The 70,841-nt window shown below is 47.0% G+C and overlaps 2 protein-coding genes, 1 long non-coding RNA gene and 3 pseudogenes across 7 annotated transcripts; 2 read left to right on the plus strand and 4 right to left on the minus strand.

Annotated features, from left to right (window-relative positions):
• Positions 1-9,219: 9,219 nt before the first annotated feature.
• On the minus strand, positions 9,220-15,262 carry LOC309793372 (annotated as a pseudogene). Its single transcript has 8 exons — positions 15,110-15,262; positions 14,880-14,937; positions 13,480-14,748; positions 12,978-13,179; positions 12,406-12,463; positions 11,972-12,287; positions 9,714-11,521; positions 9,220-9,389 (listed from the first exon to the last, which is right to left on the minus strand). The product of its transcript is annotated as an uncharacterized misc_RNA (transcript).
• Positions 15,263-15,814: 552 nt separating this feature from the next.
• Positions 15,815-24,214, minus strand: LOC309793627 (acetylcholine receptor subunit beta-like; the record flags this gene model as incomplete). Of its 2 annotated transcripts, XM_082604255.1 has the most annotated exons (11): positions 15,815-16,668; positions 16,973-17,120; positions 17,452-17,633; positions 18,128-18,351; positions 21,253-21,462; positions 21,925-22,072; positions 22,438-22,546; positions 22,651-22,760; positions 23,298-23,342; positions 23,932-24,071; positions 24,157-24,214. In XM_082604255.1, 11 exons carry the CDS (start codon positions 24,212-24,214, stop codon positions 16,555-16,557), a joined length of 1,488 nt encoding a protein of 495 aa, XP_082460381.1. In that variant the 3' UTR covers positions 15,815-16,554. The 2 variants fall into 2 exon arrangements, with proteins under 2 accessions (XP_082460381.1, XP_082460382.1); XM_082604256.1 differs by lacking the exon at positions 23,298-23,342.
• A 1,204-nt stretch (positions 24,215-25,418) lies between these two features.
• LOC309793373 lies at positions 25,419-29,015 on the plus strand (annotated as a pseudogene). The gene is made up of 5 exons: positions 25,419-25,422; positions 25,703-25,759; positions 25,878-25,894; positions 26,403-27,580; positions 27,734-29,015. The product of its transcript is annotated as an uncharacterized misc_RNA (transcript).
• A 15-nt stretch (positions 29,016-29,030) lies between these two features.
• LOC309793374 (uncharacterized protein SPEM3-like) lies at positions 29,031-35,300 on the plus strand (annotated as a pseudogene). The gene is made up of 6 exons: positions 29,031-29,226; positions 31,716-31,804; positions 31,969-31,986; positions 32,135-32,192; positions 32,262-32,512; positions 32,839-35,300. The product of its transcript is annotated as an uncharacterized protein SPEM3-like (transcript).
• A 1,062-nt stretch (positions 35,301-36,362) lies between these two features.
• On the minus strand, positions 36,363-39,585 carry LOC309793375 (uncharacterized protein; the record flags this gene model as incomplete). Its single annotated transcript, XM_082603845.1, has 6 exons — positions 36,363-36,556; positions 36,803-36,951; positions 37,114-37,311; positions 37,751-37,939; positions 38,202-39,124; positions 39,490-39,585. 6 exons carry the CDS (start codon positions 39,583-39,585, stop codon positions 36,363-36,365), a joined length of 1,749 nt encoding a protein of 582 aa, XP_082459971.1.
• Positions 39,586-58,122: 18,537 nt separating this feature from the next.
• Positions 58,123-66,290, minus strand: LOC309793468. The gene is made up of 4 exons (XR_014291914.1): positions 66,189-66,290; positions 64,775-64,855; positions 58,748-58,819; positions 58,123-58,201 (listed from the first exon to the last, which is right to left on the minus strand). It is a non-coding gene; the product is annotated as an uncharacterized lncRNA (long non-coding RNA).
• Between the last annotated feature and the right edge of the window lie 4,551 nt (positions 66,291-70,841).

The following is a 70,841-nucleotide window of genomic DNA, read 5'->3' on the forward strand; positions in this document are numbered from 1 at the left end:
CAGAAATCCAGGTCCCCTTTCTGCTGGCCTTTCTTGGCCCTTTGATTTAGGGAGCTCATGGGATCAGTGACGGAAAAGTTCACATGCCCATGTTGAATGGAATGGAGACAGGCAGAAGTTAAACTTAGTACTCTTCACAGAGCAGGAAAGTGGGAGCCACTTCCAGATTCATAAACTAGTTGAAAGACTGTGTTTCAGGCCTGAGGATACATGGCTACTGTCTTCAACACTGCTTTATCTCTTGTGCACAAAGCCTGCCCAGTTTCATACCATTTAATTTGGACCACTTCATGTGCTGAGCTCTTCCTCCCTGGTACTGTAATTAATGCCATTTCCTCCAAGATGCTCTTGAAGAGATCTGTTGGTTCCATCAGGATCCCCACACCACCCACCAGAGTTCCTGGCACACAGTATGTGTTCATGAGAGGTATGTTGGTGGAAAAAGGATTATAGGTTTGTGAGGAGGGGAAAGGGGAAGCTGGACATGCTCCATCTCTACAGAATTTAAGTGCACAGTTGAATCTTGGCCTGCTGAAAATTTCCCAAAGCTCCAAGTTTAACCTCCAAGGCCCAAAGGGTCCCCAGAGCCCATCACTTCCCCTTCCTGGACCATCCCCTGCCTTCTCTGAGGGGATCCTTCAGAGAAGGGGGACCAGGAAGCAGAGGCCACTCTCCTATCAAAGAGTCCCAGGTAGCACTGGCATAAGACCGAGACCTCCCTCTCTTTAATTGCCTGAGCCTCCATTTCACTCTCCAGTAAACAGTGTTAAGACTCCCAAGTTGAGTCTGGTGAGGTACACATCCCAGTGATGGGGAACACACAATGGGGCATCAGATCACTGCCAAAGGTGACAGAGAAAGGAGAGACACAGCCACTCTGAGGACCAGGATCAGTGAGAGTAACACAACAGATGGATTTCTAGGGGGTCAAGCAAATCTAGAAGCACTCTGCAAATGATGTGTTTGTGGAGGGGCCTGAAGCTGCATGATCCAAAAGAGAAACTGACCCAGAGAAAGAAGCCTTCAGCAGCCCAATTCCTGCCCCAGAGCCAGTAATCTCCAGGAACTAAATAGGAGGAAGGCAACCTCCACATCCACCAGGCCATGGGAGGAAAAACAAAAGGAGGCAGGTATCTTTTGCTACGACCAAGTCCATTTGGCTATGCAGAGGCAGCAGATACTTCACCTGGGATGCTGAGTGTACTTTATTTTAATCAAGCAGAATGTATTTGTAGCTTTTCTTCTGGGCATCCTTGTGCTTTCGACCTTGCTCGCTTACCCAGTAAGAAATGTTTAAGTAGGAAGGAAGTTAAAGAGAAGGTGGAAAAGAGATGAAGAGGGTGACAGAAAACTGGGAACAACACCCAGGCCAGCAGAATGGTACCTTTTTGTGGATTTCCTCTGGTGAATAATGAACTAGCACTGGCAGTTTGAAACTTTGAAAAATCCCTTAAACTCTTTTCAGTCTTCCCTCACGTAAGGTTTGCACCACCTGCAGAAAGCAAAACGTGTGTGTACAGGGGTGACTATAAAGTATGTACTGAGACTGTCTTCATCCTTTTTACATTATAGTCCCATCCTCTGTGGAGAGACAAACTTGTACGTATAGCATTGCCCAGGCTTTATAGCATATCTGTGATATGACTTTAGCATAACTTATAACGGTAGTCACTTATAAGGTAAACCCTGCTTATCAGCTTAATCAAATGGGGAAAGGAGGAATTTTGTTAGAAATGCAGATTTCCAGGCCTTGTCCAGACCTGCAGAATTAGGGAGGAAGAAAGTGAGGGGTAAAGAACATGTACATGAGGAAAATATACAGCAGAATGAGATTATATGTGGAAGGAGTAATTGGAAGCGCTTGATATTTCCCCTGGAGTGAAGACTCCCTCGGGGCTTCTCAGAGTTTCTTCCGCCTGGCGGTGGGCGCGGTTCAGCATCCACCCACTTCCTCTCCGTTGCTCCAGACAGCAGACAAGGCTGCCCAGCCCTCGGGGTCTCCCCGCGCTGGGAGCAACTCAGGCCCTGTGCGCAAGCCCTTCTCCCCACCCCGACCTTGGAAACCCTCTCACTCGTGGCTATCCCAACCCTCTTACGTCACAAAGAGATCAATTCCATTTCCTGAAGAGCATCAGTCGCCGCGGTAACTTCCGGGAAGTGCAAATGGAAACACACCCGCTCCCCAAAAGAGCGGAGCCAAGATAAACACCGCCCAGCTAAGACTAAGGGGAAGTCCCAGGGAAAGAGGGAATCTTCTCCGCGAGTCCGCCCCCAGGAGGCCAGACTTGGGACCTGTCGTTTAGAAAATTCCCTCGTTTCGGTCCCCCTTAGGGAGACACGCTCCCAGAAGGGCCGCCTGTCGGGGAAATGCCCCTTGCCTTTTGCCGCTAGCCAGAGACCAGAGTGAAACCGGAGGAAAGATGCCTCCTCCAAAGCTGGGAAGAAGGGAAAAGGGAAAGACGGGGCGATGAAGGCCAAAGGCGCGAAGTCCTGCCGCACGCAGCCGGCTCCGAAGGCGGCCCTCCGCGGCCTAGAGTCCCGGGCAGGGTTGGACAGAGGCCAAGGCACTGCCCCAGAGAGGAGAGAGATAGGTGGGTGGAGGGTGGTGGCCCGGGGCCCTGGGAAAGAGAGGACCTGAGCGGGACGCAGCTCCGCAGCGGCCCCTGAGCAGCACCCAGATGCCGGCGGGGGTGGTCAAACAACGGATCCCGGTCGCCCACGGCAAAACCCTGCCCCTGCCCTCCTAATGACTCTACCCGCTGCCCTGGCCACGGTTCCAGTGGAAATCGTCTGTCCTCCCTCCTTGCTCTCAGTCCTCTCCGGCAAGTGGCAAAGGGAAGGGGGCATTTCCCTGGACCATGAACCCTGATTCCGACCCCCAGCGCTGCAGAGAAGCCCCAGCTTGCTCGTCCAGTCTGGCTGATACTTCCAGACCCTGGGAGCGTGCCTCTTCCCACAGCACGGACAGAGAAACTGAGGCCTAGAGAGGGACAAAGTCACCCACAGAGAGCTAGGAGGTAGAAGTCAGGCAAATAACACCGCTGGGGCTCTGGCTTGGGAGCGCTTAGTCTGCCTGGGACGAGGGCTTGAGGCCAGGGGTTCGAACGAACCTTTCCCGGATCGAGCCTGCAGACTCTCGGGTTTCCTCTGGGGTGGTCCCCAGATAAGAATAGATCCCATTTGTTGGAGGTTTTATGGGCATAAACTCACTGAATTCCCACAACAGACAAACAAGGTAGGTAAGATCACCCCTATTTTACAGGTGAGAAAACTGACGCTCTGTGATTAAAATGAAACTTGCCCACAGCTGCATTGCTAATAAACTCGCCGAGCCGAAATTTCTCCAGAGCCTATGTGTGCTGTGAACCTTGGATCCAAACCACTCACCCAGCTTCGGTGCTCATCTCCAGCATTCGCCTTGGTGCTTGCCCCCCATGGCTCGAAGATCCCTTTAGCTCTCAGGCCTGTAAGTATCCTGGATGACAAAGGAGCGTGGGTGCAAGTAGTCCCCCCGAAGGCAGGCAGTAGAGAGTAGAGAGGAGGGTAAACGGTTCTGAAAAGCCATAATACGCGGACTGCATGCGCATTCCAGTGGTCGGATACAGATGCCCGCGTCTTTCGGGGCCGCCAGCGGCAGGGCGCGCTAGGGTCGTGCCAGCTCCAGCCCTGGCTCTGCCACATTTGTTATGTGACCTCCACTTAGCCGCTTCTCCCCAGCCCTAGCTGAAGTTTTAGAGCTCCAGGCGCACGCAAAGTCGCCTAATTGAAATAGACTAAATAAAAGACTGTGGGGAAGCCTGGGACGCCCATCAGAAGGCAAAAATCTGGACACCTGCGGATGTGCTTTAATGGAGGAAGGCCACATGGCCTTGGAATGACCATAGCTAAAAGCTGAAGTTACTCTGTGCAGAGACAACACAGTTAGGGGCACTGCCAGAAAGGTCCCAGTCCAAGGCTGCCCCAGGGCGCGACCTTACCCCTCCCCGGACCCTTCCACACAGTCCTCTAGCCGGTGGGATTGGAGTTGATCAGTCTGCTTGATTCTGGAGTCTGAATGGCCCTCTCTCCCCGCACGGAAGGAGACTCCAGGGTGGGAGAACAGGGTTGCCGGGCTGTTTGGAAATTAGCATCCCTTCAGTAGTGCAGATCCGAAAGAAGGAAATTGAGGCCTCCGAGGATTTGGAGCGGAAGGGAAGGAGGAGAAGGCCTGTTTGCTTAGAGGAAAGTAGAAGGGAGGAGGAGTTTAGCAGACAAGCCCGAGATGTCGCAGTCACAAAAAGTTCTCGAGTGTGTTTTCTTTAAGGTGCAATTCACTGGGTGTTTACGCACCGCTCTGCGCTTGGAGGTCTTTGCTGGATGTGTGTGATGTGAGTGTGCAAACATGTTTGTACAAACGAAGAGTGGTTGCATATTGTGGGTCTGTGGAATAAGAGTCTGTGGCAGTGAGTGACATCGCGCACTTGGGTGCATGTGTGCGCGTGTGCTTGAGGAGGATTGTTGCACACAAAAGTGAGTACACGAGTGCATGTGTATAGTGTGTGCATGTGTCACGTGTAGACATTCCTCCTTTATGTGAGCGGGTGTGCATGTACTGTGTGTGCAAAAGCATGGTACACGTGTCTGAGCCTGAGCTCATATGTGATTCGTGTGTCCATATGTGCATGTGAAATCCAGCGAAGTAGTTCCCCAAAGATCTCAGGTCCAGTCAGAGGAAAGGTGCAGACAGGCTGCGGACTGAGCGCCCCACGGCAAGCGTGGAAACTGTGGCTCCTTTGGCCTGCGGGTAGCAGGAGGTCGCCCACGGGGCGCAGGAGCCGCCCAGAGGCTACAGGTTAGCGCCCAGCTCGGCTCCAGGCGGGCGAGGCAGGTTCCACCGGGGTCCTCAAATTATGCGGAATGCGCGCGCACTAATCCCTGGTGGACAGTTCCGCGCTCTCAATTGTTCCTCGCGCACAGTTTCTGATTATTGATGCCGTGTGTCCTAGAAGAGACTGCTTCGGGTTATCTGCATATTTATTATCTTTATCACCGTCATTATTTGGTGGCTGTATGAAGATGGTGCCAAGCCCACAAAGACCGCCGTACCCCGCCTCCCCGAGGCTGCCCTGGACGCGCAGTGACCCACGGGTGCCCGAATCTTCCCTTTACGTGGAGCCACAGCGCCACCTCGCGACCACCCTGCCTCCCTCCCGTCACTGCCGCCCAAGGCAGAGCCTTTCCTGGTCCAGACCACCCAAGTTCCCACTCCTGGCTTTCCATTCGCTTTTCATGGGAGAAGAGTAGATGTTAAGGAATTAAGTAATGGGGTAAAAAATGGAGAAGGAAAAAATAAGGGCAATTAAAAGTAAAAGACTGGAGGAGAGGAAAAATAGTAAGAAGGAGAATGAAGATAAGGAATCATTGACAAACAAAAGGTGGAAATAGAAAGTAAGTCAATGTGGATCGGGGAGATAAGGAGGACCCAGGAAGACTTGAAGAAAGGCTGCCAGTTCAGGCAGGATGAAGAGAACAAATAAGGAAAGGCAATTCTTACATGACGGTGAAGGTGCCGTTGTAGGCGTTAGGTTCTGGCTTAGGCACTCTGTGGAGCTTCTGCTTTGGGCTGAGACCAACACACGACAACGTCTCATTTTTGCAGGTACAGAGCTCACATATGCTGATGTTTGTGGTGGCATTCTGTTATGGCTGCTTCTTTTCTGGGGTATATTTTACACCAGGAATACCTGTGGATAATGAATACTGAGTTGAAGGTAAAAGAACTGTCTCAGATGGCCTTGGTTGCTGAGATATGTTAACTCCAAGGTCCACAGGGGGAACTGTGATTGTGTCAGGTTTGGTTGTGCAAGTGTCACCTCAGGATGTTTTGGAGGGGGAGCTGTAGTCTGCTGTAGGGATGTAGAATGTCCAGCCTCCACAGTGGGTTCTGGAGTTGTGGTTTGCTCTAGGTCCACATGATGAACTGTGACACTGGATGATGTTGAATACTGACTTTGATGCTTACTTGGAGTTGGAACTGTCACCTCCTGCTGGAATGGAGATTGAACTACAACGTCCCGAGGTGCCTCTTGAGGCTGGGTTGGGGTCTCCTGCATGATTGGAGAAGGTAGAGTCTCCATATTGGATCCTGCAGTAACGGTAAGCTCCACATCCATAGGTTGAATTGTGACTTGAGTCAGGTTTGTCTGTGCAAGTGTCAACGGTTCACCTGACTCAGCAGGTAGAAAGTAGCTGTTTGACCCCTCTGAAGGAATGCAATAGCCTCCTTCGCTGCCCCTTGCCTACGTCCCCTTACCTCTTTTTCAGAAGAGGGTAGTGGTTTGCGGCTTCCCTCTTAGGGTTAGCTACAAAGGCTGGGAAGTGAATGGAGAGGAAGATTCAACAGGTAACTTCTTCCTGCTGCCGGCAAGGCCACGCCCCTAAATTATAACCACGCCTCTTTTGGGAGACTGTCGGGGTGGTTCCGGACCAGCCCGGCCTCCAGTCAGAGTTCAGTCACTCCTTTCGCTCTGCGGAGGTCTCGCGGCTATCCTGTGAGTTGTAGTTTGTCTTCAAAGCTACCAGGGCGTTGGGGCCACGCACCCACATCCTTTCCCGTTCCCTTGAAGTAGTGCCTGATGGAAGTTGTAGTTTCTATAGAGATGAACTATTCTGTGTCTTTACAAGGTCAGGTCAACCGCACAAACACTCCTTGGGGTTAGAACAGAGGCCTAATAGGATGGATCTGAATAACAATAATGAGGGGCATACACTAGGGCATGCGGAGAAATAGGGGACTCTGCATCTCACTTGGGAGTAGAGGCGCCCTGGTCATTTGAATCTAGAAGGGTTCTTGCGTGCAATTATAACTTCAGATAGAGATGAGACTGCAAGCCTAGAAAGGTTGCACATGACTTGCCCAAGGTCGGAGCTGAGCCAGAGAGGTGTTGGAAATGGGCTCTCCAGCTGGGACGTATCTCCTTGGAATCGGTGGTGGTAACGTTAGACAAGAACACGCCGATAGTGTGCATGTAGTGACCCAGGGATGGACATCTGACTCAGCGAAGGGACATATTAGTGTTGCCCACCTCAGACACACAAGTGGTGGCAGGGAAAACACTTTGGAATCTCGCAGCTTATGTGTGTATACAGAAGAGTTATCAGGACTGAAAGTCAAGGCCAGAGGAAACCCCAGCTGGGCTAGGGCAGGGCGATGAAAAATTATCAGGGGAAGGAAATGGCTTTCAGCAAACAGTGCTATCATGGACACAGCTTAAGTCCAGGATGAAACTAGGAGCCAGAATAATAGGACAGAAAGATAGGACACCAGAGACATGCTCACAGATTAGACCAATGCATACTGGACCAGGAATTCTTACATTCCTTTTTCCCAGGGTTCTGTCTCCACAGTGAACTAGGCCTAAGTCCATGGGCAAGAAAATTATGTGCAGACACCTCGAAAAAATTAGAGGCCTATGAAGGAGGGGACCCTCAGAATCCAGGCCTCAATTTGGGGAGCCTAAAACACAAGGTTTCCTACTCACTGTCAAAGAGAGGTCTTCTCCCTCAGTAACCAAGAGCCCCAAACACAGCCCAGCATGTGGGGGCAAGTTTCCATACATGTGGTCGTGACTCAAGAGACCAGATGAGGAAAACTGAAGCCTGGGCTCTTTCTCACAGTCTGGGGAAATCAGGCATTGGGCATCTATCCCTACATGTTACCTCCTCCCCAGAGGGTGGCTTCTGAGCCACCCTAAAAAGAACTAAGTTCTCTGCACTCTGGGGGAGCTTTAAGATGCTGGGGGTGGGTGACAGGGAAAGGAAAATTGCTCTAAACTCTAAAGCACTGCTCTCCAATAGCATTTTCCATGATGATGGAAATGTTCTAAATCTGTGTGGTCCAATACAGTAGCCGCTAGCCCCATGTGGCTACTGAGCACTTAGAAGATCATGGCAGTGAGGAACAGAATTTTTTTTCTGGCCAATCCATGAAGCTTGCGGGGTCTGAGTACCCTGACCAGGGATTGAAAACCAGCCACAGCAGTGAAAGCACCAAGTCCCAACAACTGGACCGCCAGGGAACAGAATTGGATGTCAGGGAAATTCTGTTCCCTGAGGAAGAGAATTTTTAACTTTTTAACTTAATTTTTAATAGAATTAATTTTCCTTAATTTTAACTAATTTAATAGAATTAATTTTCCTTAATTTTAACTAATTTACATTCTAATAGGCATTTGGCTAGTGGCTACTGTAATTGACAGTGCAGCTCTAGGGCCTTGGGGATAACGGATTTAGCTAGAGATGGAGGGAAAGCAGGGATAGTTCAGGTCCTCATCAGGCCCTGTGGGATGGGGCTGGGGTGGATGTCCTCAAAAAACCACAGAACACTTCTCTTGTTTCTTTATTCCTCATGCTTATCTGTCCCCTCTTTTTCTAAGTTTCTCATTACACACTGATATCCCCACTCCTTGATGGTCTCCGGTGAGTTGTTGGATGTTGGAAGCCATCCTGGAGCCATTGCACCATGACAAAGTCATGAAGCAATGGAAGGCGAAACTGCAAGGCAGCACCGTGCCAGGAAGGTGGACTACAGCTCTGTTGTTATGTTTTATGATAATAAATTTAAATATAGGGGCAATTTTGGGGGGATGTTGCTCCACGTGAAAGAAAAATTTCTCTAGGACTCCCCCTCCTGAAACTACCACAGAATGGGAAGTACCCACTAAAGCCCCGGGGAAATGGGTAAAGAATTAAGAGCCTGGAACTAAGGGGATGTTTTCATGAAAAACACCCTCTAGTATGGAGTTATGGCCATGGGCCGAAGTTCCTGATGATATAGGAAATTTATGGTTCTATTATAAATGAAGATTAATTATAGAAAAGCAAATGCTTAGAGCAGAATTGATTGCTAGGATAGGGAGAAAACACTGTCTCAGTTGAAGGAAACAATGAGAAAGGGCATGCAGGGTACATTGTAAATATTTTCGTGGAACCATTGTAAAAGGTTGAAATATTTTAATAGGACATCTAGAAACTAGGGGATATTTTTTTAAAAAAATCTTTATAGAACATTTTGAGGTTTGATTGTGCTAAGATTGTTTGGTCACGTACCTGGTAAAGTAATCAACTACAATATATAAACCTGTGATTGTAAACAATAAAGAAGAGAGAGAAACATGCAATGCTAATACTTTAAGAAGTGTGATAGATTTATTTCCTTCGCCGATGCTATCCATCCCACGGTTATCCCTGGACTCGCTGGAGCTGGACTCCGGCAGTTGGATGTCTCTCGGTGAAGGCGCCTGGGAGACAGAGCTTCGCACTTGTCCCTGCCCGCTGTCTCCGGCGGGCGTCAAAGACCACACGCCCTAGCCGGGTGCCTGAACCAGGACAGTAGGGCTTCCAGCTGGTTTCTGGAGGCGTAGACATCTGGCGATAGTTCTGTCAGTCTGGAGGAACTGTATCAATGGGGTGGTACACCAAGTCTTGGCTGCCTGTTCGCTGCAAGGAGGTTAGCAGGTCATTGTAGAACCCCTGAGCCTTGGCAGAGCAGGAGTTGTGACTGGGTGGGACAGAAGTCCATGGTATGTGCTGCCCTGCATCCCCCTTTCGAGGAACTGTCTCAGATATAAATGAATTTTGGGTCTGATGTGGGCCCCAAACTGGGACAGAGTCAGTTCCTAGAGGGTTCTTGTGAAGGCCAGGGTTTGGGATAAGGCATGAGTTGTTATGGAGGCCTGGTCTCTTGGATAAGCCAGAGCCTTGAGTAAGGGCTGGACCCTTATGGGGGCCAAGATCTCGATTAATTCCTGAGTACTTGTGGAACTTAGGGTCACGGGTATGATCTGAGCTCCTGTAAATTCCAGTATCTTGGGTAAGGCCACATCTCCTTTTGACTTCAGTGGCTTGGGTAAGGCCTGGATTCTTATGGAGGTCAGAATCTTGAGTAAGGCCTTGGCTCCTGCAGACTCCAGAATCTTGGGTCAGACCTGGATTCTTGTAGTCTCCTGAGTCTTGTGTAAGGCTTGAGCCCTTATGGAGGCGAGGGGTTTGCACAAGGCCTGGGCTCTTATGGAGACCAGATTCCTGGCAAAGGACTGAGCTCTTGTTGACTGCAGAGTCTTGGGCAAGGTATGGACTCTTCTGTGGCCCAGAATCTTGGGTAAAGTCTGGACTCCTAGAGACTCCTGAATCTTGGGCATTACCTGTACTCTTGTCACATCCAGAATCTTGAAAAGGGTGTGCGCTATTATGGAAGTGAGTTTTTTGAGAAAGCCCTCAACTTTTATAGAGTACAGGCTCTTGGTTTTGTTCTAGATTCCTATAGACTCGAGAATCATGCATAAAGGCTGAGCTCCTCTGAATGTAAGAACTTTGGAGAAATGATGTGTTCTTGTGGAGGTCAGAGGGCTGGGTGATGTATGGCCTTTTAAAGAAACGTCCATGTAGAGTAGAACCTAAGATCTTCTGGGAGCCAGAATCTTGCGTAATGACTGGATTCTTGTGAAGGTCAGAGTCTTGGGAAAGGCTTGGATTCTTGCAGAGGTAAGGATTTTCGGTAAGGCCTCGAAGATCCTGGAGGACTGGATCTTGAACAAGGCCTGGGTTCTTGGGGAGGCCTGTGTCTCCGGTAAGGCCTGGGGTCCTTTGGAGGACAGAGCCTTGGTTGAGACCTAGACTCTCATGAAGTTCAGGGGGTTGGGGCTAGTTTTGGGTTTGGGAAGTAGTGGATAACTGGGGAGGGATGGGGCCCTGGGGAGAGAGGACAGACTGAGGAGACTTGGAGGTTGGGGGAAAGGTGGGGGTTTGTATTAAGGTGGAGGGCTTCTGGTGGTTGCTGTGTTGATGAAGGACAAAGGATCTGGGAGAAACAAGAGGCAGAGAAAGAGTGCATGGGGGAGGCATGGTGCATGGTGAGCTCTGGGCACTGGTCAGAGAATGGAAGCAAGGTTGAGAAGGTGCATCATCCTTGGAGTACACCAGGAATTTGGGGTAGACTGGAGTCTGGGGATCCATGTTTCTCTTCTCAGACCGGCAAGGGTGGAAGCTACAGTAAGGGAAGGTCTTGGATTGTACAAATTTGTCTTTGGCATCATTTGAGATCTTCCATTCCATATTCCCCAACTCCACGTAACCCAGTATGGATCCTGTGGAGGGCTTGGCACTGTCCCCACTACATTGCTTCAGTGTTTGCTCAGCTGTACCAGAGCTCACCAGACCATGCCCCTCTTGGGGCCTGGAGAGGGTACCCAAGTCATTTCTGGACTACCCAGAGTTCTGAGTGGGACACACATGGAATAAGTTCTGCTTTATGCTGCGGGCATCGTAGACCACATGGCCGGAGGAGAGGCCTTGGCTGAAGGCAGACAAGGTAGAGGGAATAGAATCTAGGATGGGGGTAGGGGTGGTGGAAGGGACTGGAGTGGTCGTCAGGGCCATGACCAGTGCTGGGACAGAGGTTGTGGCAGAGATCGGGACAGGTGCTGGTGTAGGGGCTAGGGCAGGAGTAGTAGCAGGGGCAGAATTTGGGGGAGGGACCAGAGTGCTGGCATGGGTATAGGTCAGATGAGCATGGGTCAGGGTGCAGAGAGAAGTATGGCCCAGGGACTGGACTGGGGCATGTGAGGGGGCCTGGGCTTGGGCCTGGGTTGGGGTATGGGCTGAGGTGTGCTCAGGGCCATGGACCTGGGCAGGGCTGTGCTCAGGGGTGAGGGCTGGGGAGCGGGTCTTGGCTTGGGGGGTAGTGTGCTCAGGGGGGTGGAATGTGGATCAAGTCCGGGCCTGAGGTGGGGCATGCACAGAGGGGTGGTTGAAGGAGAAGGTCTGGGCCTTGGCAGGAGAATGTGCAAGGAGCTGAACTAGGGGGCAGGTCTGGGCCCTGGCTGGGGCCTGGGCTAGGTCATAGTCTGGGGTCTTAGTCTTGCTCTCTTGGGGCAGGCGGAGTGGAACCACGTCCACCTTGCTTCTTGTGCGGAGCTTGGAAGATGTCTCTTACCTGCAGTTAAAGGTGGCTTGGGACTTTAAGGCTGTGACCAGAGGGGCGTCCCCAGCTCCCACTACCCCCTCCTTCCACAGTCCCCGTGGAGCCTCCGTGGAAGCCCGAGCCCGTCCACACTGAGGCGGCATCCAGCAGCACTTAGAAGCCGTCTCATCATCTGTTTCTGGTATCCAGGAGTCAAGGTGTTTTGGGTGCCTGAGCAGGAAGCTCGGGTGATGGCGGAAGCGGGGAGGAACTCTTGAGCGTATGTTCTTGGGACCCACGGAGCAGCGCATGCACATGCGATGGCTGCCTACACAGCTGGCTTGCTTGTCTGCGGGGAAAGGCGAGATAGGACAGGGCCTGGGGTCCTGAGGGGCTGAGAATCAAGGCAGGGATAGAAGAAAGGGGACAGGCCCACATCCCCTGAGCCCACACTGGCGCCCACTTACCTTTGGGGAAAATACGGTTGAAACCTGCCCGCAAGAATCTCTTCAGATGCATCCAGAGCTGAGGGAAGCAAGGGAGGGGGGAGGCGGGGATCAGGGTGAGCCCTGAAATCCAACCCTTGTCCGGCCACACTGCAGTAGCCCTCCCATTTCAGCCCCTTCAAGACCCCAGGGCTCCCCCAACCCCACTGCCCAGATCCTGCCCTCACCAGAGTCACCACATTGATTCACACATTGAGCAAGATGAAGCTGACCAGGATCAGAAGAATTGAGTCTCGTAGGTCCTGCCATTTCCTGGGGGTGGTGCCAGAGCACGGCTGGGGTAGGTAATGGGTTTGCTCAGCCATGGCCTGGTGTCTCAGGACTGCCTGGGTCCCCTGGCCTCCATATATATACTGGGAGCCAGACTGGGTCATAATGGGGCAGGTGGTGGTGTCACAGTGAAGGAGGGGGATGAAAAGGAGGGCCAGGCGTGGCATTCCCTGGTTACCAGGGTCAGGTAAGCTGAGCCTGGACAGTCAAACAGGGCCTGGAGGCCGGCACACCTCCCCTCGAGCAGTCAGTCATTCACTCACCGCCAGCTGACTCACTTGTTCAAATGACACATTCCATCTCTTGGCCCCTCCTGAGACTAGGAAGACCTTGGCCTCAGAGCCCTGTGGAAGGCCTGGCTGGAGTCCAGAGCCCCAGCCTTCTTCATGCCCTTCACTGGGTGTGGAGCTGGACCTGCCCAGATGTGGAACCTCCCAGTTTGGAAGCAGCTTCTTGTATGAGGCTCTTTGGGGACAGGGACAGCTGAGACACAGAGGAGGTGCCCAGAGACCAGTGGTTTGGAGTCTGCAGCTGCAGATCTACTTAGTGCATGGTATAGGACCAGGAGGGGCCTGCTGGCAGGACTGTGGCCACTAAACCAAGGGCACCCTCAGGCCCAGAAGGGGACACTGGCTTCTTATTGCAGGAAGCCAAAGGCAGGGACCCAAGCTGGCAGAAGGAGTGGCGCTTCCAAGCCACAGACCGCCAATGTTTTCTGGACCATGGCGCTCTTTATTCCTCTCTCCATGCCCTGCCGCCCCCCACCCACCCCCATTAGCTGCTGGCCAGTTCATTTTCCCAGTCTGGCTTCTGTGCAGAGAGGGCCTCGAGGCCGAGGTGGAAGGTAGCAGCGAGTTGGCCCGCGCTTGGCTTCCTGCACTTGCCGCTTCAACTCCAGGCTGTCATACACCTGGTAGTTGGCATTTCCCCCTGGGTTCCAGCTGAGTGGCATGAAGGTGGGCGGGGGTGGAGGGTGCTCGGTAGCCTGGACGTCAGGCAGGGTCTGGGAGGGGCGGAGGAGCAGCGCTGACCTGGGAGCCGGGGGCCGCTGGTAGAGGCCTCGGCCAGCACCGTGAGGGAGGCGGAGGCAGCCAGAGGGTGCCGCACAGGCAGCATCTTTGCCCATTCGGCCGGCGGCGCCGCATCTCGTTGGGATCCAGGGAGTAGTTCAAGTGTCCCGTGGAGGGGCGCGGGCTGCGGTTGGGCTGGCTGTGAGCACAGCTGGGGAGGCTCCGTCCGTGGGCCGGGGGGGAGTTGCACTGCCAGGCTTCGGGCCGGCAGCCCCGAGGCACCAGAGCGGATGGAGGCTCAGAGCCCTCCAGACCACGCCGCCGCTGATCCCAGGAGACATACGGGAGATGGCCCCTTGTGGGGTAAGTGCTGTGCCCCCCAGGGACCCATGAGGATTAGGGGGCAGCCATCAGGGAAGTGGTGGAGACGAGGTCCACTGGTCAGTGTCCACGTGGCCCTAGATGCGGGATGGTGAGCAGGGGGCCCCGAAGGACTGCAGCCTTAGCTCGGACTTGGCCTCCACATGCTTGGGCATGCAGTGCAGCTCGGGCGACAGGTAGAGACAGGGTGGTGGCAGGCTGGCCAGGATTCCACCCTGGCGGGCCCAGAGGCCCACATTGGAGGGCAGGCCCATCTGCTGGTAGAGCCCTCCCCAGCACCCCCACGGGTACTTTGGCTGTGGGAAGGAAAGGTCGTCCTCCTCCTCCAGGTAGAAGTCCGGGTCCTCCCAATCAAAGGAGGGCATCGGCCGCAGCTGTGACATCCCGTGGCTGCGATGCGGCCTACGGAAGCCTGAGCGGCTGTAGGGGAATTGTCTGCGGATCTTCGGCCTCCGCTGGTGGGTGCAGGGGCGGCGGCTGCAGCTGCAGCTACAGTTGAGGAGATGATGGTAGGAGGACGAGGAGTAGCAAGTGGGCCGGGCCATTCTCACTTCCACAGGGTCCAGGGTGCAGTGGACGTGGATGTCTTGGGGCTTGGCTGGAGGATGTTTGGGGGAACTTTCACAAGCCTGTGAGATTTCATCTGTGGGAAGCGAGTCCATGAGGGCAGGGCAACTGTCAGAAGAGTTCAGGGTTGGGAACCTGGGGACCTTGGTTTCTAGGGCCCTGGGAATGGCGGGGGTGGGGGGCCCCCTACCTGTCTTCTGTACTTACTTTTCTGATTAATCCAATACATGGCCTTGTCTAAGCCATTCTGGAGCCCATGCCATATCTGGGGTGGGGTGGGGTGGGGTGGGGTGGGGTGGGTGAAAATGGAGGCCAGGCTCTCTACCCTCACCCCCATTCCCAGCCAAGACCGTTGCTGCAGACGGAGGTGCAGTCTGCAGCTGGTTCCTACCCTCTGCCCTCTTCACCCCTACTGGTGGTCCCCAACCATCGCTGACCATAGTTGCTATGCTGATCCCAATGCTGACAAGAATGACAATGCCCAGCAGCAGGAGTAGTTAGTCCTCCGCATTCTGGGTACTTTCTTGGTATTGATGGCAGCACCCCAGGTTGTCATACCAGAGCCGGTTTTCCATGGTGGGGGGGCGTCCTAGGGCCACCTGGACCGTGGGATGCCCCCCTCCCACCAGCCCTGACCCACAGTGAACTCATGCCAGGACCTGGGGACACCCACCAACAGGTGAGGGAGCATGGTCATAATGAGGCAGGTTGCAGGGAGTCACAATGCAGAGGTGGCCAATCTTTCATCCACTCAGCTGGTCCTTTAGGTGGCCGTCTCTGCCCTCGGCTCCCACTACATGGAGCCTAGTCCCCAGAGTTCAGTCTCTCCTTCTGTCTCCATGGGGCCTTGCTTAACTTGATTTGCAAGCATGGTTGCTACAGATGAGAGACAGTCTTCATAGTGACCGGATCATTCATATAGGATTTCCTCCATTTCATTGTTCGAGACATTAGGGCAGCTTATGTAGCCTGTTGGGCTTCTTAGAACTAGCCTGTAGTTCTCTAAAAGTTTCAAGAGAAGCCAGAAATCCAAATTTCTCTGTGAAATATCCACATTTTAAAAGTAGCAAACCAATTCAAATTTTAAACTCTGCTGGCCAACAACATGGGCCAAACAAAACACACCAGTTTGTAACCTCTGATGTATACTGTATAATGCTTTTGTTCTCATCTTCTCATATGATCCTCAGACTAGGGAGCAGATACTATTATTCGCTTCATTTTACAGATGGAGAAACTGAGGCACAGAGCAGTTTAGTAGCTTGTCCAAAGTTTGAGCACCAAAGCTGGAACTTGAGGTTTTTACAGTGTGCTTTTTTATCCTCATTACAAATGCATCCTTTTAGAAAGAACCTTTTTTTATCCTAAAGATAATACATATTACAAAATACAATAAACTACAGAAAGGTCAAAACAAAGAAAAAACGACCACTAGTCCCAACATGCAAACATAAGCACTATTACTTACTGTATTTCCTTACAGAAAAAAAAATTTCCCTATTCATTCAATCAGAGGTACCGGCTGTATAGGTTAGGATCTGTGCTAGGTGCTGGGGATATTACAGTGAACAGCCATAGTTCCTGCCCTCAGAAGGCTTACAATCTAGTTCTTGTTCTTTGTTCCATTCATTGCCAACCTAGATGTGAATATCCAATGGAGCTTCTTCAAGAAGCCAAAGAGTAAATAAGCGGATAGTGCATTTCAGGTGGGCCCAAGACTCCCAGCTGCCCAGTCCCACTTGGGCTTCCTCCCTAGAAACGAAATGAGGAGAGGATTGGACTCCTAGTGAAGCAGTTAAGATGCAGAAAGGGATAGGACTTGAGAGTACTATCAAACTCTCAATTCAACTGGCCGAGGACCTCGGTCTCGGTCCTCTCGTCCTCAAGGAAAGGGGTCGGGAGGGGACAAGTGGTACGTGGCATCCAGAAAGATGACGAGGGTCCACAGGAAGAGGCGGTCCACCACCATGGCCACAAACTGCCAGTCCTCCTTCAGCTGGGGGTAGGAACAGGAGACTGTTCCTGAGCTCCAGACCCCCAGGGAAGGCGGCCCAAAGGCCGTGTACCGCACCCAGGTCCTCCAACCACGGCTTTGAGACAAGGCCGGGCCCGCAGAATAGCAGAGAGCGAAACTGCGGGCGACGGATGTGAGTAAAGAACAAGTCGGAAGCCAGGGGGCGGGACCAAGTGAGGCAAACTTCCAATCAGAAATAAAATCGAGTGCTGGGGGCGGAGCCTAAGTTTGCGGGTGGAGCCAAGGCCACCCAGGCCTTGCCTTAGCCCACCCTCTTTGGAGTCACCGCGTCGTGGTCCTCCTGTTCCCGCAGCTGTTGAGCGGTGTAGCTGATTGAGGAAACGACCTCCCGTAGCTCGGGAGGCAGGCCCACAGCCCGGCTTGGACCATCGATAAATGGCCGCAGGTCCGGGACAGACGGTTCAGGCTGGAACCTGGAAGAGGCGAGTCTGTTTGGCCACGACCGTGGCGCAAAGACGGCCTGTGCGGGTGCTCTAGGCCCCGCCCCAATTCCCTCCTCCAACGCCCATCCAGGTTTCAAAACGTGAGAGAGCCCTTTAGGTTCTCTCTGACAGCGGCGACCTCTCTAGCCTTCCGCAATTCCTCCTATTCCCTTACGCCGGGGCAACAGAAGGGGTACTACAACTCCCATGATGCTCAACCACGACATCCTCCGGGAGCTTAGGACGCCTGCCTCCGCACAGTCTTCTGGGAACTGTAGTTCTCCCTCTCCCTTCTACGTGGGGGATGGGGAGTAAATACTACCTGTTGGGTTTGGGGAAGAGAAAATCTTGTGATGGCTTGCGGATGAAATATTCATCTGTTCCCCGACCCCAGCCACTTCCTGGAGAATCCCTGAGAGGTATAGGAGGTGGCTCCGGTATCTGGTCTCTCTCAGGTTTGGGTCTCTTCAGACCTAGATACGGAGGCAGTTTGTGGATAAAGATCTGCAGAGTAGAAGAAGAGGCGTCTTGGAGGGGGCTCTTATGCTTTCAGACCAGAAGGGAAGCCGCCAACCACCCCCACGGCACGTGCCCATTCCTGTGCATGCGTGCATGCGTCCCACAGATGAAATGCAACTACACAGCCCAAGAGTTCTTAAGTGGGTTAGGAGGCATCCTGACTGGAAAGAAAAGTGCTGAGGGCTTCCACCCTGATAGTACCTAACCCTGAGAATGCTTCCTTGGGACCCACGATGGGCAGTATTGATGAAGAGAGTCTGGGATCTACGCAATGTTAATGATGGGAGGATAAATTTAATTGGGCAACATTTCAACACCCAAAGACCTTGGCACTTTGACACTCTACCAGGAGTTGTAGTTCTCCCTCAGGTCTGTGAAAGGGAAGGTTGAAAGTTGGTGGGAGTGAGGAGCGATACCTGGACAAAAAGCCAAATACTAGGATTGAGAGTTAACACAGGTTGGAGAGGAGATCTTCTTACCTGACGGACCCAAAGGGGCATTTGGTGGGTGTGGGGTGAGCGATGGTGCAGGTTGAGGACTACGATGTTAAGGATGACTGAGAAGGTGACGAGGACCATGGTAAACATGAGGTATTTGATAATGACGGGGACAGACAGGGAGGTCTCAGGCACTTTGTCTGCCAGCAGCAGCAGGAACACAGTAAGGGTCAGCAGGGCAAAGATCGAGAGCCCCATCTGCTCTACTTGGGGGACAGAAGGGAAGGCGGAAGGATTAGGCTTTGCCAGAAAGCAATCTCCCTGGCATAATCAGTGACCGTGTTTCCAGCCCACTCAAGGACAGGCTTTTGGAAAGGCCAACTGCATGCAAATAACTCCTACATTTATACCTCCAACCTGGACTGATTCCCCTAAATTCCACACTTGTATCCACCTGCCTACTTAACCTCTCCATTTGGGTGTCCAATAGACATCTCGAACTTAACATGTCCAAAACTTAATTCCCTCACCACCGACTCCCCCCACAGTCTTCCTCAGTTCATAAATGACAACTCGATCTTTCCTGTGGCTCAGGCCAAATCCCTCGGAATCATTCTCAGCTCTCCTCTCCCTCATCCCATATGCAATCCATACGAAACCCTATTGGCTCTACCTTCAAAATATATCCTGAAACTGATGACTTATCCCATCTACCACTACCATCCTGGTACAAGCCACCATTACCTCAGATCTGAGTTATTATAAAGGCCTCCTCTTTGCTTCATCCTTTGCCCCCCTGCTGACTGTTCTCAACAGAGCAGCCGGATTGATCCCGTTAAAAGGTAAATCAGATCATATCACTCCAGTGGTTTCCCATAGCCTTTAGCATAAAAGTCCTTACTGAAGTCTACAAGGCCTTCCCATTTGCTCTCTGACTACATCTCATACTGTTTTCTCTCTTGCTTACTTCTTTCAGTTATTACTTCATTGGTTATTTCTTGAATATGCAAGGCACACGCCCACCTCAGAGCCTTTGCATTCACTGTTAACTCCTCCTGGTAATTTCTTCCCCCAGATATCTACCAGGGTCATTCTCTCACTTCCTTCAAGTCTTTGTTCAAATATTGATCAAACATTCCCTTTTTAGTGAGGCATTCACTGACCATCCTATTTTTAAATTGCAACCCCTGTGATAAACCATAGCGGAAAAGAATATGAAAAAAAAAAAATATATATAAATGAGTCACTTTGCTGTACAGCAGAAATGAAATACAACATTGTAAATCAACTATATTTCAATAAAATTGTTTAAATAAATAAAGAAATTGCAACCCCTACCCCCATTCTCATCCTCCCCAAACCCTTTTCCTGTTTTTCCTTCTTAGGAATTGACCTCTCCTAATATACTATCTAGGACTACCCTGGTGGCACAGTGGTTAGGAATCCGCCTGCCAATGCAGGAGACGCGGGTTTGAGTCCTGGTCCGGGAAGATCCCACATACCGCAGAGCAACTAAGCCCGTGCACCACAACTACTGAGCCTGTGCTCTAGAGCCCGTGAGCCACAACTACTGAGCCCAGGTGCCACAACTACTGAAGCCCGTGCGCCTAGATTCCGTGTTCCACAACAAGAGGAGCCACCGCAATGAGAAGCCCGTGCACTGCAACGAAAGTAGCCCCTGTTCTCCACAACTAGAGAAAGCCCCCACGCAGCAACAAAGACACAACGCAGCCTAAATTAATTAATTAATTTAAAAAATAATAATATACTATCCAATGGGTTTATTTATTTTGTTTACTGACTGTCTCCCCCACTAGAATATAAACTCCACAAGAGCAGGGATTTTGTCTGTTTTATTCACTGATGCATTCCCAGTGCCTTGCACATTACAGATGTTTAACAAATATTGTTAAATGAATGAATGGGCCAACCCCTGTAGCAGGAACTATATAGCAAATCGAAGGATCTGAAAATGAAACGTAGTATATAAGAATATGCCAGGTGGCTGGTTATTACTGTGGCATACAACAGGCACTGAAAACTTCATGGAAGGTATTGAAATAAATAACTATTATGGTCTGTTCTACTTTAGTCTTCTAATATTGGGTCCCAAGATTTACCTTGCTCCAGGAAGAAGGAGAAGTTACATGTGGAAGTGTGTTCTAGAGATGCATCACTCTCCTTCCCTAGACTGAGAGAGGGCTTGATTACACAGAGAAGGAAAGCGTGTGTTTTTTGTTTGTTTTGTTTTGTTTTTCAGGCCACAGCAGTAAAAGCCCAGAATCCTAACCACTAGGCTACCAGGGAACTCCCAGGAAAGCATGTTTTGAATATGAGTGTTTAGGATATCAGTCTCTGAATCAGACTAGTACTAAGCAGGGTTGGAATAGCAACACTGCCTCTCTCTGTGTAATGTCAGGTGAATGACTTCAACTCACTTAGCCTCTGTGAAACGGGAAGACAATTCAGTACTTACCTCACAGAGTTGTGAAGATTAGAACTGAGTTAATATATGTAACACATTGTTTGTATTATCTTATAGCAAGTGCTTAAAATTAGAAAAGACTATACCTACACTTACACAAAGCTTACAGAGTACCAGGCATAGTTCTATTAACTCAGTTAATCCTCAAAATAGTCCTATGGGGGAGGGACAACGACTGTCCTATTTCCAGATCAGGACACTAAGAGATTAAGGAATTTGCCCAAGGTTACTCTGTTAGCATATTGTGCTGTCTCCCAGAGAAATGTTGGCTATTATTTCCAAGGGAGATAGGAGGTTAAGGTACTAGTAGGCGGCATTTGACAAGTGGGGGAGGGAGGATGCCAGGAATGGGGAAAGGGAAAGGAAGCGTTAGCTAAGCCTGGGAGTTTGTTGGTCAAAGGAGTGGCAGTTCCAAGGATGAGATCCTAGGACTCTGAAGGGAAGAGTTCAGAAGTTACTGGGTGCAGAGAAGTGAGCAGCAGAGGGGAGGTAGAGCTTGAGGTTGGAGGGGAAATCTGGATGCAAAGGCAAAGGTTCTTCCTGAAAGGAAAACCTGAGTCAGATTGCTGAAGCACAGTTCATGAAGGCTTCAGTTGGCACGAAAACCTTCCCTGTATTATAGGCGAAGAGGAAGAACCCGAGCAATTGGTAAGAAGGACTGCTGGGCCCCTTCCCCTCTTACCTGCATCCGGTGGCAGGTAGAAGACGAAGATGGCCAGAAGAGTGATGAGGATGCGTGGGGCAATGACGTTGACCACGTAAAAGAGAGGCTTCTGGCGAATGATGAGGTAGAAGGTGACTTCTTCACGCCGTCTTCCCCCCCCTCCCCTAGGATCCACTGGAGGCTGGATTAGCTGAGAAGCCTTGTGAATAATCTCCCATTGACCATTCTCGTGGGGGGCGGGGGAGGGAGAAGAGAAGGTGACACAGATGTGGAACCTGTCTTTGTTGGTGCCAGATACGGCTATCATTTTTTTTTTTTTTTTTTTTGCCTCACTGCACCACTGCGCTGCTTGTGGGATCCTAGTTCCCCAACGAGGGATTGAACCCAGGCCCTCAGCAGTGAAAGTGTGGAGTCCTAACCACTGGACCGCCAGGGAATTCCCAGATATGGCTTTCTCTGCCACATCCTAGAGCAGGGGGGACTGATGTAATAAGGGGCTAGCTACGGTCCCTGGGCTGGACAGCCCATCTCTAATAAATCTGAGCAAGTCTCAATTTCCATAACCATAAAATATAGACAGTTACACCTATCTTGCTGAACCCACAGGGACTCACTGATGGAGTATATTTATCAGCCTGTTAGAAACTGGAAATCATAAAGCCCATGGACATGGGAGCCATGCCCACTCACCAATAAAGGTGCCTTCATGAATGTGCACTTCCTGCCGCTCCTGCCCATCGGGACCCAAGCCGGTCTGCAGACTGACTTCTGAGCTGTCATAGCTATAGGAACTGAACACCATGGTGCAGTTCTGCCAGTCAAAGGGGAAGTAGGTGACCGGGATGGAGTGGAGAGTCACTAGAGCTGCCAGAGAGCTGGTCAGGGCTGGGGGAGTTGGGGAGGTCACAGGGCAGACAGGGGTCAGAGGATGTGGGGCACTAGGGAGATAGGGACCACCAGGGGAAGATCCCAGAGAAGTGGAGTCACAGAGGAATAAGAAGGTTATGCGGGGAGGTCATGGACAATGGAGGGGGGCGGTCACTGAGGAAGACTGGAAGTCAATGAAAGTGGACAGAGAAGATGAAACTCAACGGAAAATCAGAAGGGTAAGAGAGACGTGAGGGTCATGGGGATAATGGAGGAGGGATATCCGAGTGAGGCTTTCTAGGAGCACCTTGAGCTTCCCAGGTGGGGCCCGGACACCTGGATGCTGCAGCTTCTGCGACAGGTGCCCGGGGGCTGCCAGGGCACGGAGCCGTCGGAGGACACCACGATGCTGATGTCCAGAGCAACGTCAACATTTCTGTCGTTGCTTCAGGGAAAGAATCTTCTCATCTGGGATCAGGCCCCTCCCTCCGGAGGCCGCGCCCCTCCAGAGGCCCTGCCCCACCTCCCAGACTTTGGGAACATCTTTACTTGTTTAGGAGCACCACTTCTGGTAGCCACACGGATTCGGCAGTGATGCGGAGTGAAGCGATGCCCTCGTGCTCCTCAGGGTCCCAGCTCAGCCTGTCGTCAGTCCACTCCTAGGGAAGCAGAGGCTGAGGGGCCGTCTGGGGCTGGGGGCTGGAAGAAGTCTTGGGATGTGCGAAGGAAGCCCAGGCAGGGAATGCAAGGGAGGAGAGCCGCGCAGGCATGGTCTGTGGTTCCGGAGGCCGGGGCTCTGTTTAAGACTCCAGCTACACTCTTTGGGACCCTATCAACTAATTTCCCCTTCTCTCTCATCGGGCCCCAATTTCTTTTTTCTGTAAAAACGAGGGGGTTGTACGCTAGCCTCTAAAACAGTGGTTTTCAAACTGCAGTTAACGACCCTTTTCATAGGTCCGGAATCAAATGAGTGGCCCCAAACCAGTGTTAAAAAATTTTTAGAATGAAAAATGCATGGAATACAGCTCCCATAGTAAAGACAGGTATTGTTTCCTGAAGCTTCTGTTTCAGTTATAAATGTGTTTTCTGAGGTCGTGATGCAAAAAAAAAAAAAAAATCTTACTGGGCGGGACATTCGAGGAAATTGTAAAGGCAGCGGGACGCCCGCCCTTTCCACCCTGCGGGGGTCTCCGTACCAGGTCTAAGGAGACCTTTGTGCTCATCTCCTCATCCTTCTCGTTCTAGAAGGGAAAAGTTTAAAGGGTAGATATGATGGCAGTGTAGGGAAATGAGGGGCTCGGTGGGTAAACTCTCCCTGGAAACTCCCCTCTTTTTCTGAGTCGCACCCTCTTCGGTTCAAGCCCCACCTCCTATAAACTGCGTTGGCTTAAGCTCCGCCTCTATCTCGTAAACGTCCTGCTGGCCATACAGCCAGCCAGTTAGTTCATTTATCTGTCCCAGCCCCAGCCGGAGTGAATCTCTGCCCGCTGTTGTTTATTGACCCTGTCCGGCACCAAGGTCCGCCCCAGCCTGTGACCCCGCCTCAAGGTCCGCTCTCTGGCCTGTCCATCGGCCCCAGCTCCACTTTGAGATCCGCCCACAGGCCCGTTCATCATCCTGCCCGGCTCAATCCTGGCCCGTCCAGCAGCCACGCCCACAGCTTGTCCATTGGTCCGATTTCGACCCAATCTCTACTAATGGCCCGTCAGTCACCCAGCCTGGCCTCGCCCCGGACCCCGTCCCCAGTGGTCCCTTGGTACCGCCCTGCCTAAAGCCACGCATCCCAGCCGGCTCGTGGGCCAGACCTCAACTCCCCGCGTGCGCCCTCACCAGGCTGATTAATTGCGCTAGGCTGAGACCAATGCTGACCCCGATGCGGTCTCCCACCTCCCGCGCCGGCCTCACCGAGCTATCATAGCCCGAGAAAAGTTTCTCGCGGACTCGGCTGTCTGCCTCCGAGCCGCGGGCGCCTGGAGGAGGAGAGAACTGAGTGAAACCCTGGTGCCCGGCCACGACCTCTGGCCCTGTCACTGTCCCTTTGAGGCCCAGACTTACCCGGGGCGAAAGGCGCCCCCAACGCCCCCAGCAGCAGCACCAGCGCCCCTGGGGTCATAGCCCGCAGCGTCGCTCAGTGAGTCCCCTTGGGTGAGCCGCCAGGACAGCAGCGCAGGGGAAGTGACGAGGCGCCCAGGAATGTGCACCTGTTATTGGGGGGCAGCCACTAGCCTACCCGCCCCGCCCCTGGGACTTCATCCCTCCCCGAGCAACTGCCAAAGCCTGCTACCCACAGATGGCAGACAACACTTCAATTGTATAAATCGTCTTTAATTGAGAAAGCATGGAGTGGAGACTGGTCCCCCGGGAGCAGAGCCTTTTTGGGTACCTAACAGCCAGCTGAGGTAAAGCAAGTTCTATTCAGTGAGAAGCTGGAGGGGTGTATGTGGTCTAGAGACCAAGAGGCCCTCACCCTCCTTGGCCTGACCTGTAGGGGAGAAGGGTGGGACTTATTGCTGAATTGGTATCTCCTCATTTGAGGGGGCTCAAAGCTATGTCCCATTTGTCTTTTTTTATTCTAGACCCATTACCCTAAAGACCTCAGCTTTAAAGGGGACCTGGAAGGAATTCCTGCTGAGGTAGCTAAGTGTTCATGTCCCTCCCAACCCAGGCACAGGTCCAGCCATGCCATGGCTCTGGCCCCTTTCCCATCCTAGCTGCCCTTCTATGAGCCAGGGATTCCTTGTGAAACTCCTCTGCCCTTCCTCAGCCTCTGTTCCCTGGCAGGACCCCAGCTGAGTTGCAGGAGCTAGAAACTGCATGTAAAAAAATAAGGTTAGCATTCTATAGGAAGAATAAGATTTTTGGAAAATTGTCTAGGGAAAACAAGAAGTGGTTCTTGATCCATCCAGAACTTAGTTCTTTGTGAATCATAGCTGGCTCCTTTCCAGAGCTCCTGCTTAACAGGTATCAATAGAGAAGGTGGGAGCGTGGGTCTAGAACTCTTAATCTAGAGCAATAACATGCCTATATAGGCTCTAGTTCCATCCTAGAGGGAAGGGCTGAGAGTCGTGGTCTATGTCCTAGAGCTGAGATTCAGAAGGAAGTAATCCGCTCGACAGGAGGTGTGCCGGCCTCCGGGCCCTGTTTGACTGTCCAGGCTCAGCTTACCTGACCCTGGTAACCAGGGAATGCCACCCTGGGCCCTGCTTTTCGTCCCCCTCCCTCACGGTGACCCCACCACCTGCCCTATTATGACCCAGTCTGGTTCCCAGTATACATATGGAGGCCAGGGGACCCAGACAGTCCTGGGATGTCCGGCCATGGGTGAGCAAACCCATTACTGAGCCCAGCCGTGCTCTGGCACCACCCCCAGGAAATGCCAAGACCTAGGAGACTCAATTCTTCTGATCCTGGTCAGCTTCATCTTGCTCAACGTGGGGATCAACGTGGTGACTGGTCAGGGCAGGATCTGGGCAGCGGGGTTGGGGGAGCCCTGGGGTCTTGAAGGGGCTGAGATGGAAGGGCTGCTGGGGTGTGGCCGGACAAGGGTTGGATTTCAGGGCTCACCCTGATCCCGGCCTCCCCCCTCCCCTGCTTCCCTCAGCTCTGGATGCAACTGAAGTGATTCTTGCGGGCAGGTTTCAACCATATTTCCCCAAAGGTGAGTGGGCGCCAGCATGTGCACAGGGGATGTGGGCCTGTCCCCTTTCTTCTATCCCTGCCTTGATTCTCAGCCCCTCAGAACCCCAGGCCCTGTCCCATCTCGCCTTTCTCCACAGACAAGCAAGCCAGCTGTGTAGGCAGCCATCGCATGCACTGCTCGGTGGATCCCAAGAACATGTGCTCAAGAGTTTCTCCCCACTTCCGCCATTGCCCAAGCTTCCTGCTCGGGCACCCAAAACACCTTGACTCCTGGATACCAGAAACAGATGATGAGACAGCTTCTAAGTGCTGCTGGATGCCGTCTCAGTGTGGATGGGCTTGGGCTTCCACGGAGGCTCCACGGGGACTGTGGAAGGAGGGGGTAGTGGGAGCTGGGGACGCCCCTCCAGTCACAGCCTTAAAGTCCCAAGCCACCTTTAACTCCAGGTAAGAGACATTTTCCAAGCTCCGCAGAATGAGCAAGGTGGACGTGGTTCCACTCTGCCTGCCCCAAGAGAGCAAGACTAAGACCCCAGACTATGACCCAGTCCAGGCCCCAGCCTGGGCACAGACCTGCTCCCCAGTGCAGCTCCCTGCACATGCTCCTGCCAAGGCCCAGACCTTCTCCTCAGGCCATCCCACTGAGCACACGCCACCCCCAGGCCGAGACCTGCTCCCGAGGCCACGCCCATGAGCACACTTCCGCCAAGACCCAGGCCTTCTCCCTAGTGCACCCCACTGGGAACACTCCTGCCAAAGCCCAGACCTTCTCCTCCGCATACCCCTCTGAGCACGCCCAACCTCAGGCCCAGACTTGCTCCACATTCCAGCCCCCTGAGCACACCACCCCCCAGGCTCAGACCCCCTCCACAGCCCTCACCCCTGAGCACAGCCCTGCCCAGGCCCATGGCCCTGAGCATACCTCAGCCCATACCCCAGCCCAGGCCCAAGCCCAGGCCCCCTCACATGCCTCAGCCCAGTCCCTGGGCCACACTTCTCTCTGCACACTGACCCATGCTCATCTGACCTATACCCATGCCAACACACTGGTCCATCCCCCAACCTGTGCCCCAATCCCTCCCCCAACTTCTGTCCCTGCTACTACTCCTGCCCTAGCCACTACACCAGCACCTGTCCCGATCTCTGCCACAACCTCTGTCCCAGCGCTGGTCATGGCCCTGACGACCACTCCAGTCCCTTCCACCACCCCTACCCCCATCCTAGATTCTATTCCCTCTACCTTGTCTGCCTTCAGCCAAGGCCTCTCCTCCGGCCATGTGGTCTAAGACGCCCGCAGTGTAAAGCAGAACTTATTCCATGTGTGTCCCACTCAGAACTCTGGGTAGTCCAGAAATGACTTGGGTACCCTCTCCAGGCCCCAAGAGGGGCATGGTCTGGTGAGCTCTGGTACAGCTGAGCAAACACTGAAGCAATGTAGTGGGGACAGCGCCAAGCCCTCCACAGGATCCATACTGGGTTACGTGGAGTTGGGGAATATGGAATGGAAGATCTCAAATGATGCCAAAGACAAATTTGTACAGTCCAAGACCTTCCCTTACTGTAGCTTTCATCCTTGCAGGTCTGAGAAGAGAAACACGGATCCCCAGACTCCAGTCTACCCCAAATTCCTGGTGTACTCCAAGGATGATGCACCTTCTCAACCTTGCTTCTATTCTCCGACCAGTGCCCAGAGCTCACCATGCACCATGCCTCCACCATGCACTCTTTCTCTGCCTCTTGTTTCTCCCAGATCCTTTGTCCTTCATCAACACAGCAACCACCAGAAGCCCTCCACCTTAATACAAACCCCCACCTTTTCCCCAACCTCCAAGTCTCCTCAGTCTGTCCTCAATCCGCAGGTTCCCATCCCTCCCCAGTTATCCACTACTTCCCAAACCCAAAACTAGCCCCAACCCCCTGAACTTCATGAGAGTCGAGGTCTCAACCAAGGCTTTGTCCTCCAAAGCACCTCAGGCCCTTCAAAAGGCTGTAGAGTTTCCAGAAACCCAAGGCTTACACCAAATCCAGTCCTCCACAAGAACCAAGGCCTTATCCAAGACCCAGGCCTCCACAAGAACCTAGGCCTTACCCGAGACCGAGGCAGCCCCAAGAACCCAGGCCTTGCTCAAGATCCAGGCCTCCACAAGCTTCGAGGCCTTACCCAAGACTCTTACCTCTGCAAGAATCCAAGCCTTTCCCAAGACTCTGACCTTCAGAAGAATCCAGTCATTACCCAAGATTCTGCCTCCCAGAAGATCTTAGGTTCTACTCTACATGGACGTTTGTTGAAAAGGCCGTATCACACCCAACCCTCTGGTCTCCACAAGAACACATCATTTCTCCAAATTCTTTATATTCAGAGGAGCTCAGGCTATATGCATGATTCTGGAGTCTATAGGAATCTAAAACAAAACCAAGAGACTGTACTCTATAAAAGTCAAGGCCTTTCCCAAAAAACTCGCTTCCATAATAGACCACACCCTTCTCAAGACTCTGGATGTGGCAAGAGTACAGGTAATGCCCAAGATTCAGGAGTCTCTAGGAGTCCAGACTTTACCCAAGATTCTGGGCCATAGAAGAATCCATACATTGCCCAAGACTCTGCAGTCAACAAGAGCTCAGGCCTATGCCAGGAGTCTGGTCTCCATAAGAACCCAGGCCTTGTGCAAACCCCTCGCATCTATAAGGGCTCAAGACTTACGCAAGACTCAGGAGACTACAAGAATCCAGGTCTGACCCAAGATTCTGGTGTCTGCAGAAGCCAAGGCCTTACTCAAGATTCTGACCTCCATAAGAATCCAGGCCTTACCCAAGCCACTGAAGTCAAAAGGAGATGGGGCCTAACCCAAGATGCTGGAATTTACAGGAGCTCAGAATATACCCATGACCCTAACTTCCACAAGTACTCAGGAATTAATTGAGATCTTGACCCCCATAAGGGTCCAGCCCTTACTCAAGACTCTGGCTTACCCAAGAGACCAGGCCTCCATAACAACTCATGCCTTATCCCAAACCCTGGCCTCCACAAGAACCCTCTGGGAACTGACTCTGTCCAAGTTTTGGGCCCACATCAGACCCAAAAGTCATTTATATCTGAGGCAGTTCCTCGAAAGGAGGATGCAAGGCAGCACATACAATGGATTTCTCTCCCACCCAGTCAGAACTCCTGCTCTCCCAAGGCTCAGGGGGCCTACAATGACCTGCTAACCTCCTCGCAGCGAACAGGCAGCCAAGACTGGGTGTACCACCGCATGGATACAGTTCCTCCAGCCTGACAGAACTATCGCCAGATGTCTACACCTCCCAAAACCAGCTGGAAGCCCTACTGTCCTGGGTCAGGCAACCGGCTAGGGCGTGTGGTCTTTGACGCCTGCCAGAGACAGTTCAGAGCAGGCAGGGACAAGTGCGAAGCTCTGTCTCCCAGGCGCCTTCACCGAGAGACATCCAACAACTCCCCGGAGACTGTCAAGGAGTGGGGTTATCAGTGTGTGATGAGAAACTTAGAAAAAGAGGGGACAGATAAGCATGAGGAATAAAGAGACAAGAGAATTGTTCTGCGGGTCTTTGAAGACATCCACCCCAGCCCCATCCCACAGGGCCTGATGAGGACCTAAACTATCCCTGCTTTCCCTCCATCGCTGTCTAGCTAAAGCTGTTATCCCCAAGGCCCTACAGCTGCTACTGTCAATTACAGTAGCCACTAGCCAAATGCCTATTAGAATGTAAATTAGTTAAAATTAAGGAAAATTAATTGTTAAAAATTAAGTTAAAAATTATTTCTCAGGGAACAGAATTTCCCTGGCATCCAATTCTGTTCCCTGGTAGTCCAGTTGTTGGGACTTGGTGCTTTCACTGCTGTGCCTGGGGTTCAATCCCTGGTTGGGGAACTCAGACCCCGCAAGCTCCATGGCTTGGCCAAAAAAAAAAAATTCTGTTCCTCAGTGCCATGATCTTCTAAGTGCTCAGTAGCCACATGGAGCTAGTGGCTACTGTATTGGACGGCACAGATTTAGAACATTTCCATCATCATGGAAAATGCTACTGAGAGCAGTGCTTTAGAGTTTAGAGCAATTTTCCTTTCCCTGTCACCCACCCCCAGAATCTTAAAGCTCCCCCAGAGTGCAGAGAACTTAGTTCTTTTTAGGGTGGCTCAGAAGCCACCCTCTGGGGAGGAGGTAACATGTAGGGATGGATGCCCAATGCCTGATTTCCCCAGACTGTGAGAAAGAGCCCAGGCTTCAGTTTTCCTCATCTGGTCTCTTGAGTCACGACCACATGTATGGAAACTTGCCCCCACATGCTGGGCTGTGTTTGGGGCTCTTGGTTACTGAGGGAGAAGACCTCTCTTTGTCAGTGAGTAGGAAACCTTGTGTTTTAGGCTCCCCAAATTGAGGCCTGGATTCTGAGGGTCCCCTCCTTCATAGGCCTCTAATTTTTTCGAGGTGTCTGCACTTAATTTTCTTGCCCATGGACTTAGGCCTAGTTCACTGTGGAGACAGAACCCTGGGAAAAAGGAATGTAAGAATTCCTGGTCCAGTATGCATTGGTCTAATCTGTGAGCATGTCTCTGGTGTCCTATCTTTCTGTCCTATTATTCTGGCTCCTAGTTTCATCCTGGACTTAAGCTGTGTCCATGATAGCACTGTTTGCTGAAAGCCATTTCCTTCCCCTGATAATTTTTCATCGCCCTGCCCTAGCCCAGCTGGGGTTTCCTCTGGCCTTGACTTTCAGTCCTGATAACTCTTCTGTATACATACATAGGCTGCGAGATTCCAAAGTGTTTTCCCTGCCACCACTTGTGTGTCTGAGGTGGGCAACACTAATATGTCCCTTCGCTGAGTCAGATGTCCATCCCTGGGTCACTACATGCACACTATCGGCGTGTTCTTGTCTAACGTTACCACCACCGATTCCAAGGAGATACGTCCCAGCTGGAGAGCCCATTTCCAACACCTCTCTGGCTCAGCTCCGACCTTGGGCAAGTCATGTGCAACCTTTCTAGGCTTGCAGTCTCATCTCTATCTGAAGTTATAATTGCACGCAAGAACCCTTCTAGATTCAAATGACCAGGGTGCCTCTACTCCCAAGTGAGATGTAGAGTCCCCTATTTCCCCGCATGCCCTAGTGTATGCCCCTCATTATTGTTTGCTATTCAGATCCATCCTATTAGGCCTCTGTTCTAACCCCAAGGAGTGTTTGTGCGGTTGACCTGACCTTGTAAAGACACAGAATAGTTTATCTCTATAGAAACTACAACTTCCATCAGGCACTACTTCAAGGGAACGGGAAAGGATGTGGGTGCGTGGCCCCAACGCCCTGGTAGCTTTGAAGACAAACTACAACTCACAGGATAGCCGCGAGACCTCCGCAGAGCGAAAGGAGTGACTGAACTCTGACTGGAGGCCGGGCTGGTCCGGAACCACCCCGACAGTCTCCCAAAAGAGGCGTGGTTATAATTTAGGGGCGTGGCCTTGCCGGCAGCAGGAAGAAGTTACCTGTTGAATCTTCCTCTCCATTCACTTCCCAGCCTTTGTAGCTAACGCTAAGAGGGAAGCCGCAAACCACTACCCTCTTCTGAAAAAGAGGTAAGAGGACGTAGGCAAGGGGCAGTGAAGGAGGCTATTGCATTCCTTCAGAGGGGTCAAACAGCTACTTTCTACCTGCTGAGTCAGGTGAACCGTTCCATGGGGACGGGGACCAGCATATGAGGAAAGGGCAAGGACGGAGGAGGTATTTATTTGTTCGCTTTCAAGACTAAATATAGGGCCCTTCGTCTGCAGACCCATTGGCGCACTGTGTCTTGGGAACTCTCCTGGCCTCTGGAAGAGCAAAGAATGGGGGCCAGTTTTCCGCAGCAAAAGGTACGGCCCGTCTGGGCTTCCTCCCCTCTGTGTATTTCCTAGCTCCAAAACGACAGAGCCATATGGCTTCTGCGGTCTGGGGGAGTGCTCCCTGGTGGGGCCCACCGCGCCCAGCCCCTGCCCGGCCGCTCACGGACATCGACTTCTGCTCTGGGGAACAGCAGCAAGAACTAACCCAGCTGATCCAGGAGCTGGGTGTGCAGGCGAGCTGGAGTGAAGGTCCCAAGCCAGGACCAGATCTCCTCCAGGCCAAGGACTTTGCTTGGTAAGTAACCATCCCAGCCTTCGGAAACTTGCAGCTCTCAGCTCCGCCTCACCCTGCCCCAGCCCTGGATCACGCCTTTTACGATCCCTTCTCTTTCCTTAGGTCAACGTGGTGACTCTGGTCAGGGCAGGATCTGGGCAGTGGGGTTGGGGGAGCCCTAGGGTCTTGAAGGGGCTGAGGTGGGAGGGCTGCTGGGGTGTGGCCGGGCAAGGGTTGGATTCCAGGGCTCACCCTGCTCCCGGCCTCCCCCGTCCCCTGCTTTCTTCAGCTATGGAGGCATCTGAAGGGACCCTTGCGGGCACTTTTCAATCATATTTTCCCCAAAGGTGAGTGGACACCAGCGTGTGCTAAGGGGATGTGGGCCTGTCCCGGTCCCATCTCGCCTTTCCCCGCAGACAAGCAAGCCAGCTGTGTAGGCAGCCATCGCATGTGCATGTGCTGCTCCGTGGATCCCAAGAACCTGTGCTCAAGAGTTCCTCCCCGCTTCCGCCATCGCCCAAGCTTCCTGCTCGGGCACCCAAACCACCTTGACTCCTGGATACCAGAAACAGATGATGAGATGGCTTCTAAGTGCTGCTGGATGCCGCCTCAGTGTGGACGGGCTCGGGCTTCCACGGAGGCTCCACGGGGACTGTGGAAGGAGGGGGTAGTGGGAGCTGGGGAGGCCCCTCTGGTCACAGCCTTTAAGTCCCAAGCCACCTTTAACTGCAGGTAAGAGACATCTTCCAAGATCCGCAGGATGAGCAAGGTGGATGTGGTTCCACTCCGCCTGCCCCAAGAGAGCAAGACTAAGACCCCAGACTATGACCCAGCCCGGGCCCCAGCCCGGGCCAAGACCTGACCCCCATTTCAGCTCCCTGCGCATTCTCCTGCCAAGGCCCAAATTTTCTCCTCCTGAGCACAAGCCCCCCCCACCCCCACCAGGCCGAGACTTGTTCCTGAGGCCACGCCCATGAGCACACTTCCTCCAAGGCCCAGGCCTTCTCCCTAGATCACCCCACTGGGAACACTCCTGCCAAAGCCCAGACCTTCTCCTCCACCCACCCCTCTGAGCACGCCCCACCTCAGGCCCAGACTTGCTCCACATTCCAGCCCCCTGCGCACACCACCCACCAGGCTCAGACCCCCGCCCCAGCCCTCAGCCCTCAGCACAGCCCTGCCCATTTCCATGGCCCTGAGCATACCTCAGCCCATACCCCAACCCAGGCCCAAGCCCAGGCCCCCTCACATGCCCCAGTCCAGTCCCTGGGCCATACTTCTCTCTGCACCCTGACCCATGCTCATCTGACCTATACCCATGCCAACACACTGGTCCATCCCCCAACTTCTGCCCCTGCTACTACTCCTGCCCTAGCCACTACACCAGCACCTGTCCCGATCTCTGCCACAACCTCTGTCCCAGCGCTGGTCATGGCCCTGACGACCACTCCAGTCCCTTCCACCACCCCTACCCCCATCCTAGATTCTATTCCCTCTACCTTGTCTGCCTTCAGCCAAGGCCTCTCCTCCGGCCATGTGGTCTAAGACGCCCGCAGTGTAAAGCAGAACTTATTCCATGTGTGTCCCACTCAGAACTCTGGGTAGTCCAGAAATGACTTGGGTACCCTCTCCAGGCCCCAAGAGGGGCATGGTCTGGTGAGCTCTGGTACAGCTGAGCAAACACTGAAGCAATGTAGTGGGGACAGTGCCAAGCCCTCCACAGGATCCATACTGGGTTACGTGGAGTTGGGGAATATGGAATGGAAGATCTCAAATGATGCCAAAGACAAATTTGTACAGTCCAAGACCTTCCCTTACTGTAGCTTCCATCCTTGCAGGTCTGAGAAGAGAAACACGGATCCCCAGACTCCAGTGTACCCCAAATTCCTGGTGTACTCCAAGGATGCTGCACCTTCTCAACCTTGCTTCCATTCTCTGACCAGTGCCCAGAGCTCACCATGCACCATGCCTCCCCCATGCACTCTTTCTCTGCCTCTTGTTTCTCCCAGATCCTTTGTCCTTCATCAACACAGCAACCACCAGAAGCCCTCCACCTTAATACAAACCCCCACCTTTCCCCCAACCTCCAAGTCTCCTCAGTCTGTCCTCTCTCCCCAGGGCCCCATCCCTCCCCAGTTATCCACTACTTCCCAAACCCAAAACCAGCCCCTGAACTTCATGAGAGTCTAGTCCTCAACCAGGGCTCTATCCTCCAAAGGACCCCAGGCTGTTCAAAAGACTGTAGAGTTTCCAGAAACCCAGGACTTACCCCAAATCCAGTCCTCCCCAAGAACCAAGGCCTTGCTCAAGATCCAGGCCTCCACAAGCTTCCAGCCCTTACCCAAGACCCTTACCTCTGCAAGAATCGAAGCCTTTCCCAAGACTCTGAACTTCAGAAGAATCCAGTCATTACCCAAGATTCTGGCTCCCAGAAGATCTTAGGTTCTACTCTACATGGACGTTTCTTTAGAAGCCCATATCTCACCCAACCCTCTGGTCTCTGCAAGAACACATCATTTCTCCAAACTTCTTACATTAATAGGAGCTCAGGCTTTATGCACGATTCTGGAGTCTATAGGAATCTAGAGTGAAACCAAGAGACTGTACTCTATAAAAGTCAAGAGCTCTCCCAAAAAGCAGGGTTCCATAATAGCCCACACCCTTCTCAAGATTCTGGATGTGACAAGAGTACAGGTAATGCCCAAGATTCAGGAGTCTCTGGGAGTCCAGACTTTACCCAAGACTCTGGGCCACAGAAGAGTCCATACATTGCCCAAGACTCTGCAATCAACAAGAGCTCAGTCCTTTGCCAGGAATCTGGGCTCCATAAGAACCCAGGCCTTGTGCAAACCCCTCGCATCTATAAGGGCTCAAGGCTTACCCAAGACTCAGGAGACTACAAGAATCCAGGTCTGACCCAAGATTCTGGTGTCTGCAGAAGCCAAGGCCTTACTCAAGATTCTGACCTCCATAAGAATCCAGGCCTTACCCAAGCCACTGAAGTCAAAAGGAGATGGGGCCTAACCTAAGATGCTGGAATTTACAGGAGCTCAGAATATACCCATGACCCTAACTTCCACAAGTACTCAGGAATTAATTGAGATCCTGGCCCCCATAAGGGTCCAGCCCTTACTCAAGACTCTGGCTTATCCAAGAGACCAGGCCTCCATAACAACTCATGCCTTATCCCAAACCCTGGCCTCCACAAGAACCCTCTGGGAACTGACTCTGTCCAAGTTTTGGGCCCACATCAGACCCAAAAGTCATTCATATCTGAGACAGTTCCTCAAAAGGGGGATGCAGGGCAGCACATACCATGGACTTCTGTCCCACCCAGTCACAACTCCTGCTCTCCCAAGGCTCAGTTGGCCTACAATGACCTGCTAACTTCCTTGCAGCGAACAGGCAGCCAAGACTGGATGTACCACCCCATTGATACAGTTCCTCCAGCCTGACAGAACTATCGCCAGATGTCTACGCCTCCCAAAACCAGCTGGAAGCCCTACTGTCCTGGTTCAGGCACCCGGCTAGGGCGTGTGGTCTTTGACGCCCGCCAGAAACAGCAGGCAGGGACAAGTGCGAAGCTCTGTCTAGGGCGTGTGGTCTTTGACACCCGCCAGAGACAGCAGACAGGGACAAGTGTGAAGCTCTGTCTCCCAGGTGCCTTCACTGAGAGACATCCAACAACTCACTGGAGACCGTCAAGGAGTGGGGATATCAGTGTGTGATGAGAAACCTAGAAAAAGAGGGGACAGATAGGCATGAGGAATAAAGAGACAAGAGAAGTGTTCTGTGGATTTTTGAGGACATCCACCCCAGCCCCATCCCACAGGGCCTGATGAGGACCTAAACTATCCCTGCTTTCCCTCCCTCGCTGTCTAGCTAAATCCATTATCCCCAAGGCCCTAGAGCTGCATTGTCAATTACAGTAGCCACTAGCCAAATGCCTATTAGAATGTAAATTATTTAAAATTAAGGAAAATTAATTCTGTTAAAAATTAAGTTAAAAAGTTAAAAATTCTCTTTCTCAGGGAACAGAATTTCCCTGGCATCCAATTCTGTTGAGGAGTCATAAGAGTCATCCTATGAGATGAGATGATAACTACCATAATCCCCATTTTACAGATAGGAAATTGTGTCATAAAGCTAATAAATGAGTGACCTGGGTTCAAACCCAGGTAGTCTGGCTCCGGAATCTCTACTGTTAACCACTTTGTTGTATTACCACCAATGAGATGGGGAGAGGGACATGTTCCTATAAAGAGGATGGAGTAAAGATGGGAGAAGAGTAGATGTTAGGGAATTAAACAATGGGGGAAAAATAAGGGCAATTAAAAGACTGGACGAGAGGGAAAAATAGTAAGAAGGAGAATGAAGATAAGGAATCATAGACAAACAAAAGGTGGAAACAGAAAGTCAGTCAATGTGGATTGGGGACATAAGGAGGACCCAGGAAGACCTGAAGAAAGGCTGCCATGTCAGGCAGGATGCAGAGAACAAATGAGGAAAGGCGATTCTTACATGATGGTGAAGGTGCCGTTGTAGGCGTTAGGCTCTGGCTCAGGCACTCTGCGGAGCTTCTGCTTTGGGCTGAGACCAACACACGACAGCGTCTCATTTTTGCAGGTACAGAGCTCACATATGCTGATGTTTTTGGTGGCATTCTGTTCTGGCTGTTTCTTTTCTGGGGTATATTTTACAGCAGGAAGACCTGTGGATACTGAATACTGAGTCAAAGGAAAAAGAACTGTCTCAGATGGCTTTGGTTGCTGAGATATGTTAACTCCCAGGTCCACAGGTGGAACTGTGACTTGAGTCAGGTTTGGTTGTGCAAGTTTCACCTCAGGGTGTTTTGGAGGGGGAGCTGTAGTCTTCTGCCAGGCTGTAGAATGTTCAGACTCTTTAGTAGGTTCTGGAGTTGTGGTAAGCTCCAGGTCCAAAGGTTTAACTGTGATACTTGGTGATGTTGGATGCTCAGTATGATCCTGATCTGGTGCTGGAACTGTCACCTCGGGATACAATGGAGATTGAGTTACAACTTCCTTAATGAGCTCTGGAGGCTGAGCTTGGGTCTGCTGCATGGTTGGAGAAGGTTCAACCTCCATACTGGATTCCAGAGTTAACGTAAGTTCCAGGTCCAAAGGTTGAACTGTGGCCTCACTCCAGGTTGGATGCTGAGCCTGAACTTGCTCTGGATTTGGAAATGTCACCTCAGGGTAAGTTGGAGGAACTGCAGTCTGCTGCAGGGCTGTGGAATGTTCAGCCTACGTTGTAGGTTCTGGAGCTGTGGGAAGCCCCTGGTCCAAAGGTTTAACTGTGACACTGGGCAAGTTTGAATGCTGAGCTTGATCCTGTCCTAGTGTGGAACTGTCATCCCATAATGCACTGGAGTTTGTGCTACAACCTCCTTGGGTGGCGCTGGAGGCTGAGATGGGGCCTCCTGCTGGGCTGGAGAAGGTTCTGTCTCTTTAAGGGGTTCCAGAGGTAGGTCTGGGAACTCCTGTTGGACTGGAGAAGATTCCATATTCTCATGGGGCTGTAGAAGCTGAGGAAAGGTCCCTTGAGGGACTGGAAATGGTTCCACCTTTGCAAGGAGCTCTGATGACTGAGCATGAAACTCCTGCTGTGTGGGAGAAGGTATCACTTCCTTAGGGGGCTCAGGAGATGGAGCTGAGCCCCCCTGGGGAACTGGAGACTGAGCTGGGGCCTCCTCCTGGACTAAAGAAAGCTCTACCCCTCCAGGGGGATCTGGAGTCTGCGTAGGGTCCTCCTGCTGCACTGGAGGATGTTCAACCTCTTTAGTGGGCTCTAGAGTTAAGAGAACCACCAGATCCACGGGTTGAACTGTGATGTTAGGCAACACTGGATGTTCAACTCCACCGGGACCTAGAGGTGAGAATGTCACTTCATTATGCGCTGAAGATTCAGCTGCACCATCCGTAGAGGCCCCTGGAGGCTGACTTGAGTGCTGATGCTGGACTGGAGAAGGTGCAACCCACTCAGTGGGCTTTGGATGCTGAGCTGAGCTTTCCTGCTGGCTTGGAGAAGGTTCAGTTTCCTCAGGAAGCCCTTGAGGTTGAGTTGGAGCTCCCTGCTGGACCGGAGAAGGTTCAACATTTTCACAGGGGGTTGCATGCTGATCTGAAACCTCTTGCTGAACTGACAAAGGTACCAACTGCTCAGGGGACATTGTAGACTGAGCCGAGGTTTCTTGTTGGGGTGGAGAAGTTTCAACCCCATTAGTGAACGCTGGAGTTACGATAAGTGCAAGATCCACAGGTTTAACAGTGACATTGGGCCGCTGCAGAAGCTGAGCTTGATCCTGACCTAGAGGAGAAACTGTTGTCACATGACGCTATGGAGAGAAAACTACAGTCACATTAGAGAGCTCTGGAGACTGAGTTGGAGCAGCTTCAACCTCACCAGGACACTCTGGATGCTGAGCTGTGTCTTCCTGCTGAGGTGGAGAAGGTACAACCTCAGGAGCCTGTGGATGCTGATCTGGAGCCTCCTGCTGGCTTGTGGCAGGAATAACTTCTTCTCCAGGATGCTCTGGATACTGAGCTGGGGTCTCCTCTTGTACTGAAGGTTTATTATGTGAACCGGCTTCTGGAGATTGGGCTGGAGCCTCCTGTTGAACTGGCAAAAGTTCAAACTCCTCAGGTGGCTGTGAAGGCAGCGTGGGGGCCTCATGCTGGGCTGTAGAAAATTCTGCTTTAGTAAGGGGCACTGAGGGCTGAGCTGAAGGCTTGTGCTGATTTGGAGAAGGTCCCACCTCTGGAGTGGGTTCTTTTGTGATGGTAAGCTCCACATCTACAGGTTTGACAGCGACACTGGATAACTTTGAATGCTGAGCATGAGGGTGACTTGGAGGTGAAACTGTCATTTCATGATGCTCTGGAGGTTGAGCTGGCTGTTCCTGTTGAGTTGGAGAAGGTTCCACCTCCCCTGAAGAAGGCTCTGGAGGCTGAGCTGGTTGCTCCTGCAGGGTTGCAGAAGGTCCTACCTCCGGAGGAGACAGAGCTGGGATCCCCTGCTGGGTTGGAGAAGATTCTGCCTCATTAGGAGGCTCTAGAGACGGAGCTGAGGCTTCCTCCTGGGTTGCAGAAGTTTCAGCTTCTCCAAAAGACTCTGAAAGCTGAGCTGGGGTCTCCTGCTGGGTTGCTGCTTTCACCTTCTCAGGAGGCTCTGTAGGCTCAGAAGGCTGAGTCGGTTGTTCCTGTTCACTTGGAGAAGGCTCAGCTTCCACAAGAGGCTCTGGAGGCTGACCTGTGGGCTCCTGCTGGGTTGAAGAAGGTTCAACTTCCCCAGGAGGCTCAGAAGGCTGAGCTGGCTGCTACTGCTCCCTTGAAGGCTCATCCTCTCCAGGAGGCTCTGGAGGCCTAGCTGTGGTCTCTTGTTGGGTTGGAGAAGATCCTGTCTCCTCAGGATGCTCAAGAGGTGGAGCCAGGGCCTCCTGCTGAGCTGTAGGAAACTCAGCTTCCGTAGTGGCCTGTGGATTGATGGTAAATTCCAAATCCAGAGGTTGAAGTGGAACACTGGGCAAGTTTGAATGAGCATGACGCTGAACGCCAGGTAGAGTTGCTACCTCATCAGTCACTGGAATTTGGAGTACATACTCAGTAGGGAAATCTGGAGCCTCACTTGGGGCCTCTTGATGGAGTAGAGAAGGATCAATCTCCTCAGGGTGCTCTGGAGGCTGAGATGGGGCCTCCTGCTGGACGGGAGAAGGTTCAACATCCCCGGGGCTCTCTGGAGCCTGAGTTGGGGCCTCTTGATGGAGTAGAGAAGGTTCAATCTCCTCAGGGCGCTCTGGAGGCTGAGATGGGGTCTCCTCCTGGACTGGAGAAGGTTCAACCTCTTTAGTGACCTGTGGATTTATGGGAAGTGCCAGAGCCAGAGATTTAACAGTGACATTGTACAAGTGTGACTGCTGAGCTTCATTTACCCCATGATGTGCTTCTAGTCGAACTACAACCTCCTTAAGTGTCTCCAAAGGCTGGGTGAGGGCCTCTTGAGGACATGAAGTTTCTAGTTCCTCAGGGGCCTCTGAAGGCTGAGATGGAGCCTCCTGCGGAAGTGGAGGTGGTTCTACCTCTTCAGTGGGCTCTGCATGCTGAGCCTGGGCCTCTGCCTGGGGTGAAAAAGATTCAACGTCCTCAGGGGTCTGTGGATGCTGAGCAGGGCCCTCCTGCTGGGTAAAGATTCAGCCTCCTCAGTGAGCTCTGGATGATGAGTTTGGGCCTCCTGCTGGGATACAGAAATATCTCATCCTCATCAGAAGACTCCCTGTCGTGTAGCTTTTGGGCCATGTGTTCCTTGCGTGTGGTGCTGACAGGCCTATACATATCCCTAAGCCAAAGTGGTCGCCTTCTCCCGAAAAAGCCCTCCTAGAATACAGAAAGGGAAATATTAATTCTGCATCCTCCCTGCTTTCTCTGGCCACAGTACTTTACCCTCCTCACATCTACCTGACTCTCACTTTCCCCTGAGCTTCTCTTACGCAGCAGAAATCAAAAAAAGCCCCTTGGAGGAAAACACACACAGTTAGTGTTACATGTCACTTTTCATCTCTCTCACAATGTGTTATCTCTGCTTTCATTAGGACTAAATGGGTACCTCAGTCCATAATCACAATGAGCAAAATCACCATAGACCCGGGATCATGAAAATCATTGCATGCATGCTGGCCTTCTAGAAGTTCTCTGTGTCTGTCCAAAATGGACCCCAAGTGTCTCTGGGGAGACGTTTGTATGTGGCTTAGCATGGAGCATAGGCAGGATTTTCAGCCCCGTTCACCTTTGCCCTTGGCCAACTGCCCTCATGCAGTGAAAACACTGCACAACGGCACTGGGCAGAAACTTGTTACTCTCTTTGACGCGCTTCAAACCAGTCCGCTTCGGACTTAGTCGCACATGCAGCATTTGCTGGGGGTGTGGGTGTGGGGAGAAGGTGATTTTATTTTCCTGGCTGCTCTATCCTATAAGTTGAATCACACCAAGTAAACACCTGAACCCAATGACTAAAGTCATCTATAGCTGTCTGATTTTCACTCTGCAGGCTGTCACTCAGGTGTCAGTGAATTGTGGAATCAGTTTAAAGGCCATGACCAGCAGGGAAGCACAAAATACTCTTTTTTAATACAAATAGAAGAGAAAAAAATCACAGTGCACAATAAGTTTGTTTCAGAAACTACTTATGTCCATATATATGTGTCTACTGAACTGTGACATAAAACGTAGCTCACAGCCCAAGCACAGTGTGATCAGCAGAGAAGTCCTCAGTGGAAAGGGACCATCTTCTTCTTGGTAATCACTAGCAGTATGACCATGGGGCAAGATATTTTCCCTTTCTCTTTCTCCAGTTCCTTATTACAAAAGGAAGAGACAAACTACTGTCTAAAGTTTCTCCCGGTTAAAATTCTATGAGGTTTGGATAAAGGGAATAGAGAGTAGGGGCCTGAAAAACAGTACGATGAGAAGGGAAGTTTTCTTGCCACTTTCCAGAAGGGACTCATATGTTCTACCTTTCGTCAGCTTTGAGTGAGGCCAGCCCCTAAATCCCCAACCATGTGGCCCTCCCTACCCCAGAGCCTCCTAGAAGGCCTCTGGCCTGGCCTGATGCCTGGGAGCCAGGCATCAGCCCAGCAGGAACAGGTACAACCAAAACCTCTCCCCGTCCACCCTCTTTCCTTAAAGGACTAGTGAAAGCAGATGAATGTGTGCCAGTCCTGTTCTAACTCAGCTTGGGCTGGGGAGCTAATTCTGCTGATAAATAAACTAGGGTAAACCATTAGGGTAATTAAGCGTTCTTCCTGCCTTTGGTGAGGAAACTGAAATCGATGAGTTCTAAGTTCTCCTCTAGTTGTAAAATTCTGCTTTCAAAGACCAATATTTACCTTCTGCTTCTTTTTCTATCTTCCTCTTTTGCAATTCTATGAGAAGAAATCTGTTTTGAAAGAAATCATGATCATGATTATCCATTACAACTATTTCCAAATCCTTATTCATTCCTTTTTACTTTAAATCTTATCTATCCAGTAAGATGATAACTCTTTCAAGGAAAGGAATTCTACCCTGTTTAAGAATCCTTTGACTCTTCCACAGTACCTAACTTAGGGTCTTGCATGCAGCTGGCGATATATTTTATTGACTGTTTTAGATAATGTTCAACAGATAATTCCTAATAAAAACTCTTAGAAGTAGGAAAAGAAAATAAAAGTATCTGGCAGAAACCTAAGCATTGTTTTAAAGTCAAGAACAAGAGTAGGATGCCCAATCATTACTGCTACTATTGAGCATTGTGGAGGAGGTCTTAATCAGTACGATAAGAAAAACGAAGTATTGGAAAGAAGAAACAAACATATCTGCATATGAAACAAGGGACCCAAAAAGACCAAAAGATTCAACTGAAATTTTATTGGAAGTAACATGAGTAAGATGGCTCCATACAAAATCAAGAGATCAACATATTAGCCTCAATAGCTTTCCCATATAACACAACTAACTAACTAAAAAACAGAAGAAACATCCCATTTACTATATCAATAAAAAATGCATCAAGTACCTAGGAATAAATTTAGCCACAAATTTGTAAGACCTATGTGATGAAAATATTAAAACTTTTTTGAAGGACATTAAGAAGTACTTACATGGCATGAGATACCATCCTCCTAGAATGTTGTAAAGAGGTCAATTCTCTTCAAATGAAACTAAAAATTCAATGCAATCCATTTTATAGCCAAAATAATTTTTAAATAAAACCTGGCCAGCTGACATTTGGTAGAGAATATATGTAAGAATAGTTATGAGATGTATGCAAAAGAAGGTCAAAGAGTAGGACCTTGCCCTACCAGATATAAAATATGTTATAGAGCAACTGGAATTAAGCAGTGTGATATTAGTACTGGTACAGGACAAGATAACTGGATCACAGAACAGCATCCAGATGAAGATAGCATATTAGACCAGGGAAGAAAGAATAAACCATTCAGTGAAAGATTTGAAAAGAATCAGATCTTCAGATAGGGGGAAAAAGTTAGATCCCCTACCTCAACCACACGAACAAACAAATACAACAAATTCTGGACAGATTATAAAAGTACTTGAAGAAAATATTAGAGATGATTTTTACGTCACGAGGTGACAAAGGCCTGGCTAACAAAACCCACCCCACATGAGCCATGAGGAGACGACAGGCAGATATGGTGGCAGACTGTCAACACACCTCCTACTCTTCACAGCCCTTGCCCCCTTTTCCCCTGGACTGTTTGTCTTCTTCTTGTTGACTTACAAAACTCTTGGGAGTTCCCTGGTGGTCCACTGGTTAGGGCTTGGCTCTTTCACTGCTGTGGCCCGAGGTTCAATCCCTTGTCAAGGAACTAAGATCCTGCAAGCTGCACAGCATGGCCAAACCCCACCACTTCGAAACAAACAAACAAAAACTCTTTATGGTAAAGAAATACTGGCTTTCATTGAATTTCAGTGTTTCGAATATTTCCAGTGTTTTTGTCTCTAAGGAGACAAGACAAAAGAGTGGAGTAGGGAGCACCAGCTTTGCAGTCGGGTGAAACTGCCTTCTGCTTTCGGTTTGGCCGCTGGGGCCTTACACTGATCTCCTTCATCTATGAGGGAGGGATAGTAATATCATCCTCACAGGACTGTGGGCTTTAAATCAGACAATATATGGAAAACTCTTCATCTTACGCTTGGCATGAATCAGTGCTAAGCTGGTGTCACAGACAAGATGGTGGAATATATCAAAGGCTCTGCTTGTGGCATCAGGCTCTGAAGGCTCTTTCCCACCAGAAGATTATAGAAATATTGCTTTTATTTTCTTCTAATACCTTTATGTGGTCTTTTTTCACATTTATGGATATATGTTTATTTAACATGAAACATGGGGATCTGCTATTTACCCCCAAATAGTTAGGCAGCTATTCTATCACCATTTATTCATTTTCTTCCGCTGATTGCAATATTAAAACATGACATTTCAAAAGTCTTAAGAACACAGGGGTCTATTGCTGGACTCTATCCTACTTCAAATAAATATTCGGTTGAATTATTCCTCACTGTGGAATTGACATAACGCCTCATCTCTCTTCCGTTGAACACCATTATTGTCTACCATAGGAAGAACACTGCATGGCCCCTGTGCTCCAAAAGCTTATCGTATATGTGGGGAGAGGAAATAACGGTTAGGACTCCTCGCTTTCACTGCCGAGGGTACAGGTCCAATCCCTACTTGGGGAACTAAGATCACACAGGCCCAAACAAAACAAAACAAAACAAAACAAATGCAAGAAGTTAAAAACAATAAAAAGGGGACTTTACAGAAATTCTAAAAATGCCAAAGGCCATATGCCACCTGAGATGTAGAGGGTACAGTCTGGGCAATGGCCAATGACTAGCAAGCTAGTCCCCAGCCTCCTAGGCTCAGAAATCATACTCTTCCTCACCAAGAGAGAACTCACGTCTTCCTGTTGTGGCAGTCTCACTTTAGCAATATCACAGGATTGATCAAACATCAGAATGCCAAATTATTACTTGACAATGAGAAATACATCTGTTCTACACACAGGGCATCTGTGTCTACACACTCAGAGAATTACCTTCTGTGGGGACAGGCCTCCGTGGCACACTGAAGCACAATCACAGAATCGAAGGCTACTTGGTGAGAACAGAATTAGAAAAGGAATCAGCTGAATCCAGAATTTAATGGGAAGGCCTGAGGTAACTGGATCCATCCATCTCCTCAACAGGCAGCCTGGCTAGTGGGCCTGACTCCTCAGTTATGCTGCCTAAGGTGCCATCTCTACTCTTGGGCAATGTGAGGATGGGCACTGCCCATGTTGGTCTCTCCTCACCTTTTCTATGCTTTCACTAGTCACCAACCCTCCTGCAGATAGACACATTTCTCTTTAGAAGTTAGTACATCATGTCAGGTTTGATTCAAGTGTGATAGGCCAGGAAGCCATTGGTCCTTACACATCTCTGCTCAGCTCCATGATGTGCTAACCTTGGTGGTTCTCTCTTGGGGGGCTGCCTTTCAAAAAACTGCTTACCACTTTTGTGAGTTCTGAGGGGAGGGGACTGCTTTGCTATGGCCCCTAAGAAATGGTGACAAACCTCACAGGACTAGGATCAGGAGGGCTGGAGTATTCAGGGAAGGCTTTACAGAGAAAGATATCTGAACTTGAGTTGGCTTTTCAGAGATTCATAGGAGTTCCACAGGCAAAGCAAAATAAAGGAATTTTCGATGGACAAAGGCACAGACAAAAGTAGGAATGGGTATGGTGTAACTAGCGTATAGTGAGGAGCTGCTTTGGCTGGAATGGAGGGCTGCCATTACAGGAGAAAAGATAACTAAAGTAATGTGGAGTGGTAGGGTAGAATCAAGACTGTCAGCCTATTAAAATCACTCTTTTAATGTTAGCAACTGCCTGCTGGGAAAAGTAATCAACCACTATGTAACTGAACAAAAGGTAAACAGGCTAGCTCCTGGAATAGGCTACTATAAATATTTGAGGGTAGCCTGCTGCAAGAGTTTACTTGCAGGGTTTTAATGGAACCTATCTACACAATTCCTAATATACCGGAGAAGAAAGCTGCTAAGTAAACCTGAGGAATTGACGAGATCACACTTTTGTCTTTTAGGCATGTCCTTTTAGCCCTCCCAGGGTGACTGATAGCTCCTTGAGTATGGAGATCCTATATCTCTCATCACTTCAGCCAAGAAGGAAAGAAATCAACAGTAGAATGAGAGTGACTGGTGAGTACATCAAATCAGCATACTTTTTTGAGTTGAAGAAAATTTACTATCATGTCACCTCTGGCCTTCTTATAAACTTCACTTGTCAAAATAGTCCAATAGCTTGTTATCATGGATCCAATTCCATAGGGATCTCCTGGGAGTGAAGTTCCTTTTAAAAATCCTGTGGGGACTTCCCTGGTGGTGCAATGGTTAAGGATCCGCCTGCCAGCACAGGGCACACAGGTTCGATCCCTGGCCTGGGGAGGTCCCACATGCTGCGGAGCAACTAAGTCAGTGTGCCACAACTCCTGAGCCCGTGCATCTACAGCCCGTACTCCACAACAAGAGACGCCACCTCAGTAAGAAGCCCATGCACCGCAATGAAGACCCAACGCAGCCAAAAAAAACAAACAAACAAAAAAAAACACCACACAAAAAAACATCCTGGGAATATACTTTTCATTAAAAGAACAAAGTGTATGTCAGTCCTCATGGCTAAAGGGAAGAATCAAGTAGTAGCAGGTGGAAAGGTGGATTTGATTCTCAGTTTCTGGGTTCTGAATCTGAATTAATTCTTGTCCTTACCTCAATGACACAGAGAATTGTAACACAAATCGTCATTACTACAGGTACAGATACTGCCAAGATGAGTTTGTTGTTATAGTCATAACCTGGAACTTCTTTTGTGAGCTAAAGAAATATATCACAATTTTTAAAAACAAGGAGATAGAAGGGATGAAAACTTACGATTCTTAATCCTATTCTAAACGATAGCTAACTATTCTTAAACTACTATGAAACCCAATCCTTTCAGGCGAGTAGCTTCTATAAGAACAAGCCAAATTTAATGTTATTAGTCTTATCATTAGCATTTTCTTCTACAATTTATCTACAATTTATTTATCTTGTGTTATGTCCTTTTCGCGTCTACCCTAGGAATAGTGACACACTCTCTCAATGAGCAAAGTTGGAGATCACTGTCTTAGCCCGTTTCATGGCTGAAGATAAGATACTGACTAGGAGCCCGTGGTATTCCCGCTTGGGCACGTTAATGGCATGTCCTAAACTGAGTAAAAGTCCAAGTCCCATGTGTCAGGGGTTATCCTCACCTCACTTGACTCCTGCTCTTTCTGCTCACTCTGGGCTTCTGTGCTCTCACTGATATAGTTGTCAGCTTTCCACTGGTCCATATCCCATTCCGCTTTGGACACATTTACTTCTTGCTGCTTGCTGAGAAGCTTCATCAGGAGGCCTGTTCTAGAGATGGGGTTGGCACAGGCCAGCTGCACGTGGGTGTCCGAGCAGTCTATTTTCAAAGTCTGGATAACATGAGAAATGAGCCTTTGCACGTCAGTGTTGGGGATGAGGGACCAGAGCTGCTGGTTTAGCTGAGTTTCAACTTGATCACCCGGGGATGCGAGCCCTGGGAAAGTGAAGCCTGTGGGCTTAGAGGATAATTCAGTGACCATGTTGTGGTGCTCCCATTGTGTTTTGTTGCTGTGTTGAACAGCTGGCATACTGTTGTCTGCAGCAACAGTAGAATGTGCAGTGGAGACGTTCCTATGGCTAGTGTTTCCAGGGCCGGTTCCTCCTGGCAGAGTAGCGTTTCCTGTAGAAATAATTGCTTCAGAAACATTTTGTGCAGTATTGTTTTCTGAAGTAGTGTTTTCTGCAGAAGGGTCTGAAAGAGAAAATAATTCTGGAAAAGGATTTTCCTGAGAAGTCACTTCTCCTGAAGATGAAACAGCCTCTCGTGGAGGGGAATTTATGAGACTCCTCACGACAGAGAACGGAGGGCTTGCAAGCATCATTCTATCAAGTGAACTTGTCTTTCTGCACTTTCGACTCCCTTTTTTTTTTTTTTTTTTTTTTTGCGGTACACAGGCCTCTCACCGGTGTGGCCTCTCCCGTTGCGGAGCACAGGCTCCGGACGCACAAGCTCAGATGCCATGGTTCACGGGCCCAGCCGCTCCACGGCACGTGGGATCTTCCCAGACCAGGACACGAACCCGTGTCTCCTGCATCGGCAGGCGGACTCCCAACCACTGTGCCACCAGGGAACCCCCTCGACTCCTTTTAACTTTGGGTTTTCTGTGGACCCGATGAGACCTAATTTTATGGAAGATGTATTTTTTTTCCAGAATGTGAGATCAATTCAAAGTCCTTAATATTTCTAACTCTTGCCTTTGCATCTTCGAAAACATGAATAGCGTTGGAAAAGTCTTTTGATTTGCTTTTAACCTCAGATGAGGATTTTGGCGGGATGGAGGCACAAGGCCTGCCCTTGAAGTACGGTTTCAGGGAAGAGGAGCCTGCGGCCTTGTGTTCCTTTATGAATGAAGACTCTGCATTAGAGGACTTTCCCACTAGCTTCCTGGGCCTCTGCACCATGAGAAGCTGTTTCAGCTTTCTTGGGGATGGCCTCCTGAGCTTTCATTCTTTGGCAGTGTTCGCCACAGATGGCTGGGCATTCTGTTTCCTCCGGACGCTCTCATCTCCCACTGCTTTGAGGTGCATTTTCTGTATGCCCCTTGAGGACCTTGTTCACTCTCAGCAGCTTTTCCTCTGTACTCTCAATCTTTGCTAGGCTGTCTTTCTGTGGTTGGGCAGTTTCTAATTTCTTTTGAAAGATGTAGCGTGTAAACATGGCACTTAAAAGGTTGGAACGTGTACGTGTGGCAGGTTTTTCTTCCTTTTTAACCTCATCAATTTTTTCTTGAGTTTCTGCATCTAACAAATTTTCCACAAAATGGAGTTTCCTCAATTTGTTTTTATTAGTTGAATTGTTGGGTACAGGTTTAACAGAAGGGCTCCTTGTATTGTTTTTCAAAAGGCCCAGTGGCATATCTCCATCTTGTGTATTTGAGAAAAGAAGTTGAATGAATGGTAATAATGTTGATTCCACATCACCTAGATTTCCCTCTGAGATATAAGGCAGTATGAAATTTAGTGTACTGATAATACCACTTTTATTATTAAAGTCCAGCTGCTCATTCATGAAGCCTGACAAGATGACAGCACTGTTAGGTGAGGACATCCTCTCTGACTCAATAGTCAGCTCGGTACCGTTTTTCTTCTTCTGGGCTTGTAACACCTTCATCAACGATCCTCCTGCATTCTCTATAGATGTTTCTTCATCTGTCAAAAAAGAAGGGACTGTTTTTCATCACTGAAGACTGATGGGACAGCCTTTTGTCAGTCCACAGCCAAAGAAATGAGGAATCAGTCAAAGTTTGAGTGCCACTTAGGAGAAAAAGAAACCCACACTTAAGCCTATGACTGGCAACAACAAAATGTGAAAAAGGTCTCTCTTGAAAAAGGGGCTATCTACTCAGAAAATTCTGTAGCGTGAAATATAGGAACTATATTCAGGATTACTCCACTGGTGCCCAGGGGCCAGTACTCAAGAAAAGCCAAGGCTGGAAGACAAATATTCCCCTAATCAGCTGGACTCTCTGCAGATCTACTGTGACTCCTCACATTCATATACCCCATCCTGTCCTGCCTCAGAGGCACAGGAGTGTGAGGCTTCCTCTCTCCACCTCTTCAGTGTGCTTGTGTTCTTGCTGCTATCACAGATCTCCACGACAACCACCGCCGCTAACAGGTCGTCATCTGGACATGTCCTTCTCCAACTACCCACTGAGTCCTTTGCTTAGTCCCTGCTTCTATATATCCCAGTCCCCATAACAGAAGGCTCTATACAGAAAAAAACACTATGTCCGCCCTGGCTCTTTGCTAAAATTTGGGCAGGGATCTCGGGTATAAGTTAAGAGATTTGCCAGATTGTATGCCCATGTGGAATGTTCAACAAATCAATGGAATAATACTTGAGGCCCTAAAATGTAGACGGGAAAAAGCAACTTCTGTCGGATGGCTACTTTGCTTTCAATTCATTTTACTTCTAATGTTTCCAGCTCTACTTGGGGAACCATCCAAATCTTCTGACTGTGTGAAGGTAATGTGTACCATTGTGTAGCTGGGCTTGTCTCCCAAAAGGATTAAAAGTATTTTTGGTGAGGGTCAAAGGAGGAGGGAAGGGTCATGAGAAAGGAGGAGCAGAGGCTAGCAGAGAGCCCCAAACTGGGGACAGGAGATCGGGGCCCTAGGGTCATAGCACTTAACACCTCTGATCTTGTTTTTCCTCACCGGTAAAAGGAGAGTAAAAATGCCTTTTCTGCCCACTTCTGGGGGAGAAGGGAGTAATATAATTAGTAAAAAAAAATGTTTGGGGGAGTTCACAGGTGGTCTAGTGGTTAGGACCCGGCTCTTTCCCTGCTGTGGCACGGGTTCAATCCCTGGTGGGGGAACTAAGATCCCACCAGCTTGGTGGCTAAAGAAAAAAAAAACTGTGTTGAAAAATCAGCAATATTGTATTTATATAAGTGGCAAAGTGTTATCATTTATGATGTGTTCTAGATCACTGAAAGAGACCTGTATTCAAGCTACCTGGGCATGAAAGCACATTTTGGAAGTCATCAAGTTAGTGCCCATAAATCTAATATATAGAAAAATAGTTGAAAGCCCCTGAGTGTTTTGTGGATGGAAAAACTTGCGATTCAGAGCAAGTTCAGAGCTGGACAGTCAAAGAAATAACTAGCTCTCCCATGCATTAGAAGGGCTTGGTAGCAGCTTCTGCTTATGGAACCAGAAACTCTCAGGCTCCAGATAGGACATAAAACAGCATCACTTGTACTCTTTATAAAATTGCAGAAACAAACAAAATAAACAGAAATATATTTACACCTGTCTTATAAGACAAAGGGTACTTGAGACCTAATGTATATAAAATCAGTTTACAAACTGTGATGTACTATGTGAATAAGTTCTCATTTGCACAGAGGGCAGCATAGGATATGTGGCCATTAATGTGAATTCCCTTCCCCCTTCCATTCCTTTCTCTGGTTCCTTTATATATGCAGATCAGTTACATTATGAAGCTAATAATGTAACTGAGCTATTCTTAGCTTAATAATGTAACCAAGAATCTGATTTTTAGCAAGGGGGTAATTCTTAGAAATTTAGGGAGCTGGAACTCTGAATGAATGTATTAAAATAATGTAATTAGGGCCTCCCTGGTGGCGCAGTGGTTGAGAGTCCGCCTGCCGATGCAGGGGATACGGGTTCGTGCCCCGGTCTGGGAGGATCCCATATGCCGCGGAGCGGCTGGGCCCGTGAGCCATGGCCGCTGGGCCTGCGCATCCGGAGCCTGTGCTCCGCAACGGGGGAGGCCACAACAGTGAGAGGCCCGCATATCGCAAAAAAAAAAAAAAAAAAAATAATGTAATTACATCATTAGTTTTAAAATGTATCATCCTTGATTAAAAATAAAAAATTAAATTAAAAATTAAAAATGTATTATCCCGCAATTGAGACTCACCACAACGTGTGACGTCCCTCAGGCGTTCACTGTCACAACGCAGCTTGACTGTCTCACAGACGACCTCAATAGTATTTTTAAATTGGCAGAGGCAGCAGGCCCTCCGGCTGGGTAAGATCCTATAAATGGAAACACAGGTCATTAAATTCGTGGTAAAAGAGTTACCTGAGTAGGTAGAAGGGGTAGGCCAAGGCCACCACAGACCAGTGCAAAAAGGAGTTCTTGGGGCATATGGACTATAGAACTGGATAGGGGCCGGTTGGCCAATTGCTGCCCTTGACTGTTGGAAATAAATATCGAGGAGGAGAGAAGTGCCCAACAGAAGGATTAGGATGGCAGGAGGTATGATATGCCTAGAAAAAAGGGAATAGGGATTAGAATTGGGTGACACTGAACTGCAGTTTAATTCAGAAGTATCTCCTTCCAACCCGAAAGCCTCACTTTGGGTTGAGAGTACACCCGAAGAAGGCAGACTTCTAAGAAGAGTATGAATAAGACCGCACATTCTGGAGTCACTTTCTCAGTTCCTATTTGTGAGGAGTAATATATTAGAAATTATTCTAGTAATAAAAAAGCATCATGTGGCTAAACAATAACAGAGATCGCATTGACCAAATCTGGACAAAAGGAACATTCCAAAGAATAACATTATCATTATAATAAGGTATAACATAGTTAATTGAAAAAAAAGCACATGGGTTCATAATGATACTCCAAATGAAAAGTGGGGGAGCTCTTCTTTATAGAATAATGTCAGCTAATAAATGCAAAAGGAAGGATAGAATTAGGAAAGTGTTATTTTGCAACTATCAATGTAATAATCGATTCAGACAAGGATTATCATTGATGCACAGTTGGGTGAAGAGTTGTTTGAAAGTAGGATCTTCACTGATCCCAAGGATCACCCCACATATTATTTATCAATTACCAAGGGGAAAAATAACTTTACAATGGAGAGATATGGAATAGACCACCTTAATAAAGTGATCAAACTTAGCACTGGGCCACCTCAAGTGATGAAGTATGAAGAATACATCACCTATATAGTATTCTTCCCCAAAATGTTTACTTCGAATCTAATGAGGAAACAGACAAATACAGATTGTGGGGCAATTTACAAGACAACTGGCTTAGACTCTTCAAAAAAGCCAATGTCATAAAAGACCAAAAAAAGATAGTAGGGAAAAATTCTAGGTTAACGGAAACACAGACATGACATGCAATGCCTCATCTTTAATTGGACCCTGTATCAAAACAAAACAGACTTAAAGAATGTTATTGGCTTCTGGCCAAGATGAAGTACAAGGGCCAACTTAACCTCCCACCTGAAACAAGGAAAAAATCAGATGGAACATAATGAAACAAAAGTCTTCAAGAAACGGAACCTCAGGCAATACATTTCAGTGATTCCCGAGGAGATGGGAAATAAATGAAGTGATCCCTATAATTGCCCTTACTTCTCTGAGAGAGTATCCACGTCATGGAACAGGGAAGAGAAGTCCAGACAGAGACTAGTGGGCTCCCTGACAGACGAAATGGAGAGAAGAGTCTGGGAAAACCAAGGTAACTAGAGTTCACAAAGCAGAGTATCAGAGAGAAAAGAAGTGCACAGACAAAGAACTCTGGAGATATGCAGAGGGAGCTCTTGAGAATTCAACAAAGTATGGGTCAGTACATTTGTGTGAGGAATAACTTGATGCCAGGAAAAGAACCACATGAAAGGATTAATAAGAAGAACAACTGGATATCACACAGGGTTGTAGGAATAGTACCTGTTCCTACAAGTCAGACTGGAAAACCTCATGATACTCAGAAAGGACTTGTCTCAGTAGTTGCAAATGATGAGCTCCAGACTAAAGGCTACTTGGACTCCTACCCAACGAACCTTAAAAGCTAGACCTAAAAGAATAAAATTGTTTTGAGTAACCTAATTTCACCCAAAACAAAGCGCAGGCATTTTACAGGAATAAAAATATACATAACACACAATAAACTAAAACTCACAATATCTGGGATCATATGAAAAATTGCCAAGCATGGAAAGAAGTAGGAAAATATGACCCATACTGAGGAGAAAAGGCAATCAATCAACAATAACCCATAATCGATACAGATGTTAGAATGGGCAGGAAAGAACTTTTAAAAAGTTATTATACATGAAGAAAAGTTATTATAACTGTATTTCATATGTTAAAACACCCAGACTAAACCCTGAAAATGTTAAGTACAGGCATGCAAAATGTAAAACAGACCTAAATTGAGCTTCTAGAGATTAAAAACAATGTCTAAATGAAAAAGATATTGCAGGAGGTTAAAGGCTAATTAGACACGGCAGAAGGTCAGTGAACATTAAGGCAGCAACAGAAACTATCCAAAATGAAACAAAAGGAGTAACAAAACAACAACAAAATGAATAGAGCCTCAGTGACTTGTGCAACAACTTCAAGTGGCCTAATACATGTGTACTTAGAGTCCATGAAGGAGAGGAGAAATATAAAAATTTGAAGAAATAATAGCCAAAATTTTTCCAACTTGGTAAACACTATAAACCCACAAAGTCAAGAAGATCAATGAACTTTAAGCAGAAGAAACACGGACAAAACTACACCAAGGCACAGAAAATAATCGAATTGCTCTAAACCAGCAATAAAGAGAAGAATTTAAAAGGAGCCAGAGGAAAAAATTATACACTACGTACAGAGGAACAAAGATAACAATGACAGCAGAATTCTTGCTTGAAAAATCGTAAACGAGAACTCAGTGGAATAACATCTTTAAAGTAGTGAAGTGAATTCTATCAAGCTAGAATTTTATACCCAGATCTGTCAAAACAAAAGCAAAATAAAGACTATCTCAGACATACAGAAGCTGAAAGAATTCATTGCTAGTAGACTTTCACAATAAGAAATGTTAAAAGAAGTATTTTTAAGCAGAAGGAAAATGACACCAGATTGGAATATGGATCTACATAAAAGATTAAGAATACTGGATACATACAACAATGAAGACCCAATTCAACCAAAAATAAATAAACAAATTAAGAAAAGAAGGGAAAAAGCATATAATCATTGCAATAGATGCAGGAAAAGAATGAAAACATCTAACACACATTCCTGATTAAAGAAAAAAACAGCCCTCAGTAGACTAGGAATGGAAGGAGACTACCTCAACTTGATAAATGACTTCTGCAAAAAACCTAACATCATACTTAATGGTGAAGGACAAAGTACTTTCTCACCAGGATCAGGAACAAGGCAAGGATATCTGCTCTCATTGCTTCTATTTGACATTGCACTGAAGGTTCTAGCCAGTGCAATAGGGCAACAAAAAGAAAAGAGATATTCAGAATGCAAAGGAAGAAGTAAAACTATCTTTATTTGCAAATAACATGATTATGTAGAAAACATGATAGAAGCTACGAAAATGCTACTGGAACTAATAAATGAGTTTATCAAGTTTGCAGGGTACAAGATCCACATACAAAAAGATGAATTTGTCTCAACAAACAGAGATCAAAGTTTTAAAATGCTACTTATAAAAGAATCCAACATATAAAATACTTAGAATAAGTCTGACAAAAGACTTGCACACTGAAAACTGTAAAATATTGCCGGGGGAAATTAAGAAAGACCTAACTAAATGGAGAGATATAAAGTATTCATGGATCAGAAGATTCAATATTGTTGAGACATCAATTCTCCCCAAATCGATTTATACATCAAAACCCCAGTAGGCTTTTCTATAGACATTGACAAGCTAATTCTAAAATTCATATGGAAATAAAATTTAGAATAACTAAAACAACTTTGAGAAAGAATGAAGTTGAAGAACTAACAGTAACTGATTTCAAGGATTATGAAGCTACACCTTCAAGACATTGTGATAGTAGTGTAAAGAGAGACAAAAAGACCAAAGGAACAGAATACAAAGTTCTGAAGTAGAGAGAGGGGGAGAACTGACTGTCAGGTTCAAAGGCATTTCAGTGGAGAAATGATAGTCTTTTCAACAAATGATGCTGGAACAACTGAATATCCAGGTGCAAAAAGAAAAAAAATGCACTTCCATCTAAACCATATACAGAAATGAACTCAAATTGGTTCAAAGATCTAAATGTAAAACATAAAACTATAAAACGTCTAGAACAAAACAGGTGAAAAATTTTATGACCTTGAGTTCGGCAAGATTTCTTAGATACAACACCAAAAGCATAATGCATAAAAGAAAAGAATAGATAAATTAGACACCATCGAAATTAAGAATTTCTGCCCTGCAAAAGACACTCCTGAGAGAACGAAAAGATGAGTCACAGAATGGGAGAAAATACCTAGCAACTTACCTATTGGATAAAGGACTAATTTCCAGAATATATAAAGAACTCTCAAAACTCCAGAAAAATATAGATAAAAGATTCAAAGGTATACAGATGGAAAATAATGAAAAGATGTTTGACATGATTAATCATTAGGGATGCTACAGTGAGATACAACTACACACCTATTAAACTAAAATTAAAAATACTGAGCATAGCAAATGTTGGCCACAACGTGAAGAAAATGCAGCTCGCATACACTGCTGGTAGAGATGTAAAATGATCAAACCACTATGGAAAATAGGTATTTTTTAAAAACTTAAACATACACTTACCAATGATGCAGCCATTCTACAGGCAGGCATTTACCCAGGAGAAATGGAAGTAAACATCCATACAAGACTTGTACAAAAATATTCATAGCAACTTTATCTGTAATAGACAAAGACTGAAACAACTCAAATGTCCATCAATGGTCAATACATAAATGGTGGTACATCCATATAAAGGAATGCTATTCAGCAATAAACAGAAATGAATTACTGATATATACAACAATATGGATGAAGATTAAAATAATCATGCTGGGTTAGAAGCCAGTTAGAAAAAAGTATACACTGTATGATTTCATTTACATAAAATTCTAGAAAATGCAAACAGAAAGCAGATCAATGGTTGCATGGCGATTGGGAAGTGCAAGGAACGATGGGAAGGAAGAATAACAAAGAGACATTAAGAAACTTTCTGAGGTGATGGACATTTTGATTTTCGTGATGTCTTCATGGTGTGTATGTATGTGTGTGTGTAAACACAGATTACTGCATGTCAATTATACCTCAAAAAGCTGTTAAAAGAAATGATATTATATAAGAGAGACAATGGGGGAAATTTGAATAGCAACACTTTATTAGGTAATATTATTGTGTAGGAATTTAATTTCTTCAATACTGTGTATTAACAGTATCGTCGTTACACAGGGAAATAATTTTTAATATCCAGAGAGGAGGGCATGTAGCTGACAAGAGAGGGATCGCAATTGTGGCAGATGCTGTGGGACGCTGAGGAAGATGAGGCTAGAGCAGTGACCAATGCGTGACGGCACGGTGAAGACAGTCATTTGTCAGGTGACCTGACAAAGACGGTTGGAACAGACTGCTAAATGCAGGGCCGTTTCTGCATACTAATCTCATGCAATCCCCTCAACTAGCCTTGGCGTAACAGAAAGTTTCTATTAGCTTGCCATATGGGAGGGGGGATGGCACAATTTAAGGTGTAGTAGGTTGTGTAATAAACTGTCACAATAGGGTCCTACAGAAATAGTTTTTTAAACCGCAAAAAAATAAAACTTGACCCTTCCCTCATAACATATATGAAAATTAACTCAAAATGAATTGTAGACCTAAATGTAGCTATACAACGTCTGGAAGAAAACGTAGGAGAAAATCTTTGTGATTTGGGGTTAGACAGTGGGGTCTCAGAGAAAGATTTCTTAGATTAAGACACAAAAAAGCAGAAACCATCTAAGAAAAATTGCTAAGGGATTTCCCTGGTGGTTAAGACTCCGAGTTCCCAATGCTGGGGGCCCGGGTTCGACCCCTGGTCAGGGAACTAGGTCCCACATGCATGCCTCAACTATGAGTTCGTACGCCAGATCTAAGAAGCCCATGGGCTGCAACTAAGGGGCCCATCTGCCGCAACTCAGACCCAGCACAACCAAATAAATAAATTAAATAAATATGAAAAATTAAGAAAAATTGCTAAATTAGAGTTCATCAAAAAAAAATTAACACTTCTAGTTTTCAGAGACACTTTAATATAATGAAGGTAAGTCACAATCTGGGAGAAGATATTTACTAAACACATATCTGAGAGCAAGGACTTTTTCCATTGCTTTTTATATAAAGCACTCTTAAATCTCAATACAAATATCCAATTCAAAATGGATTTGAAGAGACACTTCATTTAAAAAGATATTTGCACATGAATAGACACTCAGCATCATCACCTATTACAGAAATGCAAAATGTGGCAAAAACCATGAGATTCAACTACACACCTACTAGAAAGGCTAAAATTTTTTATAAAACAAATATAAGGATCAGGTGAAGATGTAGGGCATCTGCAACTCTCATAGACTGCTTGTGGGAAAGCAACATGGCACAGGCACTTTAGAAAACAGTTCAGCAGTTTCTTAAAAAGTTCAATAGGCACTTAGCATATGATGAAGCAATCCCACCCTGAGGTATTTTACCCCAAAGAAATGAAAACATATGCTCACACAAGACATATGTTCACACACACATGTGAGGGTTTTCAGAGGCTTTGTTCATAATAGCCAAAAAACTAGAAGAAACTCAAATGTTCATCAAACGATGACTGCGTATCCACACAACTAGAATACTGCTCAGCGCTCAAAAGGAATGAGCTACTGACAGGTGCAACAAAACAGATGAATCTCCAAAGAGACTGGCTAAGTGAAAGAAGCCAAAAACAAAAAGCTACATACCACATGATTTCATTTATCAAATATTCTGGAAAAGGCAACATTATACGGACAAAAATCAGATTGGTGGTTGCCAGGGGCTGGTAGTGACAGGAGGATGGATTGACTACAGAGGGACATGGGGGGTCTTTTGGGAGTGCAGAAGTTTTCTTTACCTCAAATGTGGTGGTGGCTACAGAACTATACGTTTGTCAAAACACATCACACTGTATATTTAAAAAGAGTGAAGTTTGTTAAATGAAAATTATACATAAATAAACCTGACTTAAGAAGATAATCAAACAAACCTAAAAATACAATTGAGTGAAAATCAATGTAAGAAAAATCAACTTACAGTGTTTCCAATTCAAGGGTCATCATGAGGATGCTTTCAATTGCTGTAAGTGACACTTGTGCTGTTCCCATGTCTCTGAAGGAGAAGCCCAAACATGCATGATATAAAACCCAAAGACAAAATTTCTAAACTGAAAAAGATACGTAACATGGGATTACTTCCACTTTGGCTTCTTACTTGCCATAGATGATAATTCCAAAGAGCTCCTTTTGAAGAAATTTAAATTTGCATCATCAAATTAATGACCTTGGTGCTGAACAGTACAATCATTTTCTATTAGCCTCACTTCTCATTTTCAATTGCATCTACCTCTTTTGATCACTCTTTTTTTAAAAAAATAATGTACCCCTTATTCCTTTTTGCTTTCTTGGATAAATACTATTCCTATATGCATCTTCATGTTCCATATCTATATGTGTTCTTCAACACTCTTCTCATCCTCTGCTGGCTCTCTTACCCATATATATTCTTTCTTAATCCTTTTCTTTGCCAATAACTCTTATTTTCAATAACCCAGTTAAAATCTAAATTATGACTGTTTAGCCAAAGTACTCAATTTTTGACGAAAGTCAAAAGGAGCAGAAATTATCTCATGAGCCATGAAACTGTTACAATACTTACAAAGAGTTTAATGCTGGCACTTTAAAAAGACAAGAATCTTCAACTGTTGGCAAAGGATTACGATTGAGAATTCTGAAAAGTGGAATGGAATTAAAATTATCTGCATTTTCAATTACTTCCATGAAAGTTTATAGTCATTTTTTTGGGTATGGAACTTGAAGGTTAAAAAAAATCATTTTCTGTCTTTACCTATAAATCACCCTTAGAATCTGTAAAACACTCTTTCACTGGGAACTACCCAGGTCTCTAGATGATAAAGTGGAGAAGAGAAACAAACAAACAAACAATAAAATAGAAAAAAAGTGGCTAGCAAAGAAAAAATATGCCAAAGTACTTTTCACGTTAAAAACCCTCGAAGTGACTATGCCGGTAGGAAGCCCTTGCTCTGTAAAAAAGTACTATTTCTAGTGTCCTCCATAATTCAAGGTGTTTTTCTTTCATCTCTACAAAGTTTGAAAAATTTCATGATTTAAACTACCCAGCTAAAGACAAAAATAAGGCTAATTCCTTGGTTCTGGAGCCAAAGAAGAGAGAAATCCAAGAGGAACTGGTGAAAGCCATACTCCCATCACATAGTCCCGTGTGTATTCTTGTGCCATAGCCTTTGTTACTGTGTATGTAATCAACTGTTTACTTGTCACTCTCCTAGATTGTCAGCAACTTGAGAGCAGGGACCACACTTTATTGTCATTATTATTCCTGTGCCTGACATAGTGCCTAATAGTTACTAGGCATTTAATAAATGTTTGCTGAATAAATAAATAACATTTTGTTTATATATCAATAAAATAAACAAATTAATTTTGAGGAACAAAATTTTATTCCAAAATGTTGGAATAGATTTTCTTCATAGTTCTTTCTTTCTTTCTTTTTTTTCCCCTTAGTTCTTTAAAACAAATAAGGGGGAAAAAAAAAACAAAAAGAAACAGGAAGAAAGAAAAGAATATCTGACTTTAGGTTAACTCTACTCAAGAATTATTAGTGTACTTTTGCAGAATATTATAAAGATAATTATCAAAACTAATATCTTTTGGGTTGCCATGCATATGTGATCAGCATTTAACATTTCATCCTCACAGTAACCTTATGTGATATATATATTACACAATTGTACAAATGAGGAAACTGAGGCACAGAGAAGTTACATAACTTGTCTTAAGTCATCAAGCTCGTAAGAAGCAGAGCTGGAATTTGAACTCAGTTCTGACTCTAAAGCCTGTGTTTAATCTGAATGAAAAAAAAGGGTTTTTTTTTTTTTTTTGAAACATCTGTTACTTTAACCTTAATTTTGACAGCACTAAATATAGAAATACCTTTTCAAACTTCATCTACCCATCTGGGAAAGCCTCTATGAGAATTATATTTTCTCTTTTTATTTATTTATTTATTTCTCTTTTTATTTATTTTTTCCTTAATCATCTCTCGTGATAAATATTTAATTAGCCTATGGCCATTGAGACTTTATAGATTTTTTTTTAAATTGCAGGAAAATCAGTAAAAATGATGGAGGAAGGACATCTGAAAATTCATCCCCGCATGGAAGCAACAATAACAACAACAAAACTGGAAAAATGGTCAGAATCAACGTCTTCTGAACTCTGGGAATTTAACCAACACGCTGGCAGTAAATGGGGGAGCAAGTTATTCAAGGAAAACAAATTAATTTCTGTAAGAACAACGAGATCTGTGCTGCTTTAACTTGCCCTCGACCTTTGGTCTCCATGCCAGTGGTAGCCTTGAAAAACAGCCCACATCCCTGGTACCAGAACGAGCAGCATGGACTGGGAGGTCCTTCAAAGCCTCATCCCCAAAGAACTGTCATTGTTGTACATGTCTGGTGGTCCCCTGGAAGACCTCACTTGAAAGGCTTGCCTTTGACCTGACTGAGGGCTGTCTAGTGAGAAAAGCCTCTGCTCAGGTGGCATTTCTGGAAAACATTTTCAAGCAAATATTTTAACATGGCGGTGGCATGAGGCAATGGATAACAGTTTGGGGCAAAAAACAACCCAACCGCAAAGCTTTAAAAGAAAAGCTGAGGAATGAGATGTCCACAGACACTTTGCAATATTCCAATGTATTCCTGGGAAACTGGAAGACCACAAGACATATTCCTGGGCATCTAGGAGAATAACTGTTAGCATTAATAAATGAGTTCAGCAAGGTTGTAGGATATAAGATCAACATTATTTCTCCACACCAGCAATGAGTAATCGAAAAATGGAATTTAGAAAACAATTCCATGTGGAACAGCATCAAAACAAATATAATACTTAGGGGAATATTTTACCAAGTAAGTGCAAGATTCACACTGAAAAGTACAAAACTGTTGAAAGAAATTGAAGAAGATCTAAATAAGTATAAAGACATGCTGGATTCATCGACTGGAAGATAATCTTATTAAAGTTTCACTACTTCCCAAATCGACCTATGGTTCCATTGCAATTCCTAACAAAATCCCAGCTGACTTCTTTCCAGAAATTGCCAAGCTCTTTCTAAAATTCCTATGGCAATTCAAGGAAACAGAATAACCAAAACAATGTCGGTAAAGAACAAAGTGGGAGGACTCACACATCCTGGTTTCAAAACTCAGTTCAAAGCTACTGCAATCACAGTGTGGTACTGGAATAAGAACAGACATGTAAATCAATGGAACAGAATTGACAATATAGAAATAAACCCTCATATTTATGGTCTATTGATTTTCAACAAGGGTGCCAAAACAATTCAATGTGGAAAGAACAGTCTTTTCAAATGATGCTGGGACAACTGTACATCCACACACAAAATAATGAAGCTTCACACCGTATATGAAAATTAACTCCAAATGGATCAAATATCCAAATGTCAGCGCTAAGGCTATAAAACTCTTAGAAGAAAACACAGGAGTAAATCTTTATGACCTTGCTTTAGACAACAGTTTCTTAGATATGATACCAGAAGCACAAACAACCAAAGGAAAAATAGATGAATTGGATTTTATAAAAACTAAAAAGTTTGTGCTTCAAAGGACACTATCAAGAAAGTGAATAAACATATAGAATGGGAGAAAATACTACAGGTGGGAAGAATAAGATGCAGTGGGGAGAAGAAAAGTATAGTAGTTGCTAGGTGTGACAATCTCAAAATTTTGAACTATTACAAATAAAACAGCCACCCTGAACCACCCCAAAGGGCAGACCCAAGTTATTTTTGCTTTTAGTGTTTATGCCTTTCTAAATCTGAGAAGCTGCCAGGATTCTAGTACATAGCAAAAAGTGAGGACAACACCCTCAAGTGTGTAAGCTTTTGTGTGTACATAGCTATGTAAAGGAAACCAATGCTAGCTGACTGGGGGAGCATTAGGGCGGCTCTGTGACCGCAGCTCAATTTGCCTTCATAGTGTGGCCACACCTCCCGCACTGATATTCTCAACAATGGGGTAAATAATTCAATAGGGATAAGGCTTTGATTTTCCTCTTATTCTCTCTTCGTGCTTATGTTCTTGGTACAATATTGATGTACCACGGACAAGCCAGCATGTGAATGTGCTCTGTCTGGTTAAGTTATATAGCCTTTCTACATTGTAGAGTCCTTCAGTTTCTAAAATCATGGAGCTTGTATTGTTAGATCCAATGAAGTGACTAAAAGAATTTTTAAAAATAAGCCAACAGTCTGGACGTGCATAGGTGAATGAAGGAGAAACACTTTACAGTCAGAGAAAAAAAGCATACTTAACATTTAGGATTATCAACCACTGCCGGTTTTCCATAGTATATTTCATTCCTGATTTTATCTGAAAGAGATATGATTACTACCACCATTCAAAAAGTGGTACTTTATTAATAAGCTCTTGGCTCATCTTTGAGGTAGATTTCGGATTTAAAATAGACTACCACACTGCTAACTACTTTACCTGATATTTCTCAATAACATAGAGGCTTCATTCAAGAAACCTACTGACTTATAATTACCTGACACCCGGTGATGAATCAAGGTTTTGTGGGGCCTGAACCTCATCTACTTTGGGAAATCCTATCTAATAAAAACATGCAAAGTTATAAATAGAAAAATCGCTAGGACCCCTCTCAAGACCTTGGAAGGGACCTATGCAAGTGAGGAGCCCTGAAGCCTAAGGTTCTTTGCATTCATGATAAATCCACCTCAGCTGGGGCCCTTTTCCAAACTTATTTAATGCAGGCAACTTATAAACACCCCAGTAATATGTCACTATAGGTAGTAAAATGATTTAACTCGAGGGTGGCATCTTCCCTTGGTGGCTTGCCTTTGGTAAGAGATGCAATAAAGTTTATATCTCACCATGGCAAATGTTTCCTGAAGCAAATTAGCTTTGTCTATTAGAAAGACTTAGTCCAAAACAAAGACTTACTATACTGTGACAATCTTTTGAAAGCAACTGTGAATGAGTTTTCGGAGTACAGTACTAATTTATTTACAACACCAGATAGCTCTAATTCTTTCACTACCTTTTTCTGTCATTTAAGAGGAGCACAAATTCCAAAGGAACAAGTTGGTGCCTCTTCCATTACAAATCTTTTCTAACCTACCACCCATTTTCTACTTCATCACCCCCCTCCCTCTCCTTGTTACCCTGCTACATAGATGCTAGAATGGCTCTCATATATGTTTTCCCATCGACATCCATATTTCTCCTTCCAGTATGAAAGCTTCTTGGGGACAAAGTCCCTGCCCTATGCGTCTTTGTATCCCCAGCACTTAGTACAGTGTTCACAGACAGTGGGCAACGCACTCAGTGAAAGTTTTGGAATGAATTCATTAATTTTTAAACTGTGATTTATTTATTTATTTCCACAATGTATTTTCCTGTGTTGCCTACATTAACTATAGTGAAACTCTGATTCTTATAAGGAACTCTTGGTGTTCTAGGATGTTTAGGAAAAGTGGTGAGTTTCAGACGTTGTACTGACACTACTAAAACCTCCTGGTGAAGGGACCTCACGAGCCTGCTCTCTGGTGTGCTAACAAAAGAAAAATCGACCCTTGGTGCTCTCTCCCCAAGGTAGGCGTCAGCAAACTAACAAGGGAAAGGAAGGAGGCCGCTAAAGATAGGCATCTGCAGGAATTGTTAATCCAGCTCCAGACACAGCCTCAACACCTTCATTAACCCAAAATGTGGGAACTGTGTGAAACTGGATTTCTGAACCACAAGACAGGTAAGAGAGTCTTTTCCAAAGCCAGGTGTAGAAGAGCTCTTTACCTTGAGTCTAAAATCGCCTTCGGGCCATTGAACGTACCCACTATCATTTCCTTGTGTCATGAGAAATCAGAGAAGTTTTGAGCTGAAGGGGTGTAAAACCCACACTTCTTATTGAAGAGTAGTCAGCAAAGAAAATATATTGAATTAAGCCGCAGCAAAGTCTTTTCTTTATATTTTTCACACTACAGCTGAACACAAACAACGTCTTTTTCCATACCTCAAAGGTTCCTATTGGCCACAGATAATTCACTTCAGCAATATATGCTTTTTTGAAAAATAATGTTCTGGGTGGCTGGGGAGAGCCCTGTGGTGGGTGTTCAGGAATTCTTTCTGCTTTACCATTTAAAAGAGCTAATGATGGTTGGGGAAGCACTCACACCCACTGAACCACACCCTGCTAAACTTAGTTCTCTGCAGCTCTGTGTTGCATACATTTTAAGCAGTTAGGAACTTTGCACATGAAAAGGAATCAAAGTGAAATTCAAAAGTGGAAGTTCCTGGACCATTCGCATATTGGAGAGGCATCCGTGGGATTCCATGACAATGCTAATCTGAGTGTTTTTGTTTGGTGCCTTTAATTGACCATGCCAAAGATCAGTACTATGGAAAGCAGAGCCTTTCATATATATGAGTTAAACAAGTCTCTTGGCCTCTTTGTACCTTAGTTTCCTCATTTGAAAAAAAAAATAAATGGCTCTCAAGACATACTTTCCAGAATTCATACTGGGCTTACTTACACCCAGCTAACCAATAACTGCATGATTGTTTTTACACACAGTTGTTTACATGTATTCATCTTCTATTTCACTTACAACTTGTGTAAAAACTGCATTCCATGCCAGGCCTGAAACGTTCCAAAGCTCAGTTCTGGGAGTAAATTGCAACCAAGATTTCTACAAAAAAAGACACAAGCAAAAGAATTAGAAAAATAGATATTCTTTCAGAACATTTATCCTTTGGCAATAATTCTAATTTATATATGATGAAACATAACATCACTACTCCCTCCATACACTAAAGAAATCTCACTGTGGGAGATATTATGATTTATACTTTCATGATTATATATGTGGTGCAGTAGATACAAAATACTAAATGCTCATTAAATACTTGTGTTAAGTCATCTTTATTTCTCTAGCTAGGCAGCACTATTGACACTTTGGGCTGGATAATTCTTTGCTGTGGGAGGCTCTCCTGTACACTGTTGGATGTTTAGTAGCATCTCTGGTCTCTGTCCACTAGATGCCAGTAGCATATACAGTTCTGACAAGCAAAACTGTCTCCAGACACTACCAAATGTCACCTGTGTGCAAAATCACCCTGGTTGAGAACCACTGCTCTTGATACTGGGTGATGTTGGATGCTCAGCATGATCCTGCTCTGTGCTGGAACTGTCACCTCGGGATACAATGGAGACTGAGCTACAACTTCCTTAAGGAGCTCTGGAGGCTGAGATGGGGTCTTCTGCTGGACTGGAGAAGGTTCAACCTCTTTAGTGACCTGTGGATTTATGGGAAGTGCCAGAGCCAGAGATTTAACAGTGACATTGTACAAGTGTGACTGCTGAGCTTCATTTACCCCATGATGAACACATGGTCAAACTACAACCTCCTTAAGTGTCTCCAAAGGCCGGGCGAGGGCCTCCTGAGGACTTGAAGTTTCTAGTTCCTCAGGGGCCTCTGAAGGCTGAGAGGGAGCCTCCTGCGGAAGTGGAGGTGGTTCTACCTCTTCAGTGGGCTCTGCATGCTGAGCCTGGGCCTCTGCCTGGGGTGAAAAAGATTCAACGTCCTCAGGGGTCTGTGGATGCTGAGCAGGGGCCTCTTGATGAGGTAAAGACTCAGCCTCCTCAGTGAGCTCTGGATGACGAGTTTGCGCCCCCTGCTGGGATGCAGACATTTCAGCTTCCTCATGGGGCTCTGGAAGTTCATCTGGGCTCCCCAGAAAATCCCTAGGTATTCTCTCCTCAGGATAAAAGGCCTCCATACTTGGATGTAAATAATCACCCTGCAACTGTTGTTCTAGACACTGAGTGTTTTTTTTCAAATTGGCCTATAGTTCCAACAACAACTTTGGCAAGCCGTCGATGCTGAACTAGATCTTTCTTCAGGTTTGGGGGTGAAACAATAAAGCTCATTGGTTTTGAGCTCTTACTACCTAGAGGTGGAACAAGTATTTCAAATGATTGGTGACCTTCAGCCTGATCTAGACCTATGTGTTTAGTCTTACTTTTGTGTCGAGGAGGCAGAACCAAGGGCTGATTCTGATCCCACTCTAGCACTGGAACCGCCTCTGGGAGCTTTTGATGTTGGATTTGCTCGTTATTCAGATACTGATGTGGAACAGCAAACTGATCTGGCCCTATAGGCAGCTCTACAACGGAATCCGTGTCCGGGTATGGAGCCTCAGTCTCACTCAACTCCTGATGAGGCAGGGCCAACATCTGGACTGGAGACGAGGACGTCAAGTAATTAAAGCCCCCGGCTTCTGCCAGGGGTGTAAGGGCAAGGGGCAATTTGGGAGGGCTGTCTGAGGTGTATGAAGACCAAGTCTCGGTCAGGCGCGGGGGTTAGGGGGTCACCTGGACGCGGCCCAGGGCCCACTCCAGAGGCTGAACTGCCTGGACTAGAAGCCACAGTCGTTGCCATGTGAGGAGGAGCCGTGGGGTGCAGCAGCAACACAGAGGCACAGCCAGGACATAACATGTGGCGGCTCCCAGGCACAGCGACCCAGGCCAGCGAGAAGCCAGAGCCACATCCTCCTTCAGAGCCGAACTGAACCGTTATGCCAGCGCTGCAACACAGGGCTCACGGTTAGCAACCGTTAGCAACCACGTGTCCCTCCCTCACCTAACGTCCCACCCGTTATTTATGACATCTGTATTTACTCCACCTTTATTAGGCTCCCGCGGAGATCCAATGCACGCCACCAGAGTGAGCCTTTTTCCCAGAGTCCCCAGGGCACAAGCCACCCTTCCCCTTGCAAAGGAGACAATTACCTCCTGCCGGGCCCCCTTCCCAACCCCGCCCTGCCCTCCCAGGCCCCAAACAATGAGGCGGGATTTGGGCTGCAGACCCCAGTGGCCCCGAACTCCAGCAGCCCAGGGGTGGAGGGGGGTTGGGAAGGATGCAGAGCTTCCCGAGGAAACCACAGGATGTGGCATTCTGGGAAATTCAAAAGTGCTAGTCCAGTTCTGGCATCTAAACTCTTCCTCCTCGAAGCTGAAGTCTGAGAGACATTCTTCCTCCCTTTGGCTACAGGGCTGACAAGAAAAGTAGCTGACCTGCAAAATGAGCACCAGTCAGGGTGGCGGGAGGGGAACACACCTTACAATTATTCTAAAATGTTGCCATTTCCTCCAAACTCTCAGTATTCACGTCTCATTATTAATTCACCACTCTGTCATCAGAGGTTACCACTGAATCAGTGATGACTCCAGAACTTCTGTAGGAGGGGTTTGGGGCAAGTGAGCAATTCATTCTGGGAAAGAGTGTCTAAAACCAAGCGAATGGCCCTTTATATTAGCATGGGAAAACTTCCCCCATCCCACCTTGTCTCAACAGAACCATTAATCTAGAAAAAACTACTGTGTCACTTTTCAGAGGTCTACCCTGTGTGCAGACATGGAGAAGACACTTAGAATGTTAAAGTCAGCATGTGAAGTAGTTTTCTCCAAATACTGTAACTAGCACCCAGTTTACTTTCTTCACAGTCCTTTTCATAATCTATTTAATTTTAGTCCTTTTTAATTGTCTGGTACACCTGTAACACCTAAACTCCAAGAGAGAAGGAGCTTCATCTTATTTCCAGTGCCTGGCACATAATGGTTTCTCAATGGAACTGATTCCAAGATTGGCCTCATTTAGGAATGGATCTGTTGTTACAATCAGTTTTCCGAAATCTTTACTATCAATACGGAGTCCTTTCCTCTCACATTTCACAGGAAGCTAGACTTCTTAATGTCCAAACATGGATACGTTTGAAGTTTCCTTGACTGATTTCAATTGAATTAAAATAATTATTTTGTACAGGAAAAACTTTCAAAATTTCTACATTTTTCAGAACATAACCACCTTTTCTTTCTCTACTTTCTTCCCTTCAAAACAAACTTTGCAACATTGGGGTGAGTTAAATAATCAGAAAACTAGCCCCAAAATAAGCCCTCAATGACATGAAACACATTTTTTGCTCCTTTTTAATAAAAATCCTATATACAGTACATTAATGTTTTCTTTTAGAAATTACGTTGACAACTTAATCCCTAATTCGAGGCATCCATATAATTGGTTTACAGAAAGGTGCTTCGGCAAAATATTTAACACAAGATATATATGAGATGCTGAGATCTGGGTAATATACCTTACTTGAAAGGCATGAATAGTTTTAAAACACTGTAGCATAATCACACTTAAGGCCATAGTTACTTTGTTCCCAAATCCCTGCAATTCTATTTGAGGGGAGTTCTAAAGGGCCTGTGTCTTCTCCTGTGTCCACAACTGTAGACGTACACTGATGGCCCTCAATCCTGCTCTCCAAACTTCCAATGGGCCAGAGACAAGGCTCGGGACTTGGAAAAGTCCTAGAAATTCCCTGCCTCAAAAGCAGTTTCAGGGCTTCCCTGGTTGTGCAGTGGTTGAGAGTCCGCTTGCCAAGGCAGGGGACACGGGTTCGTGCCCCGGTCTGGGAAGATCCCACATGCCGCGGAGCGACTGGGCCCGTGAGCCATGGCCGCTGAGCCTGCACGTCTGGAGCCTGTGCTCCACAACGGGAGAGGCCACAGCAGTGAGAGGCCCATGTACCGCAAAAAAAAAAAAAAAAAAGCAGTTTCAGAGTTTCACATTTTCCTAAGGAAGACAGAGCTGAGTAGACATGCCAAAGTCTTCCAAATCCTGCTGCTTGTTTTGAATTATGGCTACACTGGCTGTGTACCCCTTGAGTTTGTATCTCCACATACACATACTTGAATTAAATCCTGTAGTTCCTCTTTGGTTCTAGCATCTGTGACCTCTTCACAGAGTCTATATGCCACGGCTGTTTTACCAATTTCTGAAATAAAGTTAACAAGGATCAATTCAGAAGTTTTCTTGCTCTAAAACTTCCTGTATACAATGGTAGCACCCAATAATTAGACATTCTTTTGATTTCTAAAAGCAGAAAATAAGAGCATTTTCCTAGAAGTTCCCTCATCTGACACTCCAGTTTTTATCATAATTAGTTGTGAAAAAATATATAAGAAGTATCAACTTTGGTTCAAAAACCTTTATGATCTTAGAAATAAGAACTAAGGAATAATGACATAGAAATTAAAAGCTGTGGAAACAAAAATGTTCAATCACAATACAATGAAATAGGAAGGCATTAGGTGGGGGTCAAAATGAGTTCAAACCTGGAGAGATACCACTGGACTATAATAGATACTTCATATTAGAAGCAAGGCAAGTGCCTACTCCTTGGGACCAAACTTCTACCAGATACAATGAACAAAGCTTTGGAGACAGAGACAGAGAGAGACAGCATTTGAACACTCTACTGGCAGAAACTAGCCCATGTACCTTTTGGACAATACAGCTTTCCTCAAGGCAAGCTAGAGCCACCAGGCTTTTTGGTCTAAGGAGTTTGGAGTACATATAAGGAATACCTTGGCATATTAGGGACAAACAACCCAGACATTTAGTTTGGTTCTTAAAGGTTGTTACCCAGAGTTGACAGCTGATGGAGATTCTGCCTGATGACCAGGGAAGTCAAACTTCACTGGAAGGACTGCCCAGGCTGGAAGGCCAAGACCAATCCAGGGTCAACTCTTACAAGCAAATAAGGTCTCTGACAACTTTGCTCGGATTTTCTCTAAGCCTGCAGGGCTGTGAAGCAGGGGAGCAATTCTGTTCCGGGAATCTACTCATCATAAAGTTTCCTTTGGGCACAGCCTGTGACATTCTCACCGCTGTATAACTCGATAGGGAACACAATCAACACTATTCAATAGCATGACCACTTTCAAGGCTCACAAAAACGTAGCCAATTATTATATAAGAATCATATTCACCCAATATATCAGAAATGAAAACTGAAATTAAACTGATTTCAAAAACATCATCTGATAAACTCTTCAACAAGAAAAAAACGATAATAATAATAGTCAATATATTTTCTCTGCTTACTATGTTTCAGGCATAGTTCTAAGCTTTTTACATTCATCATCTCATTTACTCTTACAATAGCCTCCATTAGGTGATAAGCTGTATTACTAGTCCTATTTGCAGATAAAGAAATTGCAGCTTAGAGATATTAAATACCTTCCAATGCCTCTGGCTAGAAAAGCCTAAAATTGCAACAACAACGACAACAACAAAATCTAAGAGACGAAGTTAGGACTCAAACGCAGGTGCCCAAGGCTTATCATCACTGCACTATTCTGGAAGATAAGCAAGCAATTGGGGAAGAACGGGATCAAACGCTTTCTGTAGGAACTGTGGCAAGTCACTCTACATCTAAACACTGGGGACAATAATATTTGCTGTCATTTTTCTCATAAATGCCACAAAGAACAAATTTAAGACTGCTGCTGTGAAAGCACCTGGTGAATGAAAGAATATGTAATGTTTTCGCTAACCATTATTTTCATCCAATTAACTTTTCAAGTAACTTTACTTGCTCACTGAAACTGAAGTACTTCAAGGACAATCAAAAAGGTCTTACCTAAAGCCACAATCAGCAGTTTCTGGAAGGCATCTGTCATAGCCTTCTGAATAGCAAGCTTCTGGGTTACCTTCCTTTCCATAAGGAATGATAATGACCCTAAATCCAACCAAAACAGATGAATGTAAAATGCCTGTCTGAATAACTGATTTCTAGGTTATGTGTGTAAAACTAAAAATGCATCTG

The sequence above is a fragment of the Mesoplodon mirus genome (genome assembly GCF_964341445.2).
Source record: "Mesoplodon mirus genome assembly, chromosome: 18".
Taxonomy (NCBI): Eukaryota; Metazoa; Chordata; class Mammalia; order Artiodactyla; family Ziphiidae; genus Mesoplodon; species Mesoplodon mirus.